General features: G+C 41.3%; 1 protein-coding gene and 1 long non-coding RNA gene across 3 annotated transcripts; both read right to left on the bottom strand.

Annotated features, from left to right (window-relative positions):
- Positions 1 to 21,911: 21,911 nt before the first annotated feature.
- Positions 21,912 to 23,068, bottom strand: LOC139433456 (uncharacterized). The gene is made up of 2 exons (XR_011642914.1): positions 22,712 to 23,068; positions 21,912 to 22,232 (listed from the first exon to the last, which is right to left on the bottom strand). It is a non-coding gene; the product is annotated as an uncharacterized lncRNA (long non-coding RNA).
- A 19,993-nt stretch (positions 23,069 to 43,061) lies between these two features.
- Positions 43,062 to 53,265, bottom strand: LOC117442728 (uncharacterized). Of its 2 annotated transcripts, XM_034078675.2 has the most exons (7): positions 53,108 to 53,265; positions 52,625 to 52,651; positions 52,129 to 52,167; positions 48,201 to 49,166; positions 47,707 to 47,874; positions 47,351 to 47,446; positions 43,062 to 44,544 (listed from the first exon to the last, which is right to left on the bottom strand). In XM_034078675.2, exons 4-7 carry the CDS (start codon positions 49,164 to 49,166, stop codon positions 44,218 to 44,220), a joined length of 1,557 nt encoding a protein of 518 aa, XP_033934566.1. In that variant the 5' UTR covers positions 52,129 to 52,167; positions 52,625 to 52,651; positions 53,108 to 53,265; the 3' UTR covers positions 43,062 to 44,217. The 2 variants fall into 2 exon arrangements, with proteins under 2 accessions (XP_033934566.1, XP_033934565.1); XM_034078674.2 differs by lacking the exons at positions 52,129 to 52,167; positions 52,625 to 52,651; positions 53,108 to 53,265 and having other exon boundaries at positions 48,201 to 51,912.
- Between the last annotated feature and the right edge of the window lie 18,824 nt (positions 53,266 to 72,089).

Here is a 72,089-nt window from a genome sequence, read left to right as displayed (position 1 = left end):
CAAGGACCAACATTGACAAAGTACTTATTGAAATCTTCGGCAACTGAGGTCATGTCATAAATTACTGTATCGTTTTTTGACAGAAAACTGTTTGGGTATTGTGCCTTTTTTAGTTTTTTTTTTTTTTAGTTATTTCCTTTTTTAATAATGGTATTTAATACATTCCATGTATTTTTAATGTTATTTTTGTTATCCTCCAATAATTTGTTGTAATGATCCATTTTGCTACATCGTATTATCTTTGTTAGTTTGTTTTTGTATGACTTGTATTTTTTTTCAGCCTCGACTGATCCATTCTTTAAGAAGTCTTTATATAATTCATTTTTCATTTTACATGCATTTAATATTCCCTTAGTGATCCATGGTTTTTCAGCATATTTTTGTTTCACTATTTTCTTTACACGAGGACAATGTTTTTCATACAGCCCTGATAGAATATGTAGAAATGATTCATAGGCTTCATTTGCATCTTGCACATACACCTGTTCCAGTCTTGTTTAGATAATTCTTCTTTAAAAGAATGAACAGACTCTGGTGTTTTGTGTCTTGTAATTGTGACTTTTCTGGTGTCTTTTTTGATCCTAGTACAGTTCTGTATTGTTGCAAAGACTGGCAGGTGGTCACTTGTGTCATTGATTAATATTCCACTTATTACTTTCCTATCCATAACATTTGTGAATATGTTGTCAATGAGTGTAGCACTGTGTGATGTTATTCTGGTTGGTCGTGTGATTGTAGGATATAAACTGTTGCTATACATAGAATTAATAAATTCTGTAGTTGCATTGTGTTCTTGTGGGTTCAGCAAATCAATGTTAAAATCTCCACATACAAAGAGCATTTTCTTGCTGCTTGTGTAGTTATACAGTTCAGCTAGCTTTTTCTCAAATGTGTCAATACATGATCCTGGTTTTCTATACACGCAGCTTATCAGAAGGTTTTTAGATGTTTTCATTTCAATTTCTACTGTTATGCATTCCATAATGTTGTCTACAGCGAAAGACATATTACTGACAGATCTACTTTTGTAACTTTTGTTAATGTAAAGTGCAGTCCCCCCACCTTTAGAATGTGTCCTGTTAGTAAAAAACATGTTGTATCCCTCGATTTCAACCATGTCAGCTTTCTCCTCACTAAGCCAGGTCTCTGATATTGCTAGGGCTGTAACTTGTTTCTCCAGTTGCCTTAAACAGTGTTTGATCTTTGATACATTTGAAATGAGGCTTCTGCTATTAAAATGTAATATTGATATTGATCCATCCATTATTCCATTTCTTTTGAGTTGATCTTCTGTGTAGTATTCACATTGGTTATGGATGTTATTGTAGAAATTATTTTCAGGGTCAATATCCTTTTCAATGCACCTTGAGCTGCACATAGCTCCAACGATCCATCACACACACACACACACACACACACACACACACACACAACACACACACACACACCACACACACACACACACACACACACACACACACACACACACACACACACACACACACACACACACACACACACACCACACACACACACACACACCATACACACACACACACACACACACACACACACACACACACACACACACACACACACACACACACACACACACACACACACACACACACACACACACACCACACACACACACACACACACACACACACACACACACACACACACACACACACCATTTGTATTGTATGAGAGAGGTTCCAGGTTGAATTGAGGCAAATATTTGTAATGTTCAGAGGTTGTTGTGTTTAATATTCATGAGAATATTTGTCATTGTTCAAATGATAATAAACATTAGCATAAAGCATATTTGTCCACTCATATGTTCATAAGAGCATTACAAACTTGAAAAATATCCCTCTAAGGTACATTTAGAACAGATAAAAAATCTGCGATTAATTTGCGATTAACTATGGACAATCATGCGATTAATCGCGATTAAATATTTGAATCGACTGACAGCCCTAGTGTATTGTTGTTAGCATATGGTGCTAGCTAGCTGAGCTAACGGATATAAGGAGCTGTTTCAACAACAAGGTGGGGGGAGAGTCCTCTGCTGTCAGACTGAGAGACTGATAACTACAGCTCAGGTGAGGTAAATTACTCTCTGAGTGTTTAGATAGTTAACTTAGTCTAAGTTATTTCAGTGGGTCTCAAACGGTTCGGTCACCATTTATGTCAAACACATATTTACATTTGAGGGGGTAGTGATTAGTAAAATATGCATGAATAATAAAAATAAAATGTTAACTAGGTGAAAAAAGGTAAGATAAACTTGTTGAGAGCTAAAACTAGTCTTTGCTGCTGCCTCAAAGAGGAGCAGAGGGAGACGGGTGAGGCTGGTTCAGGAGCACAGACACACTCACAACTATAAATGAACCAAAAACAAATAAATAAACAAGTTTCAATGTTTTTTCATATTGGATATGGTATGTTATTGGTTATGGCCATGGACTTATGATTTTATGATTATTTAAATGTATACAGTTATGTTTCATATGGGTGTAGTCTCTTTATTTCGCCCTCAAAATGCACCAGATTGATGCATTTAAGTACAACATTTAAAAGAAAATCTTACCGGGGGAGCATGCCCCCGGACCCCCTTATAGGATTTGAGGTCCACCCCCACTTAAAATATGTTCACATGGATAAGTTCCTAAACATTTTTAAAAATAGTAACCCATCTCCATATGTTTATTTTGGGGTAGATTTAAACTAGAGGGCTATCACTATGGGCAGCAACGCCGTAAATATTGACAAATAAATCCAGCAAAATGGCACAAAAAACTGGTAGTGGCCTGGCTGGGTGTATAATTCCCGGCCTGATTTATTGTCCCAGTCCGGCCCTGATTGACGCATGACAACAAATATGCCCAGCGTACCTATGACGCGCCGCAGCGATAGACTAGAGCAGAAAAGACATCACATAACGTTAGCATTTCGAAAATGTTAGCGTGGCTTAATAATAGTGCGAAAAGACAGCAGTTGTCGCCGGACAAGGATTCCCTGTCTCCTTTCCTGCTGAAAGATGGTGAGTGTACTCAGGGACGAGGAGTCATTTAACCAGCCGCCAGTAGGTCAGGCTTTACTTTCTTTTATATCCATAAAGAAAAAGTCAATCTGTTTACAGTTGTTTCATTATGGATGTCAAAGTCAGGTCCACTCTCCACTTATAAAAATAGCACTTTACCCCTGGCCCCCTCTAATCTCAGATGCACCCTGAGTCATTTTGTTTAAGTACAGTGAGCCTTTCTAAAATATACAGTAAAGAGACAAACCCACCAGCATTATAGGATATACAGTGGGGCAAAAAAGTATTTAGTCAGCCACCAATTGTGCAAGTTCTCCCACTTAAAAATATGAGAGGCCTGTAATGTTCATCCTAGGTATACCTCAACTATGAGAGACAAAATGAGAAAAAAAAATAATCCAGAAAATCACATTGTCTGATTTTTAAAGAATGTATTTGCTAATTATGGTGGAAAATAAGTATTTGGTCAATAACAAAAGTTCATCTCAATACTTTGTTATATACCCTTTGTTGGCAATGACAGAGGTCAAACGTTTTCTGTAAGTTTTCCCACACTGTTGCTGGTATTTTGATTCCTCCATGCAGATCTCCTCTAGAGCAGTGATGTTTTGGGGCTGTTGCTGGGCAACACAGACTTTCAACTCCCTCCAAAGATGTCGTATGTGGTTGAGATCTGGAGACTGGCTAGGCCACTCCAGGACCTTGAAATGCTTCACTCCTTCGTTGCCCGGGCGGTGTGTTTGGGATCATTGTCATGCTGAAAGACCCAGCCACGTTTCATCTTCAATGCCCTTGCTGATGGAAGGAGGTTGTCACTCAAAATCTCACAATACATGACCCCATTCATTCTTTCCTTTACACGGATCAGTCGTCCTGGTCCCTTTGCAGAAAAACAGCCCCAAAGCATGATGTTTCCACCCCCATGTTTCACAGTAGGTATGGTGTTCTTTGGATGCAACTCAGCATTCTTTCTCCTCCAAACACGTCTAGTTGAGTTTTTACCAAAAAGTTCTATTTTGGTTTCATCTGACCATATGACATTCTCCCAATCCTCTTCTGGATCATCTAAATGCTCTAGCAAACTTCAGACGGGCCTGGACATGTACTGGCTTAAGCAGGGGGACACGTCTGGCACTGCAGGATTTGAGTCCCTGGCGGCGTAGTGTGTTACTGATGGTAGCCTTAGTTACTTTGGTCCCAGCTCTCTGCAGGTCACTAGGTCCCCCCGTGTGGTTCTGGGATTTTTGCTCACAGTTCTTGTGATCATTTTGACCCCACGGGGTGAGATATTGCGTGGAGCCCCAGATCGAGGGAGATTATCAGTGGTCTTGTATGTCTTCCATTTTCTAATAATTGCTCCCACAGTTGATTTCTTCACACCAAGCTGCTTACCTATTGCAGATTCAGTCTTCCCAGCCTGGTGCAGGTCTACAATTTTGTTTCTGGTGTCCTTTGACAGCTCTTTGGTCTCGGCCATAGTGGAGTTTGGAGTGTGACTGTTTGAGGTTGTGGACAGGTGTCTTTTATACTGATAACGAGTTCAAACAGGTGCTATTAATACAGTTAACGAATGGAGGACAGAGGAGGCTCTTAAAGAAGAAGTTACAGGTCTGTGAGAGCCAGAAATCGTGTTGGTTTGTAGGTGACCAAATACTTATTTTACCGAGGAATTTACCAATTAATTCATTAAAAGTCCTACAATGTGATTTCCTGGATTCTTTCCCCCCATTCTGTCTCTCATAGTTGAAGTGTACCAAGGATGAAAATTACAGGCCTCTCTCATCTTTTTAAGTGGGAGAACATGCACAATTGGTGGCTGACTAAATACTTTTTTGCCCCACTGTATATGACTTTGAGCCAAATACTTGTTTTTGGGCAGTATAAATAAATTGACTTGAAACAGTTGCTGATTTAGAGTACTGGCACCTTTTTTTATTCCAATTCAAGCACTGATCACAGACACACAGAAAGGTCAGAGAGCGGATGAATAGAAAGTGAGAGCTGGAGATAGAGGAGATGTTGGAGAGCAGTGGGAGTAGAGCCTCTTAGCCATCAGCATGAAAGCAGCTTTTCCACTTGTTTGGGAAGCCAAGCTCTGCTCTCTAAATAGCTAAACGTCATCTGTGACATCAAGATACCAAGGGCTAACATTGCGTTTGAATATCTAAAATTAGGGAGCAGAAGGAGCGTTTGTGCTCTGCAGCCTACAGATGCAGCCAAATAACCAGTTCTCATTATATTGATCCTGAACTCCTGCTAAACTATATGTATGTCTTCCATCAGGAACTCTCATTGAACAAAGTACCACCTGGTAATGGAGATACATGGTCTTCACAGTATACCAGTCTGTTTGATTGCGTTTTTTAGGAAATGCAGTAGTGTCATCTGTTTCCCCCATCCAAATCAAATAAACTATCCATAGTATCTGCCATTAAATCCATCTATCTATCCATCAAGGCCAGATAAGATATATAATAACATCTGCCTATCAATTTCTTCCATGAAAAACTCACAAACCCAACAAACATCCTGATCAGATTCCAGAACCACCTCTTTTGGATCCTGCCAAATACAGTGGTGCAGGAAAGAGGAGCGTTATCATTGTAACGCTTTTGGGTTCCCTCGTCTCAAATACAGTCTTTTTTCATTTAGATTTTTGGTTGGAAGCCTGAAATGAGGTCTGTATTTAAATGTTTTTTCGTTCAACAACATAACAAATTTCAGTAAATACCCCATTGGTAAATGTCTGAAGCTTTTATGTGTCATCAAATCGGCAGTATGCTAACAAGTGTCTAAATTAGACTAACTTCCTCATGCTTCAGCATTAGCTGCTTTTATCTTAGCGGTGGTGATGTGAAGTCATGTGACCGTGATCTAGTTTGATTAAAGCCGAATGTTATCTTTCTACTTCTAGCGATGATTTACATTTCAACTATTATAAAAGTGGTGTTCATATTGGGAGTTTATCCTGCTGAATAATAAGGGGAACGTCTTATATATATCTTATTTCTGCAATAATACAAAACTATGTTAAAACCCCATTGGTTTTTTCTTGTGAGAGCCCTACCAACATAAGCCGTTCTTCAACTTTGAGCTTCTGTCAGATATTTTACTCCCTTACCCTATCTCTTAAGTTGTGCCAAGCTGTAAGTACCCACTGTAAAGGAAACTGATTTTGAACACTTTGTATCTGCAATATCATTCTTCAAGTTTATGACCATAAATGTTATTTGGAATGAAGCTCAAAATGTAATCTGAGAGCTTTGTTTGGAATGTAATCTTCAACAATCCAGTACATAGCTGTTAGCCCAATTATGTCGATTTTGTGTTCCTTCGTACCCTCTGTAGTTAACAACAAGTTAAGTTGTTAAGACAATTCCTTGACTTATGAAAGATAATTTCACGAACCCGAAGGTTCTTTGTTCTGGTAGTTGGCACATAGTAGTACACTTTTGCATTGTGGCAATGAGGAAATGGATTGATTTCCTTGATTTACTGAAACTTCTTTCATGCCTTTGTGTTTTTATTCTTTACCATCTGATTCACAAGAAGATGGTGTAATTTCACAAAGTTATCTTGTCTGATGCAGCTGAAAAGCCCCAGTGTATAGGACTATTTTCTTCCACCAGCAAAAACGTTATGCTATCACAACAGTTTAAAAGTTATAGGTTATTTCTAAAACATTATTTGTGTACGACCAAATCTTGACATACCCTCTATCGTGTACCTCATGTAAAGTTGCCACTCTGCGCTAAAAACTATGAAGTTGTGCATTCAACACATCCTGCTTTATACAATAAATTCTTAACCTGTTAAGCCCCAATCCTGTTTTCAGGTCTCAGGCTCGAAAATGACATTCCCAGAACAAATGACTTCTAAAAGGAGTACATTAATAATCTTTTTTCTCAAAGCAATGATAAACCTGTGAGTTGGATGTAGAGAAGTCAGAATCGATATAGAATTTTTTTATTTTAAAGTCAATTCAGATTGAAGACAGTAAACAATTTTAAATTATAGTGTCCTTCCAAAGAAAAAACATTACTTATAGTGAAAACAACCCTTGAATGATGGGATAGTCCCAGTGAGATGATAGTGAACTGTTCATGAACTTGTCATGAAAAGTTCATGGAATATCAGTGAACCATATTCATGAACAGCTCATAAACAGCTCATAACAAAGTTGATGAACTGTTCATGAAATTTGCATGAACATTAAATGGCACTAGGGCAGAACTACTCATGAAACTCCTGTGCTGGAATGGTTCATGAACAATTCATGATATATGGTTTTAGGCAGGTTCATGAACAATTCATGAAATGGAGTTTTCAGTGAGTGTGTAGGGATATTCAGTATTCAACCAAGAACATTTCAAGAATTGTTCATGAATGGTTCATGAACATATCAAGAACTGTTCATAACAACTTCATGAACAGTTCATACCCAGTCACTGAATATAATTCAATGGCTGGCTATGAACTGTTCATGAACTGTTCATGAACCATTGACTTTGGGTCAATTGGCAACCATAGAAAACAACAATTATGTCAATCACAATGGAACTTTACTCAAATAAACAAACAAACATACAAACATACATGTATACAGGTGGAGCACTACAATTAATCCTATCACTATTTGAAGCACAGTTCTTGACACTCAGCTGCACAAAAAAATGTGTTAAGGGTCCCAAAAGCTTGGGTACCACAGCAACAATAAATTATTTCTGTAGAAAACAGAAAAGTGCAGCAGCAATAATTATACACAGGATCCGGTTGATTGTCTGGATTGCTTCTTATTCAAAATTCAAAGTACACAGTTACATTCAAATAGCTGTACTTTACAAACATCACATTTCTCCATTTAAGTTATCCGTCTGTCACAGTCAATTACGGTATCTCAAGGAGAAATTCAACATAGTCAATATAAACACATAACGCTATCAAATAATACTTTCTATCAATATATCTATCTTTACCAAATATAACATATTATGGAGATCACAAAAATACACTGTCAATGTTAATAAACAAAAAAACAAGGCAATGTGCCTGCAAGACTTCACTCAGGTAAACAAAACATATTACCCGTGCGCAGCAGCTAACCTGCCTGCGAGCCTTCGCTCAGGTCACCTTTACCCAGGAGCGGCTGAAGCCCGCGAAAATGGCATCTATTGTTGCCGACAGTTTAGTATTTTTAAAATACCGTTACTATGTCAAACAAGCTCAAAACTTTCTGACACAATCTCCTAAACATCTCCATATCTAATTCACACAAGTTAACATCGATCATTTTCATTATGTACTGACCTGTAGAAAACAGAAAAGTGCAGCAGCAATAATTATACACAGGATCCGGTTGATCGTCTGGATTGCTTCTGAGGAGGGGGCGGAAGTGTCCCCCCTAAGGTAACCCAGATGTCACCGCTCACCTGCCAAAGGTTCCACCTTGGCGCTACTTACTCGTACTGCTTCTCAAACAGTACAGATAAACCATAAAATGATATGAATGTCACCAAAATAAATACAGATAATGTTCAGTTTCAAATTCACTATTGTTTTGTTTTAAGATTAAAAGTTTTAAAAAATAAAGAAATGTTCAAATAGTAGATGAATATTCAAGAGATCCACATTAAGTGTTAGACATTATAATTGACTATTCTTGTCTGTCACATACTCTTCTTGTCTGTCACATAAGTGGTGCAACTGAAGCGGTATTGCGCTAAAGGGAAATTATTTTGACCGGACATTTTGACCGAAGAGTTTTAGATTTGCCGGCTAACGGGAACTCTGACGTCGCCATTTTGTGTGCTTCGCCGATGCGCTCGGCTCCTCTCGACTGCTGCTCGGGTCTGCTCGGTCAGCTTCCGGATGAGGAGGCATTCGTTCGACCAACTTACAGTAGTTAACATTACAAACATTTTTAACAGGGGCCATAATAGTGTAAATAATGTTTGTTTTGGCAGTTATAACTGAATGTAATGTTTTCTACTTTTTTACATCTGATGAAGGCATTTGCGAAGGAACGAAAAAGACCTATGATATCATGAAATCGAACACACAGTGCCGTTTCAAAAACATTATTTATGCTCACATACTTGAGAGCTTCATTTTCTCCAAGACAACTTCAGAAGATGGCCCCTCACAAGGACAGCTCTGTTATATTAATCTGATATATAACATGAGATGCAACCAAAGGATGTTTTTATTTCCCTTCCAGCAGCACCGACCATCTCAAAAGAAATGAAATACAAAGCATCTCTGCCCGTCCCTGACTCCTCCACCGACTGACAGACTGAGGGTGATATACATAGCTGAGGGTTAATGGAGTTCAGATGCTTTTTGTTGTCCCATCGGCCCCTTCCTCCTCTCTATCGGCCTCCTGACCAACGGCCAGCCCTGTTTTCACCGGCAACATTCAGCTTCAGTACACAAGTCAACACACTCAATAATATTCTCCAGCTCTGAGAAATGTTTTTAATAATGTTTGTCCTCTGCTAACACTGAAAAGGAAATGGAGAGTTTCCATCTAAAGTGAGATAACTATCCCAAGATAAAGACTTACATTCACTCCTTGAAATCAATTTCAAGGAGCGCCTACTTCCATCTACGTAACATTGCAAAAATCAGGCATATCTTGCCTCAAAACGATGCAGAGAAACTAGTCCATGCATTTGTTACTTCTAGGCTGGATTATTGTAACTCTTTATTATCAGGGAGTACCAAGAAGTCAGTCAAGTCGCTTCAGCTGATTCAAAATGCTGCGGCTCGTGTACTGACCAGAGTTAGGAAAAGGGACCACATTACTCCTGTTCTGGCTGCCTTACACTGGCTCCCTATAGAACACAGGATAGAATTTAAAATTCTTCTTCTCGCCTACAAAGCCCTTAATGGGCAGGCGCCATCTTACCTTAAAGAACTCATTATACCCTACTGTCCTACTAGGGCATTGCGTTCCAAGAATGCAGGGTTGTTGGTTGTTCCTAGAATCTTTAAAAGTACAATGGGAGCCAGAGCCTTTTCTTATCAAGCTCCACATTTGTGGAATCAGCTTCCAGTTTGTGTTCGCGCGGCAGACACCCTATCCGTTTTTAAGAGTGCGCTTAAGACCTTCCTTTTTGATAAAGCTTATAGTTAGGGCTGATTAGATTCAGCCCCTAGTTTTGCTGATATAGGCTTAGTTTGTCGGGGGACATCTTACTTCTTCCTTCTCTCTGTCTATACCCGTGTACACTCATGTTCCGATTAACCCAGCTTCCCCAAATGTCTTTCTTTTTGGTGTCTATATACGCTGGGATCCGGAGTCATGGATGATCCTGCGGTCCTGTGTCCTGGATCGCGAGCGCTGGATCTTGAGTCGTGGCTGTGGTCCTGGATCATAGGTCCTGGATGGATATCCTCGTGGATTCATCTTCCTATTATACACACATGCATTTCCAAACATTTGGACTACCTATGTTGCAAATGTATTATCTTTTCAATTTACACACGGCATCTATTGCACGTCTGTCCGTCCTGGGAGAGGGATCCCTCCTCTGTTGCTCTCCCTGAGGTTTCTCCCATTTTTCCCTTTAAACTGGGTTTTCTTTGGAAGTTTTTCCTTGTACGATGTGAGGGTCTAAGGACAGAGGGTGTCGTATTGTCATACTGATATTCTGTACACACTGTGAAGACCACTGAGACAAATGTAACATTTGTGATATTGGGCTATATAAATAAACATTGATTGATTGATTGATCTGTATCCAAGTCTGAGTGTCATTTGTTTCCACAATTCTACACTCACACACAATGTTGACCGTACAAATTCCCCACTCGCTGCCCCAGTTGTAGCTCCTGTAAAGGAGGTAGCTAGTGGGCATGCGCAGATGAGAGTGATAAACCGCAGGAAGTGCTATCAGAGCGCTATGCGGGTACAGGGGCATTATGGCCGGCGTATTACTGTCAGGGAACACACTACGCCTAGAGTAAAGACTCCGATTAATGCAGTTTACCAGACGGCGAGGAATCTTGGAGGGTTTTTACTCCGAAGAGGGCTTCCCGGGGTATTATAATAATAATAATAATAATAATGAAATGAAACAAGAGAATTATGATGCTGTAGAAACGTAAGCAGTATCAAATTGATAAACTAAATATTATTGACTTACAAATTATATATAAACAAATGATCTACATAATTACACATCAGAAAAGGTGTGGGAAGGAGTTTACACTTATTTAACCCCACCCCTTCTCCCAAAAACTAAATTAACATTTTTGTTTTCTTTTAACAAAATATACATCTAAATGTATGTCTACATACAATATACATTTACAATTATAAATAGATTATATCATTCTTACTAAAAAATATATATATATATATATTCACGTTGTATGTCAAATTTGATAAGACAAATATAGAGAGGTATAGATGTTATTTGAGGTACATTACCAAGGCACCACAACATTTAGCATGTATTTAGAGTCATGTCCTCTTCTTTCTCTGTGAGCCAGCACATTCACACATATACAATTAAGTATTGATATCAAAATATTGATTAGTGCAGCTTTCAGTGGCAACCTGCAAATAAACAGTGTGGCCTTTTATTTGACTGACATGATGCATGATACCAAGTGTCCATATTTTCCTCTCAGAAAAAAGACACAACAATCAGAACAGTGACAAAGTGGGGAGTGTGTGGGAAAGAAACTTGGGGATTTTAGTCTTTGCAGAAAATGTACATGCACAAAGACCTATATAACACACGACAGGAGAGGAAAACCCCCCAAATGCATAATAGGGCCCATTTTATTAAAAGGTAAAAGACAAACATTTATTTGAGAATCAGAAACAGCTTTTTTGCCAAGGTTTAAACATACATGGAATTTGCTTCAGTGTACATTATAAACAAAGTAAAAGGAATACATTTGAAAACAGGAGCAAACATATAACTATTATAAAACTATCATACAATTAAAACATACAAATCTAAAGGCACAGATTGTAACTTTAAAGCAGCTGACCATGAGCAGGCTTAAGCAAACGTTCCTTCTAAAAGAATCCCAAGTGAATCTGGCCATGTCACCCAGCGGGTCAATCTCCTTAACACTCTCTGACATAGTGCTACTGACAGTAGGTCTGTCCACATCCTCCACCTACAGTCCACCTGTAAAAGAGTGAGAGCCATATTGCCCAGATATAATCAGAAGCCACCATTTATGCATTTTTACTTTTGTTTTCTGTTTGTAGTGAGAGGTTTTTTCTTACATGGATTCACTGTCTTTGTTTTCACTTCTTATATGTGGTGAAAGTCTTTAATGGCACTGTGATTGCCCTGATAGTGTTATTTTTTAAATCCAATTAGTACAAGTGTAAATAAATAAGCCCAACTCAGCCACTTTATTTTTTGCCCCATTGAAGCTTGTGGAGCAGCATCCAATCTATTAAGCTTGTACTGTATAGTGGTCAGTGTGGCCTGGCGTGACCATTTAATCCTTTTGGTGACCGCTGATCTAGTGTCAGTGAAAAGCTCTTTCACAGAAGTATGATTGAAGAAGAACACTCACTTCACACAGCTCACTTTCTATTCAACTACTGATTTAAAAAATACTTAATTATACTGCTTAAAGTGAATGAAAAGCATTTAATTACTGTGATTTATGATTCAAAGCATTACCTTGTACTGTAAGTGCAAAACAGTCATTGAAAAGGAGCATGTGATCACCGTGATTACATACTTGCAGTTAGTGGCAGTTAGTCCTGGCGTCTCAGGACTGTCAGCTGTGTGTCATTCAGAGGTAAATCCAGTGTTACCCCCTGAATAGAACAGCAACTATAACACCATGTGTCTCTGGAACACATTACTGATCCAAACGGCACAAGGTAAACTCGTACTGTAGTGGCACCAAGTGTTAGCATGAGGCAGTGGCGGCTCCAGAGTATTTGTGTTGGGTTATCTATGGTAGGGCTAACCCATACAGTGGTGGGGCTCAAGTCAGTATTTGCAATGTAATTACATACACGCTATATCGCCCCCCCCCCCATGACAGTGAAACGCCATATGTGAGGTTTAGAATATTTCCCTGTCTCCTTTTTTCAGCAAAATTACATTGAGAGCAACAGGTGTGAGTTAAACCAGTGTTTCTCAACTGGTCTGCTTCAGGACCCACTTTTTTCCCTCGTCAACAAATCGCGACCCAAAGATATAATATAATACCCAAAAAAGTGCAGTAATATATGCTTCTCAGTTCTCAGCATCCACTTTTAAGTAAAGTGAAGTACATGGGAATAAACCCACATCCTCAACATTGTTTGTGCCATGAAAGGCAGATTATATCCCTTCACAGAACAACAGTATGCTTTTTAAACAAGTGTAAACTGATGATGGTCATCAAGTTTCTGGAATCAACATTGCACTGTATGAAATAAAAAGGCACATTTGTCTATAAAAAGGGTGACCTGGAGCCAATCCTTCAATTTCCCCACAGGTGAAAAAGTCGACATGCTGAAAACCAAACCCCTGCAGGGGGGTCTGGGGGGATTTTTTGAAATACCAACATATAAAATACACATTCTGGTAGTCTCTTGATAAGAAAATAAATAAATCTATTACTAAAAAAATGAATGCCATTTTAGTTTTTTGTTAAAGCTGAACCTGCTGCTCCTCACAGAGAGAAGAGGAAAGAGGCTGTGTGATTTACTTTACAGTACATTGTTCTGAAAGCTGAACCTGCTGCTGACTTTACATTGTGGATAAGGGTGGATAGCCCCCATTGTTCTGTGTGTCAAAATGAAAGACAGCCCATAAAGAGATTAGATATAAAAACTATATAAAAATAAATTAACAATTATAATAAGGACCTGCAAAAGTGAATACTATCGGAAAATAAAAACAACATTAAAGGAATATGGAGTTATCCTACATACTTCATTAATGACACTAATATATTTTTGTTCTGGGGACAATGTACAGCTGCTATTGGAAGAGATCACAGCTGAAATATGCAAACTAAAGTTATGGCTAAACAGTAATAACTTATCATTAAACTTGAATAAAACAACATTAATCATATTTGGAAATAGCAATACACAAGCAACCATTAAGATAGATGGGATTTACATTGAGAGAGTTAAAGAAAATAAATTCCTTGGAATCACAATTGATGAGAAACTGAGCTGGAAACCATACATAAAACATATTCATTCCAAAGTCTCAAGAAGTATTGCAATATTAAACAGGGCAAAACAGATTCTTGATCATAATTCCCTCTACATTCTTTACTGTTCATTGGTGTTACCTTATTTAAGTTACTGTGCAGAGGCTTGGGGCAGTAATTATAAAGCACAATCCTTATTTATTCTACAAAAAAGAGCAATACGACTGATTAAAACTATAGGTTACTTACGTAACCCCAGTCCTCAGAGTAACATGAAGTGAGATGTCTCACTATGGGATGCGCCTCATCGCGGAGCAAACAGAAGCATCAATCTCATTACGCCAATCCTGATTGGCTCATGATCTTGACGTCAGCGTCAGGGGAAATCACCCCCTATAAGTAACTTTCACCACAACGCATGCGTCATTCAAAATAAGCACCTCTTCTCGCTTCACCATAGCAAGGAGGGCCGTCTGGTGAGACATCTCACTTCATGTTACTCTGAGCGGCGAGGACCAGCTCGCCGCTGCACAGATGTCTTGGATGGAAACACCCTTGAACAAAGCCCAGGATGTAGACAGGCCCGAGTCGAGTGAGCCCGCAGCCCCGAAGGTGCTTGCAAATTCTGACTCGTATAGGCCAAAGCAATTGCCTCCACAATCCAGTGGGAGAGCCATTGCTTAGTACAGGGGTCTGCAACCTTTTTGACCAAAAGAGCCATTTTGCTCCTTTTTCCAAAACATTTTTTTGTCTGGAGCCGCAAAACATATTTCATAGATTTGTATTGTTATATCAGACAAAAACTACAGTTTTTTTGCATTTATTAGGCTATTTATTACATAATATAAAACTGTTAACCTCTAATAAGAAACAGAGAACTCTTATAAGGAGAATTACAAATAATACACAGGCCTACTTTAAAATAAATTAAACACAGCACATGGGGAGTCCTCTGCACAGTTGAAGGGAAACAAATATTATTAAAATGGGCCCACTTTGAAATAAATAAAACATATAGCTGCACCCTAAAAAGAGTTAAAGGTAGGGTAGGTAAGAATGGAGAAGCCAGCTCGAGTGCGCTAGAATTTGAAAATACACAACCGGAAAAAATATGCCTCTTCTTTCAGACTTCCTTACAGAGTCCCTCCTCCAACACACACAAACGCGCACATGACCAATGAGGGTGATATAAGTTTGTGCACAGATGGAAGGCTGGCAGGCAGGTAGACCATCCAGTTATTTTAGCCGGGCCGAGGCAGATGATTGGTCGTGCTTTTTACAGCGCTACGGCTTCCAGAGATTAATGTTTGTATGTATTTATTGTCAAAGCATTTCATATATTCATTGCTATCGGGACGTTAAGAGCATTCCATGGAATATAACAAAAAGTGTTTTCTGAAATAAATGACATACCCCATTGAATTATGACTGAAGATCGTCAGCTGGCTTCCTCTCGTGTTGTTCCTCGATACGTAAAGGCTGCACCACCGTTGACAACTTCTCTCTACATATCAAACATACCGGTAAACCAGCATCGTTTGCTGTGAAAGCATATAACTCTGTCCACACAGAATTAAATCCTGTGTTCCTCCGGTACTTTTCTTTGATTTATCCATAGCTCGCTCATTGAGCCGGGCATCAGGTTATTCACCTCCAAGAAAAGGCGCTCGCGCGGGACCTTAGCAGGATGTGACGCATATTTTAGTTGGCCTAATTAAAACCGTTTTGTTTTTTATTTATGTGTCACAGTATCACCTCAAAATACAACATACGAAACATTTTCAACCATGCAACAAAATATAAATAGTCCTACAAATACTTTTATTTTCTCCTTATTTTTGTCTAAGCTCAAGGGAGCCAGAGCAGAGGGCTTAAAGGGCCGCATGCGGCCTGTGGGCCGCGGGTTGCCGACCCCTGGCTTAGTAACAGGCTTGCCCTTGTGAGGGTTAGCCCAGGACACGAAGAGTTGGTCATTAAGATGAAGCTCTTTTGATCTGTCCATATATGTGTGTAAAGCCCGGACTGGACACAACAGATCCTGCTGCTGCTCCCCGGAGGAAACCAGCGGCGGAGGAAATGCCTCAATGTCAATTGGGGTACACGAACCAACCACCTTTGGTGTAAAGGCAGGGTTGGGCTTCAACAACACTCTTGTTTGCCCTGGGGCGAACTGAGTGCATGAGGGATGTACAGACAGTGCATGGATATCACTGACCTGCCTGGCGGATGCCAGGGCCAGTAACAGCACTGTCTTGAGTGACAGATGTTTCATGTCAGCTCCTTCCAGGGGTTCAAATGGGGTCATTCTGAGCCCATTCAAAACCACTGCCAGGTCCCATAAGGGCACCAGCGACCTGGAGACAGGGAGGAGCCTGCGAGCTCCCTTCATAAAACGGCAGACCAAAGGATGTTGGCTAGCCGTCTTACCCTCAAAGCCCACATGGCATGCAGCAATAGCAGCCAGGTACACCTTGATCGGGGAGAAAGCTCTGTTTATCGATCAAGTCCTGTAGAGATGATAAAATCACCCCGACAGGACATTGAAAGGAGATGTGTCCTTCTTGAAGGCACCACTCCTCAAACACCCTCCACTTACAGTCGTAAAGAGACCTGGTGGAGGAAGCTCTCGCACTCTGAATAGTGTTTAAAACCTTCTGAGGGAGTCCCACTGTATTCAGATTGTACCACTCACGGGTCAGGCCCATAGTGCCCCGCGCTCTGGGCGTGGGTGAAGGATCGCCCCCCCCGCCTGAGACAATCTGTCCCAGCGTGGTGGGGGCTGCCATGGCTGCCCGCACAACAGCTGATATATCTCCGCCAGCCCGTACGTTGCGGGCTAGGGCGGAAACATCAGAGTAAGTGTGTGGCGTTGCTCCTTCACTCTGGCCAGAGTTGGGGGTAACAGAGCCAGGGGTGGGAACGAGTACAGAGGACCCGGAGGTCAATCGTGTACTGTACGAGTGCGTCCCCGCCTAACAGTGCGTTTAAATCGTGCATTAAAGAGAACAGCTGTCATTGAGCATTTTTTCTTTATGCGAACAGATTTAACGATTTAACGCACCCACAGCGGACTCACGATCATTGGATGTGGAGTCCAGTCTGCATAGAGTGGTGCACCTCTGGACAGTAGTTCTGTCCCGAGGTGCATCAGTCCCGGTACCTGTGTCGCTCTCAGAGAGAGGAGACGTCTGCCGCTCCAAAGGATCATTTTGTGTGCCAGTGTGTGTGACTGGAGACAACGCAACCTCCCTTGGCGGTTCATACACGATATCGTGTTGTCTGTCCTCACGAGGACATGGTGTCCTCTGAGAGAAGGCAGGAAGCGTTTTAGGGTGGGGAACACCGCTAAAAGCTCCGGGTGATTTACGTGCGCCTGCTGGAGGTCTCTGCTCTAGAGACCTCTCACCGGGCGACCTTCGTAAATACCCTATAAGTCTGTCTGACATGCGTCCGTGGTGACCACCTTCCGTGAAAGGACAGCACCCGTAGGCGCGTCCCGCACTACAAAAGTCGGGTGTAGTGCCACTACGCATTACATAACCAATACTCTCCGCACGCCGTGGCGCGCGGGGTTTAGTTTTATTCTGAGACCCATGTTGAGCGGGTGCTTTACGAGGACATTTGTCTGCGTAATCTGACTCTGCTCGGCGGGCATTATAGATAAAACCCTTCTTTCTCGGAGAGAGAGAACCTCTCTCTCCAGAATATGGGTTGACTCTCTCTGGGCTTGTGAAAACAGATAAAGTGTAACTGTTTTGAGAAGCCCAGGCAGACATCGTGAGTATCTCCTGCTGTATGCTCCTTAGAGCCAGCTGAGATGTCACGTTTATGGCTCCAGCCGGCACTGCGCATGCGCGTGACGGTGGTGCCCTTACAGCTCCAGCCGGCACTGCGCATGCGCGTGCCGATGGAGCCTTTACAGCTCCAGCCGGCACTGCGCATGCGTGTGACGGTGGTGCCTTCACGACCCCAGCCGGCACTGCGCATGCGCGTGACGGTGGTGCCCTTAAAGCCCCAGCCGGTGGTGCCTTCACAGACCCGTCAATAATCCACCTTTTGAGAGATGCCGTAGCTGCTCTCAAAAGGGAAAAAAAAAATTGGCGGGCTATTTATTGGTTTTATTGATTTTCTTTTCATCTTTTTGAGCTGCGCCCTCGGCCTGAAGCCTGGATGCGTCAGCGGCAAATGTTTTATGACAGAGGAATCAATCAACGTGTGACATGTGTTTGTGCGGACTTGAGGATGGTGTTTAGGCATCTCTCGAGACGGTGGGAACACATTCACGGAGGGAAGAAGGAGGGGCTGTCACGCTGCTAGCTTCTTCTTCCTCAACTGCTGGCCGAAATTCTGGGTTGGCTGAGGCTGAGCTGCAGCCGGAACTGGAGAATTTCTAGGCCAGCTTGCCCTTGTCTCCAACCTGGGCTGGGGACTCGGGGTGGGCTGCTGCCTCTGCGTCTTCGGTGCTTTAAACCGAGCAGAGTTCGAGGCAGCCTGGGCAGAGGACTGCTGCTGCGAAAGCAGCGGCTGGACCCTTCGAGGGAGGCAGAGGTGGAGTGCCTCGTCCTCCCTCTTTTTCGTCTCACACCTCCTTTGCATGGAGGCGAGAGCGGAGCCGAAAATTCCCTCGGGCCGGGCCGGTCTCTCCACGAGACCGACACTTCATCCAACATTTCCGGGAAGACCGGGAGGAGTTGCCTATTTTGCCGCTGCTTGGGGAAGGTGTTTCCCCTAGTAGCGGGACCTGGAGGTCTCCTTGGCCATTTCAGGCCACGGAACGTTGAGTCTGACCGCAGCGCGTTTGCACACGGCCTGCAGGTCCATGTTCAGACCGGGTGAAGCTGGTGCGCTATCGCCCGGGAGAGCAGCACTTGCCTCAGGCTTTGCAGCCTGAGCCGGTGACATGAAGGTGTCCTCTTCCTGTTCATCTGATTCGGACAGGAGGAACGCCAAGGCGTCCTCCTCTTCGTCCTCCTCGTAGTCCAGCCCGAGGACATCCTCCGCGGGTGAGACCATGGTGAGGTCTAACCGGGAGCCCCAGCTTGGTGGAGCGCGGGAAACTGTTCCTGCGTGTCTTGCCGTCACCGGGTCAAGATCACCAGCCAATCAGGATTGGCATAATGAGATTGATGCCTCTGTTTGCTCCACGATGAGGCGCATCCCATAGTGAGACATCGAACGGAGTGTTATGAATGAGAACTGTCGGCTATAGGGATCATACAAACCCATTATTCTTAGAGCTAAAATTATTAAAACTGTCAGATCTTGTTGAATTCCAAATCGCACAAACCATGTTTAAGGCAAAAAACGTTCAATTACCTGGGAATATTCAGATATTGTTCAATGAAAGACAAGGGAATTATTATTTACGGGGTTCATTTATATTCACTAATGTTAGGGTGCGCTCAACAAAGACAAGTTTTTGTGTTTCTGTTTGTGGGGTGAAGATCTGGAACAATTTGAGTGAGGAACTAAAGGGATGTCCAAACATAAAACTATTCAAAAAGATGGTACAGGGATGAAATTGCTAAACCATAACTGTTTATACTCTTGTTTTGTATTCTATTTATGAATGTATGTATGTATTGTTGGAGTCTACCGGACCAGGTCCGTCCTCCGCGCAGATCGTTTGGATATGGCCAGAGCGGGGTCGCTGTCCGGATCTGCCGATGACCGTTCTTAGTTCTGAGGGAAAAGGAATTGTGTCCTAGACACTATTCTCTGTTAGCTGTACAAAACTAGACTTTGCACTCCAATGGATTGTTTCTTCAAATAAGCACTTTATTACACAGTTCAACAAAGATACATCAATCTGATACTATACCACAAAGCGCCTGCGCCTTGGACTCCTTCTTGAGTTCTCACCGTGACGTGCTCGTCAGTGTGAGATCCCAGTTGAAGAGAGCCTCGAGTACTGAATACATCCTGCTTATATACTGTTCCTAGCGGAGCCCCCACCTTTGCTGCTCTCTTGTGGTATAATCTGCCGTTGCTTACCCTAGCAACTCTTAGGTTAGCCTTCGGCGCGCTTTTGTTACTTCCTTATTTGCTTTCACTCACTTCCTTATCTGGTTTCACTCACAAGACTGCCCTTGTGAACTGTTGCGCCTGCTTGGTGGGTGATTTAGTGTGAGAATAATGAGTTCTGCAACCTTGTGGCTTATCAGTTTGGACATAACAGGATGCCTCTGTTCTTAATCTGGTTGACCCCGCGTTTTTGTACCACACAGTATTTACACAGTATATTTCCACTGAGGCTTCTCAGCAGTTGGACTTTAACACAGTACTTTTCCACTCAGACAGCTCAATGTTTTATTGCCTTATCTTTATCCTTCAGTATTTGTATGTGTACATATGTATATATAAATATGTAAAGACCATTCTCCTAATTTTCCTGAATATATTTGTGGCAGCGGGGTGTGGTTAGGGCGCGTTTGAATCACGCAAACGACCTATTTTGTATTCAAAACGGCGAATTTCGCCGAAAGGTGAGTGATTTTCATGCCTGAAGATGTATGCGCCACATCTATACCATGAGCGCATTGCTCCTAAAAGTTTTTTTTGGCACGGACACCAATCAACAGTTGTGGGTCGACTCGGCAGGGATCAAGGCACGTATATGCCTCTCCCTGCTTCCACCGTCTACACACACAACCAAATTACATACCATCAGTAAGGAAAACGAGTAAGAACTAAGATGTATAGGTGAAGAGGCACAACGTGTCTACGTCAATGCACTCTTATTAGATTATTTTATCAACTATAAGCTTTAGTAAGTAAGGTCTTAAGCGTACTCTTAAAAACGGATAGGCTGTCTGCCGCCCGAACACAAACTGGAAGCTGATTCCACAAAAGTGGAGCTTGATAAGAAAAGGCTCTGGCTCCCATTGTACTTTTAGAGACTCTAGGAACAACCACAACTGTGCATTCTTGGAACACAATGCCCCAGAGGTGTGGACTCGAGTCACATGACTTGAACTCGAGTCAGACTCGAGTCACCAATTTGATGACTTTGGACTAGACAAAATCACAAAACACTTGCCAATCGACTTCATTTCATTTAATTTCAAAACTTTATTTATACAGATAAAATCCCATTGAGATCATTGATCTCTTTTCCAAGGGAGACCTGTTCAAGTAGTTCCACATGAAACATAAAAGCATAAACAGAACAACAAAAGGACATCATCCAGCATCATTTACATAATTATCCACATAAACAGGTACCAATAGCTTCTGATTGACTAGCATTCAACAGAGCTTTAAAAACATTTAGTGGCACCAGATTGTTCAGTTTCCATTTAGTTTGCAGACTATTCCAAGACAGAGGAGCTGCGCATCTAAAAGCTGTCTTCCCTAAGACAGTCCTAGCAGTTGGCACATTTAATAAAACCACAGCATTCGATCTCAGGCAGTAGCCACTTACAATTTTCCTTGGACTTGAACACCAATGACTCGGGACTTGACTTGGACTTGAGCCTTCTGACTTGAGATTACTTGATACTTTAATTCAGGGGTCTCCAACACGCCGATCGCGAGATGCCGCTAGAAGAGCAGACTCCAGTCAGGGAGAGCAGAATCTTCAGCCGCTCCTAATCTTGCTGTGAATCCATGCAGGCAGGGGCGGGACTTTATTTTGCCGAGCCACCATGCGGCCAATCATATGCGAGGACACACTTGTGACGTTTAGATACTACTGGGACCCCAAAGCAGAGACTGACAAAAATAAAGTTTCAAAAAGTTTAATAGACAAGGTAATCCAAGGCAGGTACTGACGACAGGGAGCTTGGCTGGCCGTAGTAAACCAAAAACAAAGCTGCGGAAAAACGTTTCCGACCAAAACTCAAAAAGAACTCCTAAACCAACTACAACAGACTCCAGGCTGCAGAAAGGCACTCCGGACCGCGGGACAGCATGAAAAATACTCTGGCAGAGAAGTGAGGTGAGGGCCAGGCTCTTAAAGAGCAGGTAATCAAGTGAGTGGGGACAGGTGTGCCTCATCTGCAGCCAGGAGTAACCAGCCACGCCCCCCTGTCACACACCAGCCCTGCAGAGACAGAAAGACAGTAGTGAGGGGTAAAAGGAGCACACAACAAGTTAAACACAAAAACAACAAAAGCCCCATGCAAAACATAACAGTACCCCCCCCCTCAAAGGACGCCTCCTGGCGGCCTACCAGGACTATCCGGGAAACGGACATAAAAGTCTCTCAAGGGTTTTGGGTCCAAAATCAGCGAGCGAGAAACCCATTGTCGCTCCTCTGGCCCATACCCCACCCAATCCACTAAATACTGGTATCCACGGCCCCACCTTCGAACCTTCAGCAACCTCCGTACAGTGAAGGCCGGGTGGTTGTCGATGAGCCGGGGGGGTGGAGGGGGTTTGGTTGGAGGGCGAAGAGGGCTGCAGGAAACTCTCTTAAGGAGTGACACATGAAAAGTGGGGTGCACCTTCAAGGCAAGAGGCAACTTAAGCCTAACCACACTAGGATTGATGACCCGTTCTATCTCATAAGGTCCAATGTACCTGGGAGTGAGTTTCCGAGAATCCGTTTGAAGAGGGATGTCACGGGAGGAAAGCCAAACCTTCTGGCCCGGTTGGTAATCCGGAGCTGGTCGTCGATGACGATCCGCCATCCTCTGGTTCCGGGCGGAGGTGCGGGTAAGAGCTGCCCGGGCTTCACGCCAGACTCTGCGGGCTCGCCGAAGATGCCCCTGTACTGAGGGAACTGCCACCTCTCTCTCTTGAACCGGGAAAAGGGGAGGTTGGAAGCCATAAAGGGTGACATACCTGTGGCAGAGCACACCAGGGAGTTGTGGGCGTACTCAACCCATGGCAGATGAAGAGACCATGAGGCTGGGTTTCGAGAGGCAACACAACGAAGAGCCGTTCCCAGGCCCTGATTTGCCCGCTCCGTCTGGCCATTGGTTTGGGGATGGTACCCAGAGGACAAACTGGCCGACGCCCCCAATGCCCGACAAAAGGCCTTCCAAACTTGGGAGGAAAACTGCGGACCCCTGTCTGAAACAATATCCTGAGGGATACCATGCAGCCTAAAAACATGCTGGGTGAGAAGAGTGGCAATCTCGAGGGCAGAAGGTAGTTTAGGCAGGGGGACAAAGTGCACAGCCTTAGAGAAACGGTCAACGATGGTCAGAATAGTGTCGTTCCCGTCTGATGGTGGGAGACCAGTCACAAAATCCACCGCAATGTGGGACCAGGGCCGGTGGGGAATGGGGAGTGGGCGAAGAAGGCCAGCGGGTGCCTGATCTGAGGCCTTGCTGCGAGCACAGACGGAACAAGCTGAGACATACTCCTTCGTGTCTGCGGACATAGTGGGCCACCAGAAGCGTTGTCGAATTAGAGCCAGGGTCCGATGAAAACCTGCATGGCAGGCAACTTTGGACGTATGTCCCCACTGGAGCACTGGAGATCTAACATCGGGGGAAACGAACAGCCGGTCTGGTGGACAATCCTGAGCCGCTGGATGGTCCTCCTGGGCCTCCTGGACCACCCTTTCAATCTCCCATCTAGCTGCTCCCACAACACAGGAAGATGGCAGAATGGTTGCATCCCTTGAGTCCTCCACTGGGGAAGCGAACTGCCGGGACAAGGCGTCAGCCTTCACATTCCTGGAGCCAGGCCGGTAGGTCAAGGTGAAGTTGAACCGTCCCAGGAAGAGAGCCCACCGAGCCTGGCGTGAGTTGAGCCTGCGTGCAGAGCGAAGGTAAGACAAATTCTTATGGTCCGTCCATACTATAAAATGATGGTTGGCTCCCTCCAGCCAGTGCCTCCATTCTTGAAGGGCCAGAACCACTGCCAGCAACTCCCGATTACCAACGTCGTAATTCCTCTCAGCAGGGGTCAGCCGACGAGAGAAGAACGCACAAGGGTGGAGCTTCTGGTCTGCGGGGGAACGCTGGGATAAAACTGCCCCCACTCCAGAATCAGAGGCATCCACCTCCACCACAAACTGGACCCCTGGATCAGAATGAGAGAGCACAGGAGCAGTGGCAAACAGACATTTCAGTTTTACAAAAGCTGCCTCAGCTGCAGGAGACCACTCAAAAGGCAACTTGACAGAGGTGAGTTTAGTCAGAGGCACTGCTACCCTACTATAGTCCCGAATAAACCTTCTATAAAAGTTAGCAAAGCCCAGAAACCTTTGCAACTGCTTCCTGTTAGAGGGAGTGGGCCACTCGGTCACTGCTTGGACCTTGGCGGGGTCAGTCCTTAATTGTCCCTTGTCGACGATAAAACCCAGGAAACTCACAGAAGAGGCATGAAACTCGCACTTCTCAGCCTTAACATACAGTCTGTTCTCAAGAAGTCTCTGCAGTACCAGCCTAACATGCTGGACATGCTCCTGAAGAGTGCGAGAGAAGATAAGGATGTCATCAAGGTACACAAAAACAAACCTGTTTAACATGTCACGTAATACATCATTAATCATAGCTTGAAAAACCCCAGGTGCGTTCGTTAACCCAAAAGGCATTACTAAATACTCAAAATGTCCCCTGGGAGTATTGAATGCAGTCTTCCACTCATCCCCCTCCCTTATTCTCACCAAGTGGTACGCATTGCGAAGATCCAACTTAGTGAAGATGGTGGCTTCATGAAGGGGAACAAAGGCTGAGTCTATGAGTGGAAGGGGGTACTTGTTCTTGACTGTGATCTCATTAAGCCCTCTGTAGTCTATGCAAGGGCGTAGGGTCTTATCCTTCTTGTCCACAAAAAAGAAACCTGCGCCCATAGGCGATGAAGAGGGGCGAATAAGCCCAGCAGCGAGTGAGTCAGAGATGTAACTCTCCATGGCCTCCTTCTCTGGCCTAGAGATATTGTACAGTTTACTTGACGGAAAGGGGGTGCCAGGGAGCAAATCTATGGCACAATCGTAGGGCCGGTGAGGCGGCAAGGATAGGGCGTGGTCCTTGCTGAAAACCTCCTTGACACTGTGATATTCAGGGGGTACAGAGGTGAGATCAATGGGTTTGAGGGGGTCTGGTGCTCTAGTAACTGTGGGGGGTACAGCAGAGTGTAAGCAATGAGAGTGACAGAACAAACTCCAGTTAATGATAGACGAGTTGGCCCAATCTATGTGGGGGTTATGGAGCTTCAACCACGGAAAACCTAAAACGAGTGGCGACATGGGTGAGGGGATAAGGTACAGGGAGATTATCTCGTGATGGTTGCCAGAGATCTTGAGGGAAACTGGAGCAGTACGGTGAGTAACTTGGGCTAGGAGTCTCCCATCTAAGGCAAACACATCCTTAGGTTCTGGAAGAGGCTCAAAAGGAAGTTTAGACTGCATCACAAAGTCAGAGTCAATGAAATTGTCATCCGCACCAGAATCAATCAAGACCTGCAGCGGAACAGAGTTCTGAGACCAGGAAATAGTACCTTTGACTGGGATGCGGTTGGAGGAGGCTGAGTTGATAGAAGTGTGGCTCATCAGTGCTCCCCCTGTCGCTGATGAGCCATGTCTTTTGGCAGAGAGGGACGACCGGCGCTGACGTGACCAGCCTGGCCACAGTAGAAGCAGAGTCTCTGACGAAGCCGGCGTTGACGTTCTGATGGAGTAAGCGTCATCCTTCCCAGCTGCATGGGCTCCTCCATAAAGAAGGGAGAGACCTGGGTATCTGGAGAAGGTCTGGGAGGCCCGGAGTCAGGAGGATGGCAAGAAGGTCCAGAGAATGCCGGCCGACTAGGAAACTTGGACGGAGGGGGAAAGGAGATGGAGCTATGTTTTCCTGATCTCTCCCTACGCCTCTCGCGGAGGCGGTTATCTAGTCGTATCGCTAGAGAAATCAACTCCTCTAAGGAGGAGGTGTCATCCCTAACAGCTAGTTCATCTTTTAACTCATCATTAAGCCCCTTATAAAAAATTCCCAGCAAAGCCATGTCATCCCAACCGCTCTCAGCTGCAAGAATACGGAAATCAATAGCAAAATCAGCAACAGAGCCTGAACCCTGGTGGAGTGAAAGGAGTCTTTTACCAGCCTCCTTCCCCCTCACTGGATGATCAAACACTCTACGCATCTCTGCAGTAAAAGACGACAGAGACTGACTAATAGGCGAGTTGCTGTTAGATATGGCAAGGGCCCATGCTGCTGCTTTATCACTCAGTAGGCTCATGATGAAAGCAACCCTAGTTCTATCAGTGGAATAAGTGAAAGGCTGTTGCTCAAACACAAGACTACACTGGTGTAAGAACTGACTACAAGACCCTAAATCTCCTGAATACCTGACGGGTGTGGGGATAAAGGGCTCACGAGGATTGCAGCGCTGTCGTTCTGGATCAGCTTGAGGTGGAGGAGCAGGGTCTGTAGCTTGAGCATCGGCAGTCGGCGGGAGTGTGGAGAGATGTGCTGCGACCTGTTCCATACGGCCTCCGATGTTGGTCACACCGGCGGTTAAATCCTGAATCGCTTCCATAACTCTCTGCAGAGCTCTGTCATGTTGCCCTATCATTACCCCTTCAGCAGCAAGCGCTTCCCTGAGTCTCTCATTCTCTGCGGGGTCCATATTGGCCAGAGTATTCTGTGACGTTTAGATACTACTGGGACCCCAAAGCAGAGACTGACAAAAATAAAGTTTCAAAAAGTTTAATAGACAAGGTAATCCAAGGCAGGTACTGACGACAGGGAGCTTGGCTGGCCGTAGTAAACCAAAAACAAAGCTGCGGAAAAACGTTTCCGACCAAAACTCAAAGAGAACTCCTAAACCAACTACAACAGACTCCAGGCTGCAGAAAGGCACTCCGGACCGCGGGACAGCATGAAAAATACTCTGGCAGAGAAGTGAGGTGAGGGCCAGGCTCTTAAAGAGCAGGTAATCAAGTGAGTGGGGACAGGTGTGCCTCATCTGCAGCCAGGAGTAACCAGCCACGCCCCCCTGTCACACACCAGTCCTGCAGAGACAGAAAGACAGAGTAGTGAGGGGTAAAAGGAGCACACAACAAGTTAAACACAAAAACAACAAAAGCCCCATGCAAAACATAGGATCATACCATTATGTGAAAGAAGGGTAGGGGGCAGACGCTCCAAAGACAGTAAGTGTAGTAGTACAGGACAGCTACACAGAGCAACGGGGAGCCGGATTTAAATGCAAGCGCGTCAGAAAAAGTCAATAAATTAGCGAAAACCGAAAAAAGAAGCAGCATCTGGCTGCATTTCAATGATATTGGAGAAAGCAAAGCTGAGTGCAGGATTTGTAAAATGAAAATAACCTTCAGAGTAGGGTTTTTCTTTGGGTAACCACTCAGGATTTATTGCTAGAGGTGGGAGAAGTTCAGATCTTGTACTTGAGTAAAAGTACCAGAGTGTAGGAATACTCAGTTACAATAAAAAGTCCTGCATTCAAAATGTTACTCAAGTAAAAGTACAAAAGTATTAGCATCAAAATATACTTAAAGTACCACATGCAGAGGGATCTAGATTCAGGTGTTCTCTTCCCCATAGAGACCGCCTCGCTGCACATTATCCCTTGCATAAAGATATATTGTGGGTCCCTTATAACATGTTGTACACAGTGGAAATAAACATTCTGGTCACCTTAACATCAGGGATCTTATCAATTAAACTCCTTCTTTCTCTTCTCCTTCAAACCGTCACGGTAGCCTTACCTTACTGATCCCTCTTAAAATAGAAAAAAATACATTACTTTACCAGCAGAGAGAACATTGATTATTAAATTAGTAATGTAATAAAGAGCAGTTTGATTATGAAAGTGGACCTATCATGCTATATTTGAAACATATATTGTAGGGCCATACCTATATAAAACATGTCTGAGTTTTTTTTTTCAAAATACCAAACAGATCATGCATTTTAGCCATGCCTCATTTTGCTCTATTTGCTCTTTTCCAGCCCTGTTTTTGCAAGGGCTGATTCTGCTTTTGTGGCAGACTACAGCGCCACCTACAGGCCTACAGCGTCTCCAGCGCTTTCGAGCGGTCTCTCATTCCCCTGATAGGTGGAGAGTTGCCCATATAGGCGGAGCTCCCCTTTTCTGACGTCAGAAAAATTTGGCTCCGTTGCAGCCCCGTTTTTAGAGATTTGGGTATGGAGGAAAAGAGAGAGGGTTGTGTTTTCTGACACTTGGTGAGTTCCCTCACACACCAGGGACACATATTCATGTATAAAAGACGTACACAAGTGCAGTTTATTTTATTAGCTTTTCTTTTTAATGACTGATTTTAAATGCCATTTTCTTAATGTCTTTCATTTTTTGTAAAGCACTTTGAATTGCCTTGTGTTGAAAAGTGCTATATAAATAAACTTGCCTTGCCTTTAAGTATTATTCTGTTGATCGATGTCATTACATTTGTTGAAAATCACATAATGACTTGTTTAAGACTCGTTTTGTCAAAGTGTAGGACTTGACTTGAACATGCCCATCCTGACTTGAGACTTTACTCGGACTTGAGCGCAAAGACTTGAGACTTGACTCGGACATGAGCGCAAAGACTTGAGACGACTCGGACTTGCAAAACAATTACTTGGTCCCACCTCTGCAATGCCCTAGTTGGACAGTAGGGTTTAAGGTAAAATGGCGCCTGCCCATTAAGGGCTTTGTAGGCGAGAAGAAGAATTTTAAATTCTATCCTGTGTTCTATAGGTAGACCCTCCAGAAAAACGCGATTCTGCGATCGCAGAAATTACCGCATAATCAGCAAAATGGCGCATATTTTTAAAAAGCCGCATATTTATCAAAAGGCCGCATAATCCCCGCATTTTTCCACACAAAGTTGAGAAGAAAAAAAAGTTAACTCGTCTTGACCTGAAGTGATGATGATGTGCGACGTCATCAGCTCGCGTATCACAGAAGGTAAACAACACCGTAGAGTGAACGTGTGGAGCTCACACGAGAGTTTCTCTTCACCAAGATGAAAACATCTAATCCATCTCATTTACCGACAAACATCTCTGCTAAAGACCGGGCAAAGCAGTACCCCGATGTCTGTGGGGAAACTATTCTGCACCCCGTGCAACTGTGTTGGAGCATAAGAGAACATCGACGGTGACGACCCACTTTGATTCATTCAAACATTCGAACATGCTTTCTGCTGCTGCGGACAAGAAAGCCAAACAACTCACGTTCACCGAGGCATCAACCTCCAAAACCCTTTCGAGGGCTACAATAAACGAAGTGAGTAGCCTACAAGATTGAAGCTGGTCAGATAACGAACGAGTAAATGAAAACAGAATGAGGCGGAGAAGTGTGTGTGTGTGTGTGTGTGTGTGTGTGTGTGTGTGTGTGTGTGTGTGTGTGTGTGTGTGTGTGTGTGTGTGTGTGTGTGTGTGTGAGAGAGAGAGTGTGATTAAAATAGCCCAATTGCTTTTACAATAAATAAACATTGAATGTGTTTAATTGAATAGTAAAGGGGTTTAACGTTAGTGGCAGGTTGTGTGTGAGAGAGAATAAATAAATAAGACAGCCCAATATTTATTTTTTCCGCATATTTCGCAACTTTCCGCATATTTCGCAACTTCCCGCAATTTCACCGCATAAAATCACATAAAACCCCGCATGTTTGATCCCATAATCAAGGATTTTAGCCCGCATAATCAAGGATTTTAGCCCGCATAATCAAGGATTTTAGCCCGCATTTTTCTGGAGGGTCTATATAGGGAGCCAGTGTAAGGCAGCCAATACTGGAGTAATGGGGTCCCTTTTCCGAACTCTGGTTAGTACACGTGCTGCAGCATTTTGAATTAGCTGAAGCGACTTAACTGACTTTTTAGTACACCCTGATAATAAAGAGTTACAATAATCCAGCCTTGAAGTAACAAATGCATGGACTAGTTTCTCTGCATCATTTTGGGGCAAGATATGCCTGATTTTTGCAATGTTGCGTAGATGAAAGAAGGTGGTCCTTGAGATTGATTTTATGTGGGCGTTAAAAGATAAATCCTGATCAAATATAACACCAACATTCCTTACAGTCTCACTGGAGGCCAAATCAATGCCATCCATAGTTAATATATCTTTAGATAGTTTGTTTCGTAGATTCTTTGGGCCGAGTACAATAACTTCAGTTGTGGCCGTGTTTAACATAAAAAAATGTAAGGTCATCCACGTTTTTAAGTCCTTGAGGCAGTCTTGAATTGTATTTAGGTGATTGGTTTCATCAGGCTTGATGGATAGATATAGTCGAGTATCATCTGCATAACAATGGAAATGTACAGAATGATTCCTTATAATATTGCCTAACGGAAGCATATATAATGTGAACAAAATATGTCCAAGCACTGACCCCTGTGGCACTCCATGGCTAACTTTGGTTTGCATGGAAGATTCATCGTTGACACACAAACTGAGAGCGTTCAGATAGATAGGACCTAAACCAGCCTAAAGCAGTTCCCTTTATGCCAACTAAGTACTCTCGTCTTTGCAATAGACAACTTGAAAGGATATGGCGTTCCACTAAACTTGAAGAATCTCGTTTAATTTGACATATTACTCTCAATGAATATAAGAAAGCACTGCGTAAAGCGAGAGCAGCCTACTACTCTTCATTAATAGATGAGAATAAGAATAATGCAAGATTCCTTTTCAGCACTGTAGCCAGGCTAACAGAGAGCCACAGCTCGATTGAGCCTTCTATTCCCATAGCACTCAGTAGTAATGATTTTATGTGCTTTTTTAATGATAAAATTGTTACTCTTAGAAACAAAATTAATGACCTCTTGCCTTTGACCAGTATAGTGTTATCAACAGCTCCCGGAAGCGTGGGTTCTGGGGTTATACTGGATGGTGAACTAGAATGCTTTTCAGCCATAAACCTTGAACAATTACACTCAATGATTCTCTCTTCTAAACCATCAACGTGCATGTTAGACCCAATTCCAACATAGCTGTTGAAGGAAGTTTTTCCATTAATTAGCACTTCTTTATTAAATATTATGAATATGTCTTTATTATCAGGCTATGTTCCACAATCATTCAAAGTAGCAGTGATAAAACCGCTTCTTAAAAAGCACAACCTCGATCCAGAGGTTTTAGCCAACTATAGACCTATTTCTAATCTTCCGTTCCTCTCAAAGATTCTTGAGAAAGCGGTCGCAAAACATTTGTGTGATTACTTAAAAAACAATGATTTATTTGAAGATGTTCAGTCTGGCTTTAGAACACATCATAGCACAGAGACAGCTCTGGTTAAAGTCACAAATGACATTCTAATAGCCTCAGACAAGGGACTTGTCTCTATTCTTGTTTTGCTCGATCTCAGTGCTGCATTTGATACTATCGACCATGACATCCTATTGCAAAGACTAGAGAACTTAGTTGGCATACAGGGAACTGCTTTAGGCTGGTTTAGGTCCTATCTATCTGAACGCTCTCAGTTTGTACGTGTCAACGATGAATCTTCCACGCAAACCAAAGTTAGCCATGGAGTGCCACAGGGCTCAGTGCTCGGACCTATTTTGTTCACATTATATATGCTTCCATTAGGCAATATTATAAGCAATCATTCTGTAAACTTTCATTGTTATGCGGATGATACTCAACTATATTTATCAATCAAGCCTGATGAAATTAATCATCTAAATAAAATTCAAGCCTGCCTTAAGGACTTAAAAACGTGGATGACCTTAAACTTTTTGATGTTAAACACGACCAAAACTGAAGTTATTGTACTTGGCCCGAAGAATCTACGAAACAAATTATCTAAAGATATACTAACTATGGATGGCATTAATTTGGCCTCCAGTGAGACTGTAAGGAATCTTGGTGTTATATTTGATCAGGATTTATCCTTTAACGCCCACATAAAATCAATTTCAAGGACCGCCTACTTCCATCTACGTAACATTGCAAAAATCAGGCATATCTTGCCTCAAAACGATGCAGAGAAACTAGTCCATGCATTTGTTACTTCAAGGCTGGATTATTGTAACTCTTTATTATCAGGGTGTACTAAAAAGTCAGTTAAGTCGCTTCAGCTAATTCAAAATGCTGCAGCACGTGTACTAACCAGAGTTCGGAAAAGGGACCACATTACTCCTGTTCTGGCTGCCTTACACTGGCTCCCTATAGAACACAGGATAGAATTTTAAATTCTTCTTCTCGCCTACAAAGCCCTTAATGGGCAGGCGCCATCTTACCTTAAAGAACTCATTATACCCTACTGTCCTACTAGGGCATTGCGTTCCAAGAATGCAGGGTTGTTGGTTGTTCCTAGAATCGCTAAAAGTACAATGGGAGCCAGAGCCTTTTCTTATCAAGCTCCACATTTGTGGAATCAGCTTCCAGTTTGTGTTCGGGCGGCAGACACCCTATCCGTTTTTAAGAGTGCGCTTAAGACCTTCCTTTTTGATAAAGCTTATAGTTAGGGCTGATTAGATTCAGCCCCTAGTTTTGCTGATATAGGCTTAGTTTGTCGGGGGACATCTTACTTCTTCCTTCTCTCTGTCTGTACCTGTGTACTCTCATGTTCCGATTAACCCAGCTTCCCCACATTTCTTTCTTTTTGGTGTCTATATACGCCGGGATCCGGAGTCATGGATGATCCTGCAGTCCTGTGTCCTGGATCATCGGTCCTGGATGGATATCCTCGTGGATTCATCTTCCTATTATACACACATGCATTTCCAAACATTTGGACTACCTATGTTGCAAATGTATTATCTTTTCAATGTATACACGGCATCTATTGCACGTCTGTCCGTCCTGGGAGAGGGATCCCTCCTCCGTTGCTCTCCCTGAGGTTTCTCCCATTTTTCCCTTTAAACTGGGTTTTCTTCGGAAGTTTTTCCTTGTACGATGTGAGGGTCTAAGGACAGAGGGTGTCGTATTGTAATACTGATATTCTGTACACACTGTGAAGACCACTGAGACAAATGTAACATTTGTGATATTGGGCTATATAAATAAACATTGATTGATTGATTGAATAGGATATCTTGGTCGATAGTATCAAATGCAGCACTGAGATTGAGCAAAACAAGAATAGAGACAAGTCCTTTGTCTGAGGCTATTAGAAGGTAATTTGTGACTTTAACCAGAGCTGTCTCTGTGCTATGATGTGTTCTAAAGCCAGACTGAAAATCTTCAAATAAATCATTGTTTTTTAAGTAATCACACAACTGTTTTGCGACTGCTTTCTCAAGAATATTTGAGAGGAACGGAAGATTAGAAATAGGTCTATAATTGGCTAAAACCTCTGGATCGAGGTTGTGCTTTTTAAGAAGAGGTTTTATCACTGCTACTTTAAATGATTGTGGAACATAGCCTGATAATAAAGACATATTCATAATATTTAATAAAGAAGTGCTAATTAATGGAAAATCTTCCTTTAACAGCTTAGTTGGAATTGGGTCTAAGATACACGTTGATAGTTTAGAAGAAATAATCATTGAATTCAAGGTTTATGGCTGAAAAGCATTCTAGGTTACTATCTAGTGTAATATTAGAACTTATGTTTCCGGGAGCTGTTGATAACACTATACTGGTCAAAGGCAAGAGGTCATTAATTTTGTTTCTAAGAGTAACAAGTTTATCATTAAAAAAAGCACATAAAGTCATTACTACTGAGTGCTATGGGAATAGAAGGCTCAATCGAGTTGTGGCTCTCTGTCAGCCTGGCTACAGTGCTGAAAAGAAATCTTGCATTATTCTTATTCTCATCTATTAATGAAGAGTAGTAGGCTGCTCTCGCTTTACGCAGTGCTTTCTTATATTCATTGAGAGTAATATGCCAAATTAAACGAGATTCTTCAAGTTTAGTGGAACGCCATATCCTTTCAAGTTGTCTCGACTTTTGCTTTATTTTTGCGGGTTTCGGCATTATGCCATGGATCTAATCTATGTTGTTTTATTTTCTTCTTTTTCAAAGGAGCAACAGAGTCTAATTTTATTCGCAGGACATCTGTAGCACTATCAACAACATGATCAATTTGGGGTGGTGTACATTTTGTATAAGTTTCCTCCCTTACATGCAGACATGCTATCGAGTTAAGTATTGGTGGAATCTCTTCCTTTAATGTGGCTATAGCACTAACAGATAGGTTTCTGCTGCAGGAGCTTTTGACTAATGCTTTGTAGTCTCGTAACAGTACTTCAAAAGTTACCAAAAAATGGTCGGAAAAAGCAGGATTATGCGGTTCGACTAATTTCAATACCATAAGTCAGAACAAGGTCGAGAGTGTGAACAGTGGGTTGGTTTATTTACACTCTGACAGAAACCAACAGAATCTAATATAGAGTTAAATGCAACAGTAAGGCTATTTTAATCGTCGTCAACATTTATATTAAAGTCACCTACGATAATTACTTTGTCTGTTTTAAGAACCAAAGTTGCTAAAAACTCAGAGAATTCTGATAAGAATTCTGAATAAGGACCTGGTGCACAGTACACTGTAACAAATAAGATTGGCTGCAAAGTTTTCCAGGCCGAATGCGTAAGACTAAAAACGAGGCTTTCAAAGGAGGTATAATTTAATTTTGGTTTAGTATTGATAAGTAAACTTGAGTCAAAGATTGCTGCAACTCCACCTCCTCGGCCCGTGCCTCGGGCAATATGAGTATTGATATGGCTGGGTGGAGTGGCTTCATTTATGCTGACATATTCTTCATGTCTCAACCAAGTTTCAGTGAGACAGCATATATCAATATTATAATCTGATATTAAATCATTTACCAATATTGCTTTAGATGCTAGAGATCTTATATTTAAGAGACCACATTTAATCTTCCTGTTTTGTTGCACTGTAGTAGTTGTTACATTTACTTTTATTAGGTTATTATATATGACAAATGAGTAAATGTAACAACTACTACAGCAACACACTCTCACTCCATAATCGTCCAGGAGCGACATTTGGTCAGGGTCCCGTGGCGTGCAGTTGTGATGCTCCTAGGCTCCTTCAGCGTCATAAAGGAACGCAAATAGCTTTCAACTGATTGCAATGTATTCCCATCTGCGGCGGGATTTGACGCTCATGGAAGCACGGCATTCGTTTGTGTCGGCTGCCCTTAAAGGCAATGTGAGCGTCCATTCTCATTGGATAACGGAGAATTGTACACCCGGAAGTAAGTATTCCCCTTACTGTCGATTTATTTTACAGTGATATCTGCACTACTCATCGACTAAAAAACACAAAATTGTCCTTGTTAATTACACAACATTGATTGGTTTAAATTGTGTGCAATGCTTTTGTATTTTTCCCCTTCGATTTGGAGAAACAAATCTTTTTTCGGAGTAAAGGATGGCAGAAGACACTACACTACCCAGAATCCCCAGCTATCGTTTAGGACTACACCATGCTGGCAAGACCACTGAACAGGAGACATACTGCTCTCCCCCCAGCAGTTCAGTCACATATCTGCAATGGAAAGCACAAGGTGTTAAACATTTCAGTAAATCTTTTTTAACAACACAAAGAACCAGTGCACGCACGCACGCGCACACACACACACACACACACACACACACACACACACACACACACACACACACACACACACACACACACACACACACACACACACGTGAGTGAGTGAGTGAGTGAGTGAGAGAAGCATACACACACAGGTGAAAGAGAGAGAGAGAGAAGCATACACACACACAGGTGAAAGAGAGAGAGAGAGAGAGAGAGAGAGAGAGAGAGAGAGAGAGAGAAAGAAGCATACACACACACACAGGTGAAAGAGAGAGGGAGAGAGAGGAAATAACATACACACACACGAGATGGAGAGAGAGGGAGGGAGAGAAAACGGTACACATATACTGTACACAGGAGATAGGGAGAAAGAGAGGGAGGAGAAACAAGAAATACATAACTTACCTGCAAGGTTCAAGTAGTTCCTCCAGCTTTTGCAGTTTGGCAAGCTCCGGGTCAGTCACCATGGCAACCTTGCTCTTTTGCTGCGCCAGGGTAGTGGTCAGTGGAGATTTGTTTCTCTGCATCCTCTTTACCATCTCCAGCGTAGAATTCCATCTTGTTGCAACGTCCTGAGCAAGTGATTCTTGCTTAAGTCCGTGTGCAACTTGCTCTTCGTTTAATTCCTGAGCGTTAGATGGACTATGTTTAAAGTGCCCGACAATCTTGCGACATTTGGCCAGAACACTTTCAAATCCACTGTCTTTAAGTGAGACTGTGACCGTTCTTTGCAGACTGTGGGCCATGCAAGGCAGGTGTTCAAATGGAAGTAGCCTCGCGGCAGCTACCATGTTACGAGCGCTGTCAGATGCCGAGTGTGGTCAACTTTTCCTTGATTTCCCATTCCTTTGCAACATCCAGAAAATGGTTAGCACATGCCTCGGCATAATGTCGCTCCACGGTTTTACTCACAGTAAGTGCAAACGACTGCAGAGTCCAGTCTTGATCAATGAAATGCGCTGTGACGCCCAAATAATTATCGTTGTTGACAGACGTCCAGTGGTCACCTGTGACAGCGATGTGCTTTGCTTGCCCAAGCATGTTCATCCGCTGTGCCCTCTCATCCTCATACAACATGTGTATTCTTGACATAATGGTTCCTCTCAAGGGTACATTATAAGAGGTATCTCCCGATGCAACACAAATTACTTATCTCAGTCCATCATCCTCTACTGTGCTAACTGGGCGGCAGTTTTTAACTATCCAAGTAACCAAGGAATTGGTTAACTTTTCACTTACAGGTTTCGTTATTCACCCACGAGTGCCACACTCCTGTAGTGTAGACTGGCGAGGTCCCGTGGAGGTAATTTCAACAGGGTGTTTTGCTTTGAGGTGATACGCTAAAGACGTGCTACTTCTGTGGTAATTAAATCCGGCTTTGCAAACTGTGCAAATTGCCTTGGTTTTGTCCAACGAGCCGTCGGGCAACTCTTTAAAATGAAACTTTCCCCCTAAAAGTCCGCCCTTATCCATCTTTCCGCCATAGACTCTCCTTTAGTTAGGATAGATGTTTGCCCGCGCAAGTGACCAAAGGTTATGAGTCAGCCGCCACCGGAAGTAGTCAGCCGCCACCGGAAGTAAACAAAACCACGTTAATTGCGTTAAAAAATGTTAATGCATTAAATGTTTAAAATTAAACGCCAAAATTAACGTTAACTTTGACAGCTCTAATATAAACACTAGATGGCTCATGGGAGATTTTCCAGCGTAGCTCACCGGCCGTCATCTTGCTACAGTCAACAGCTACTCTGGTACGCCCTATGGTATCTGTTGTAAGGTGAGTGATCTGCACAAAAATACTCTTAAATCGCTGAAATCTTGACTGATTTACAAACGGTTTGGTTTATTATAAACATTATTAGCATGGCTATGATACAGGATGCTTGGACATGTTGAAATTACAGCTCTGTTAAACACAAAATATTAAAAAAAAATTATAATTTATAATGTGCAAAATATTGCACATTATAAATGTGCATTTCTTCTTTTGTTGTTTCTATTATAATGTATGTGATTGTATTTTCTTGTTCACAGATCTTGAGTGAGGTGATCCCCTCTGTCATTTTGCCAGATAAGAGATTTGGCAGCATTACATGGGGGCAAAAGGTACAAGTAAGAGTACACTTATTCTAAGTTTAGAAAGCTTAACCATCTTGTCTGCGATCTAATAATGGAAACATCACCCTCCAACTACCCACTTTGAATGGTAATGTTATATGGCCCTTATCTGATGCCGTTGCGAACATATGTGAGGTTGTATGGCCCTCGGTAGATCTATTAGCAAACTGGAGCCGGTTCAAAGTTCTGAGGTTACGACCTCTAGTGGCCGTAGTAAGGATGATGGCAGCAAATAAATTACTCAGGTGACAGAGAAGATCATCGAAGTCTGCATTAAGTGGAGGTGGAGGTGGGGGTGGAGGGATGGGTAAAACCAAACCTAACCTAAATCACTTACACCCAGGAGACCAAATATCACGTTGACTTATTTTAAATAATGTAACATACTTAACTTACTTATGTAATGGACTTAACTTAAGTATGCAACTTAAATTACATAACAAACTTTACAATACTTGATCACTTTTTTACAATGTTGCTAATTAATTACCATGAATATGTTTTTTTATTTTGTATTATGTAATCTTGTTTTATTTATTTGTTTTTTTATTGTATGTTTTTCTCTTTGTTAATTATGTTAGTCTATTCTTTATTTTGTATTTATTTATTTTTATTTTTACATTTAACTTTTTGCCTTTATCTGCACTGTACCTTTGCTATTGTAACACTGTAAGCCTTTTTGCCTTTAGTAGATTAAAGGAGTGGGACGATAAAAGTTGAAAGAAAGCGGAAGACCTAGGTCGTATTCAGGATGGGGAAGACATACTTATTTAACTAAAACAATTATGTATTAACCATATAGTTTACTTGCCTACAACTACCAAAGGTGTGTTGTTTATATTCACAACATCAACCATTTGTTATGCTTGCGGAAACGTGCAGTAGGTGCAGTTTGCCCTGTCTGAAGCCTTATAATGATAGTGATAAAAGAGGATGATCATTGGTTGATAACCTTAGTGGAGTTTTAAAGCATGTGCATCCCTAGAATTGTTTTCATTCTAGTCATTCCCTCGGTTTGTAGAGAATTAATTCTCATTTCTAACAAAGGTCTATCAATCAATCAATCAATCAATCAATCAATCAATGTTTATTTATATAGCCCAATATCACAAATGTTACATTTGTCTCAGTGGACTTCACAGTGTGTAGTGTAGTAGTGTGTCTACAGGTCAACTTAGAGCAGGAGGGCTCCGCCAGGCATTTGCATGTGCCAAGATGCATTTTTTAGGAGCTTAATAGTTGGAATTGCATTGCCTGAACCCAACCAATGTATGATACTGTAGCTCTGTATTACTATTGTGTTTGCTCATTTTACTATTTTTTGTTATGTAGGCCTAAAACAACTTGGCTTGATATTAACTCAAACACTGTTTAACAGCACACATGGATACACTTGCTGTAGAGGTCAGACCTCTGGCCTTTGCTGGCATGAGATTTTAATTAACTTACTTCAGATTCTGCAACCCACTGAAAAGCCTCTAAATGTTCTCCAAACCAACTCCCTGAAAACTGGATTATTTTCCGAACTCCAGTTTGGTTTTGAAAAAGGCTTCATGTATCTGATCCTGTGTCACGGGAGGTGAAATAACTGACGCGTTGGTGTCAGAAGTTAAGCCAGAGGGGGATAAAAAGGTGTCTGAACCTGTTAACCATGGAGGGACGCGAGCCAACCCCTTACATAATCTATTTTGACAGGCAAGCATTGTGAGGCGAACAGGCTGAAGAGAAGCTGCTGTGAGGAGTGCACCATCTTTAATTAATCCCACGCTGTAGAGTTAACATATAATAAATAGTATATGTAAGGGATAATGTGCAACGAGGCGTCATTAATGAAAATAGAAAAGGGAGATCATGGAGTCTGAAGCGATGGATCAAAGGATTTGACTCACAATATTGATTCAAGACGATTTTATTTACTTTAAAATGATCTTATTGCTAAGGCTAAGAAAAAATTGTCCATTCCACGTACCACTTGCTGAAACTGACCGGACTTCTTTCTGCGGATTCATATGACTGCACATTGTCCCTTGATCCTCCTTAGCAACGGTATGTTCTTCTTAGCAACGATCTGTTAGCAAAAATTAACAACCTCTGAAATGTATTAAAATGTCAAATTTAACTTAAGATGAGGTACAGATGAATCAAACAAGAGATTCTAAAGAAGGAGGAAAAGAATACAGAGAGGCTGGACCAGAAAAATAGAAATGTAATGACATGAGGAGGGGGAGGGAGGGCTGCAGAGTGAGGAGGTGCGGGAGGAGAGGAGTATGGAGGTGGTTCAGATTAGGAGGATGTTCAAAGAGTGTGTCTAAGTGAGCTTCCCATGGCTGGGTTTCCTCTTTATCGCCTGGCACTCTAAGACCCCTTCAATGCTGCGGATGGATGGATGGAGGGGGAGGGGGGGGGGGGCACTCCTTCGACTGGATAATCCTCTCCACTAATACTAATCCCTTCTCTTTTACTCACACACACACTTCCCAGACAGTTTTACTGCCCCAACCAGTCAAATATGTGTGTGTGTGTGTGTGTGTGTGTGTGTGTGTGTGTGTGTGTGTGTGTGTGTGTGTGTGTGTGTGTGTGTGTGTGTGTGTGTGTGTGTGTGTGTGTGTGTGTGTGTGTGTGTGTGTGTGTGTGTGTGTGTGTGTGAACTGTATGACACATTCTTGCATGTAGACACGCTGACAAGACAATTACAGAAGGAAAAACTAAAATGTTGAATATTTGTGATGTTTACAGTTGTGTCTTATTCAGCATCAAGGAAGTGGGCATATGATTACTGATAAGAAAATGCACCTACTGCAGATGATTGTTGATATTATCACGCACCAAGAACACAACATTTGATTATCTGAATGTTATTCAAAATTATATTTTCACGGTTTGAATCAAACGTATTAACTGCCTTGGACTATTTAGGGTCTGAGACCAGAGGTCGGCAAGCGACAACCATGCAAAGCACACACAAACAGGGGACAAGACGGGCAAAAGCACAGAAAAAGGGTCCGAAATCATGATAGTAGGTAGTCGCTACATTATTGATATCAATAGCATTATTATTAGGGTCTGAGACCAGAGGTCGGCGAGACCCTATTGTAACAACCCACCGAAACACACAAACACATTTGGAAAACGACGGACGAAAGCACAGAAACACACATCACTACATGGGGAACACACGCTCGCACTAATTGTGTGACGTCGTGGGCACAATTCATTATTGATATAGATATGATTATTAGGGTCTGAGACCAGAGGTCGGCGAAGACCCTATTGTAATCACTTGCTATAACTCCTGTGAAAATGGTCAAAAAGTGCTCAAACTTCACGTGTGTGCTAACAGTCAAGCCTTTTCAGGTTTTCTGATTTCCCTTGTAGATCTTCTGACCACATGTTCACTTGGAGTGTGTGTGCTAGTATCACAGTCTGTCTGTGGTGAAGGTGTGGACTAGGGCTGCAACAAATGACTAATTTGATAGTCGATTAATCTATCGATTAATGAAACGATGAATCGACTATTCGGCCTATTACGCCTTGCACAATTTCTCAAGCGCTCTTATTTAGCCATCAACTTTTAGATTTAGCTTGAGGTTGTTTTAGGCATGTGGAAACTAACAATGAAGACAATAAAGATGAATACTTGATTAAAAAATACATATTATTAAATTAACTAAACAAATTGTTTACAAAATGAACATTGCTTTTTATTTAAATTAAATAAATAATATTTCACATCAAAAGAAACAACAGTGTTTTTGCAAATAATAAATAATGTGATAACAGAATTGTAAACAGAATAGCTGAAACTTTAACAAACTAACTAACTCAGTTTCCTCTAATCATTAACCCATGTTTGTATAATGTATGTGGATGTGGAGCACTTTTGCTAAATGTTTAGACAAATTGATCATGTTACCGCCCTTACATGCTAAACTCTTATTGCATTTTTGGCAACGAGCATCGGGATGGGTAAAGTTTAACCACACCTCGGAGCGCGTTCTCTCCGCCATCTCCGCAGTGTGTTGCTGCATGTAGCAGCCGCGTGTGTGTAAACTGCCCCGCCCCCCCTCCCACACAGACCAGGGAGAGAGATCTCGTCTGATCGAAAATACATCATAGACGCATTTGTTTGTCTTTTTACATATTATAAACAAGCTGGCCACACTAAGACTGCGATATAATGTTTTTTTTATCAATAATACATGACATATATTTTTTAAATGTCTCCAGTACCAATAACGTTGTAGCTTAACGGCGCGTAAAACGCACGTGATGACGTCACCAACGAATCGACGACTGAATTAGTTGGCAACTAATTTGGTAATCGATTTTAATCGATTAAGTCGATTAGTTGTTGCACCCCTAGTGTGGACTCAGGCTCAATGATGGATTTACTGAGCTGTTGATCAGCCTCTTGTGTTTTCATAAGAATGCGATGATTGCGTCTGAAGATGTGTCCTTCCTCTGTCCTCACAGTGAAGGATCGCGGTCATACTTGCCAACCCTCCCGATTTTCGCGGGAGGCTCCCGATTTCATAGCCCTCTCCCGGTTTCCTCCCGGGGTACTATTTCTCCCGCATTTCTCCCGATTTCTGACAAAATCAGATTTACACACGACTGTTTCCAGTCTGACTTTATTACAGCTACACCATTGTTTGGTTTCCATGGTAGCGCGTCTCTTTAGTAGCGTGCACAACTAGATACTGTAGTCACAGAGAAACAGAACAAGAATCGACAACTGGACCTTGCTCACTCCTTTCCTGGTCCAGCCCACACGTATGCTCCATCAAGAGGATGATGCTACAGGCCGCAAGGCATTGCACTCAGAACTACAATAAGCATGTTAATGTTAATCTAACCCCGCACGGTGGTTTTGAAATGCTCCCTGAAGAACAGTGGCTTTTGTTCTCCATCCATCAGGACCCTCAACCCTGTGTCATTACTTGATAGTACACTGTAAAACCCGATTAGTTCGGAGTACTCAAAACTTTTGTGGAAACTGATTACCACTAAAGTTTTAAGTAAACTAACTTAAGACTATAGAGTAAATGATTGATCAAAAATGATAAGTTACTTAAACTTAAAACTTTAATTATTATTTGTGTATTATTTAAGTATACTGTACTTATAAACATTGTTTAACACATTTAACATTTTTAATTTCCCCATAATGAATTAGTTTGATGCAAAAGTACTTAAATGCATGAATATTGAAATCAACAAATATATTTCTAGATAACTCATTGGCCAATATTTTCTTATTTATTTTTTTAAGTACAAAATATTCAAAGAACTTCAACAACTTCTGTAGACTTTAGTTTTTTTTATTTATTCAGTCTTAAATTGTTCATCCAATCAAAACATGAATTCTAAAACATGACATTTCTTACTGCAACATTTTTTTTTTAAAAGACCATCAAACTGTAAGTTACATTTCAAAATAAAATTAAAATGTACTTTTCAAAAGGTACATATTGTTCACAAAAAAAGTAAAATACAAATTAGTTATATTTTCTATTTGTAAAAAGAAACATTTCAAGGAGTTTTGCAAGCCGTTTGAGTATGTATTCCATATCCTTGATATCAGACGGCAGCTACCTACACTAGTTGGCTCTTTGATTTCACTTGTTAGATATATGGTCACACTAGTTTGGCACTCTGCTTTACTAGTTGAATACACAATTATACTAGTCACTCTTTTTCAGCAACGAGTGGCACTTTTGTCCGACTAGTTACCACATAAGCTTTACTAGTGACGCCACGAGCAGCACTAAAGTCCCAACTTGAGTTTTTGCAGTGCTGTTAACTTTTAGTGTCACTAGTACGGTCAGAGGGTCACTAGTTCATCAACAAATCTTACAAGTTGGGACTTTGATGCTGCTCCTGGCGTCACTAGTAAGGCTTATGTAGTAACTAGTCGGACAAAAGTGCCACTAGTGGCTGAAAAAGAGTGACTAGTATAATGTGTTATTCAACTAGTAAAGCAGAATGTCAAACTAGTGTGACCATATATCTAACAAGTGCAATCAAAGAGCCAGTTAGTGTAGGTAATTGCTGTCTGATATCAAGGATATGAAATAAATTCTCAAATGGCGTGCCATTGGAGTTAAAGTGCAAAGATGAACAACTGTAGGCACAGGGTTTCAGTGGTTTACCACCATCAAGGACCATCAGCACTTTCAGTGCAAACATGAACAACTGAGGTAGATCTAGACATATTCTACCAAATGTAAACATAATTCAACTGCTTTAAGCAACAAATTAACTGTGCAACACAAACATTGGCATGTGCAAAGTTTCAACCTGTAACACAGCCTACTCTCTCAGTAACAGGTAATTTTTTTTAGATTGAGTAGGCAGCCCAAGGCCCATCAGCACTTTCTGTGCAAGCATGAACAACTGAGGTAGATTTAGGGGAAAGACATATTCTACCAAATATAAACATTAAACTGCTTAAAGCAACAAACTATCAAATAATTAACTGTGCAACACAAACATTGGCATGTGCAAAGTTTCAACCTGTAACACGGCCTACTCTCTCAGTAACAGGTCATTTTTTAGATTGAGTAGGCAGGGTTTCAGTGGTTTACCATCATCAAGGCCCATGACCACTTTCTGTATGAAAGTGAAAGTGTTGATGAATTTCTTGGGGTAGTCCAAATGTAACACGTACATCAAGCCGAACAACAATGCAAAGGAATCCGCCATCCTGGGGATATTGCTGATGACGAAATCACCTTCCACCAGAATAGCAGTACTTGCCGGACTGAGATCAACTTCACGTGGAGTGCCCTCGGTGACCATGCTGACAATAGCAACCGGTGTGTTGGTGATGTCTGGCCGGTCCACCTCCTCTGCCTGGAAATGCATAGAGTCCAACTGTAAGGTTGACTTGAAGTAACTAAACAATCTCATTCACATATTCCTCAACAGGTAAGTATATAGGAAGGTATTTCAAAAATGTGTTTCGGTGGCCCTGAAGTGCAAGACACCACAGCATTTCAGAAAACAAAACGCCACAGCATTTCACTAAACACTACAGCATTTCAGAAAACACCACAGCATTTCACATTGGACGGAAAGGGTATTCCTTTAGGGAGAACACTTCTTGTTTGTGATTGGACAGAGCCAGCCAGAGAAGCACTGCTGTGATTGGTTGTTTTTGCTGCCAGTCAAGAAATGACGCTTCGTGATTGGTCAACACCCGACAGCGAAATATGTCCCAACCATGGTCCCACAACGTATGGTCCCAACACATCAGCCGTTAGCACACACTCAGATCTCACAGCTCCTCATATCCATTCAGAAACTGGACAAAAGTTAAACATGTACAAACCACAGACTGTCTGTGTCATGGCGAATACAGTCGCTGCTTTATTTATGTCTGTATGATGTTGTTGTGAGTGTGGACGGAGCAGCTACAGGTTAGTTTAGCCTGATGAATCCGATTCAGAAAACACGCATTTTAAAAGCTTTTCGCCTGCCGTCTTGTCTGCAGACTTGTCAAAGCGTTAATTCATGGTTTTTAATAACTGTTATCAGTATGTAGTTATTTCGGCATCACTTTGAAACGTGTATTACAATTAAATCACGGTCAAATATGTTCATTTTGTTGTAGGATTTACATGGAGATACGCCCCGTCCCCTCTCCAGCGCCTCTTGTTTGAATGACAGGAGCAAACACAGCTGACAGCCGCGGTGAAACTCGAGCCATTAGAGCGATGCGAATATTGGGTAGTCTACCATAGTATTTACATGGATATAAGCCCCTTAAAAACCATGAGTTAATAAAGCATTAATTCTGTGTTTACTCCTGTCATTCAAACAAGACGCTGGAGAGGGGGCGGGCTGTATCTCCATGTAAATCCTATCGGAATCGGATCCATCAGGCTAAACTAACCTGTAGCTGCTCCGTCCACGCTCACAACAACGTCATACAGACATAAATAAAGCAGCGACTGTATTCACCATGACATAGACAGTCTGTGTTTTGCATATCTTTAACTTTTGTCCAGTTTCTGAACAGATATGAGGAGCTGTGAGCTCTGAGTGTTTGCTAACAGCTAACGGCTGATGTGTTGGGCTAATCACGCGTCATTTCTTGACTGGCAGCAAAAACAACCAATCACAGCAGTGCTTCTCTGGCTGGCTCTGTCCAATCACAAACAAGAAGTGTTCTCCCTAAAGGAATACCCTTTCCGTCCAATGTGAAATGATGTGGTGTTTTCTGAAATGCTGTTGTGTTTTGTGAAATGCTGTGGTGTTTTGTGAAATGCTGCGGTGTTTTCTGAAATGCTGTTGTGTTTTGTGAAATGCTGTTGTGTTTTGTGAAATGCTGCGGCGTTTTCTGAAATGCTGTTGTGTTTTGTGAAATGCTGTTGTGTTTTGTGAAATGCTGCGGTGTTTTGTGAAATGCTGCGGCGTTTTGTGAAATGCTGTTGTGTTTTGTGAAATGCTGTTGTGTTTTGTGAAATGCTGCGGTGTTTTCTGAAATGCTGTTGTGTTTTGTGAAATGCTGTTGTGTTTTGTGAAATGCTGCGGTGTTTTCTGAAATGCTGTTGTGTTTTGTGAAATGCTGTTGTGTTTTGTGAAATGCTGCGGCGTTTTCTGAAATGCTGTTGTGTTTTGTGAAATGCTGTTGTGTTTTCTGAAATGCTGCGGTGTTTTGTGAAATGCTGTTGTGTTTTGTGAAATGCTGCGGTGTTTTGTGAAATGCTGCGGTGTTTTCTGAAATGCTGTTGTGTTTTGTGAAATGCTGTAGTGTTTTCTGAAATGCTGCGGCGTTTTCTGAAATGCTGTGGTGTTTTGTGAAATGCTGTTGTGTTTTGTGAAATGCTGCGGTGTTTTCTGAAATGCTGTGGTGTTTTGTGAAATGCTGTAGTGTTTTCTGAAATGCTGCGGCGTTTTCTGAAATGCTGTGGTGTTTTGTGAAATGCTGTTGTGTTTTGTGAAATGCTGTGGCGTTTTGTGAAATGCTGTGGTGTTTTGTGAAATGCTGTGGCGTTTTCTGAAATGCTGTGGTGTTTTGTGAAATGCTGTGGCGTTTTCTGAAATGCTGTGGTGTTTTGTGAAATGCTGCGGTGTTTTCTGAAATGCTGTGGTGTTTTGTGAAATGCTGTTGTGTTTTCTGAAATGCTGCGGCGTTTTCTGAAATGCTGTGGTGATTTGTGAAATGCTGTGGCGTTTTCTGAAATGCTGTGGTGTTTTGTGAAATGCTGCGGTGTTTTGTGAAATGCTGTGGTGTTTTGTGAAATGCTGTTGTGTTTTCTGAAATGCTGCGGCGTTTTCTGAAATGCTGTGGCGTTTTGTGAAATGCTGCGGCGTTTTCTGAAATGCTGTGGTGTTTTGTGAAATGCTGCGGTGTTTTGTGAAATGCTGTGGCGTTTTGTGAAATGCTGTGGTGTTTTGTGAAATGCTGTGGCGTTTTCTGAAATGCTGTGGCGTTTTGTGAAATGCTGTGGTGTTTTGTGAAATGCTGTGGTGTTTTGTAAAATGCTGTGGTGTTTTGCACTTCAGGGCCAACGTATTTCTTTTATATATCTGAAAATATTTTTGATTGCTCCCGTCTGTTTGTTTTAACTGGAAGGGTGAAATAGCTAAACAGTTTCTTACAAGCACACATTCTGACCTCACTAGCAGTACTTTGAGTGCACTAAATACTTACGCTCCAAGACTTGAAGAACTCTGGGTCCTCCTCACGCAGGTATAATGGGAGGGCTCGAAGGGCTGCATTGCGTTTCATGTGGACATCCTGTACTTCCTGGAAAGACAAGCAAAAACTAGCATAATTAAAAAGCAATGGCTTTTTTTTAATTAATATATACATGTTTATTTTTGATTGTTGTCTAATTAAAAAAAAAAAATTCCCTATCTGTTATCGTTATATTTGTGACACTCTTCTGAAAAATACAATCCAGTATATTTTACATTATCTGTTTATGATGTGAATTTGAATGAATGTGGTTTTTGTGTAAAAGTAAATAAGCATTGATATTTGGACCAAACTTCTAGTAAACTCACCTGGAGATCACAAATCCTTAGGATTTCACGCAGGGCCTCAGATACCTTGCCAGTGCGTGCCGCCTTCTGCCTGTACAAGGCAATCAGTCGCAGGGTGTGTCTGTCTAGTTCAGAAAAGAACTGGTTCCGTAGGTTGACGTTTGTGATTCGTTGAAACTCAGCAGAAACCTACAGGAACACACAAATGTATAAAGATCATTAATGGATATGCAATTGTAAAATTATTAGTGATGCAACCGGTTTTGTTGTTTCCGTAAAAATATATTACAACATGATCATATCAAAGTATTCATTTAATTTGTATTATTATTTATATTATAAAAATAAATATCGTTTTATAATATATTAACATTGAACAACAACACTGTTCCATTGTGTGCAAAGTAGGCAGTTTCTGCAAGCACAATTGGGAAACGGTGTGCAGACTATGAGAAAGATGTGACAAGGGGCAGAAAAGAGAAAGATTAAAAGGTCTGAGAGCATCTGTGTTTTACCTGTGATTCCATCCGGAGGGCCGGCCATTTCTCTAAAAAGTCCCTGACCAAGGGATTTTCTTGAACGATCTCCTGGCGACGAAGGGCAAAAGTCATCTGCATGAGCTTTTCTATTAAGATGAGGTTCTTCTCACTTTTCTCAACTTCCTGCAAAATCTGGATTCTCATTTCTTCAAGACTGGTCTGGTTTTCTCCTCTGGGAAAGTTTGGAAGGTAATTCACTTCAGCTCGTCTGGCTCTTTTTATTTTCGAGTGGGGGTGATCTTTGTCAGGGTTGTTGATGCTCTTTTTGCCTGCGTTGACAGCCACCTCCACACATCCAGATCTGGCCAACTTGGTACGATAATTCCCCATCTTAAACTTCAGGAAAATCTTCCATCCGTACCATCCACTAACACTTCCAAGCTCTTTAAGACATGGATGAGCCGTTACAAGAGCCTCCGCTGCCATACCCACGTCCCTGTCACTTGGGTAAGGTTTGAAGTTGTGCATCACTGCAGCCATACTCTCCAAGATGTTGTGCTTTTGGCCTCTGTTTAACTTCAATGTCTTTCCATATGTCTCAAAGGCACTGTTTCCCTCTCCAAGCACATGTTCTACTTCATAGGAAAAAGTGGGTACAGGGAAAATGTCAGGCCAGGTCTTCTGACGCTCTCTTACTGACACATGAGGAAGGATGTCTGTATCGGAACTTGCACATGAGCTAATATCACTCTCCGATGTGACTACTTTCAAAGTGCCCTTCTCTGGTAATTCTTGGATATCAAGGAGACAGCTAAGTTGTCCACCAAAGTCAGGATCCTCATACTGCAGGGTAAACTCGAAGTCCAGTTTTGGCTTGACTTTCTCACGCAGTATGTTGATTAGCTCTTCAACTGACTCTGGCCGCTCAGTCAGAGTTACCTTTATGGCAACATCTGTAGCAATATAAACTCGCAGCAGGAATTTCTGGGATGCTGCCATCATCTGAGAGACACAATGAGGTATTGAAATAGAAAAAGAGGGACATTTATTTACATAGATGTAATGCATACAAAAAATATCAACGTAGGTACTCATCATCTTTTACCAAAAGTAGTCTCTATATGACATTATAGATTTCTGTTTATGTGGGCAAAAACTGTATACCTGCCATGTTAAAATGGGGTTTCAATACAGTTGCACTGTTTTCCTTAAAGTGTACTTTCAGTGAAGCAGGATGAATCGTTTTGGTGTCAACAGCAGTTTGCCTTCTATATTGTATGCAGAAAGTGATGAGCTATCATTGAGCTCTGATATGCTGTGGACAGTCATATTCCCTGGGTAAAGTTGAAATGATCTCAAATGTTCAATGTAGCATGATTTGTGTTTTCGGCAGAGAAATGTGACATTGTGGTTAACAAGGAGGATCTGTTCGATTTTGCTAAACTGAGGCAGACCCCCCTCCTGCCCTACAGATACAAACATCCCAACATCATAATTAGTGCCATCAAAAATGATCCTGGATGTGTTGTAAATCATGTGGCTGTCTGTTTGTTGTCCAATGTGCTCTTTTGCAACCTCAGGAAGCTCTGAAACCAAGACAGAAGAGACATTTGATGTCTGCTGATGTGGTTTAAAGAATGATGGTGCACTGAGATAGTATGCCACCATGTGCTGATGCCTAGTTGCTAGTGTTTTTAACACATTCTTGAAGTTTTGTGTGTCATGTACAACACGCTTGAAAAAGCGATGTTTGCCCTCAAATCTCATAGTCCACAAATGGACAAGAGGCCCAAAACAACGTATAAGATCTGGGTAGTGTTCGACATAATGATGCTTAGGGCGTAGTCTCAATGCAGGGAAAACATCCTGAAGAATTTGTCTGTGATCCTGTATCTTAGTTTGCAAATACTGGATAGTTTCATCATCAAACGTTGGTGACAGCACCAGCTCCACAATGTCTTTCAAATCCATCAATACAGTCCAAGCACCATCTTTCTCAGGAACCTTGTTACCGATCATCAATGGGAGTAGTCTCAACAATGCGCTATTTTCGTGGCCATTGCCACCAATGGTCCCTTTTCCAGCAAAGGTTTTTGAGAGAGGCTTTGGTTTGTCACTCTTGTCTGTGTATTGGTAGGGGAATGACACAATCTTCCTGTTCAAATACTCAAGGGTAAAATATTTGAGTCTAATCATCTCCTTAATACACAAGGCCAACTCCACAGGTACAATGCCCTCAAAAAGATCATGCAGGACATCCGGTGGGAAGCCAGTAGTTGTATGAAAATACTGCAAACTCTCGCGCAAGATACAGTCCCCTTTTACACCCAACTGACTTTTACCATCCCCGGCTTGCATAACATCCTGCACGTTTCGGTCATGACTGGCTTTTGTCCTTAGACTAAATTCACCATCTACAACATCATGAGACTGAATTTTTTCTCTTGTAGCGTTGCAGAATCGACAAATATATCCTTCCCTGAAAGACTGCACAAAGCCTGCTAATGCATGAGCTGCAAGATTATCAGACAAGACGCATAAAACAGTACCCCGAACTGACTGACCAAGGCCTTCAATGTATACACCATCTTGTTCAAGAGTGTGAATGTCTTGTAACAATGGACCAAGTGCTCTTTTATAGCCACACCTCTGAATATCAGATACCTTACATAATGCTGCTAGTTGAATGACATGCAGCGCTGATTGGTATTTACCTGGCAAATCAGCCATCACCCAGTAGACAGAGCACAGTTTGTGTATTTTCCTTGAAGTGCCAAGTGGATTTGCAATTTCAAGGTCATCAATGTACAAAAGCAATGGCAGGGATAGCTCTGAAGACGACAACAAGTCATTCTCTTGGCAATATGAGCCATCTCGATGGCTCATGTAAAGCCCCTTTTGTGAGATCTTGGTTTCCTTGATTCTGTCAAGGATGTCTGTGTGTTTGAACATTTTCTGGATCATTTGTAGTATAGGGACATAAACTACTGTGCAGCCGGGCTCCAACACATACTGCACTGGTTTTACCACAGGGTAATTTTTCTCAATGAATGTTTTTCTTCGCTTGGCGGAAGACAACTCCTCACCTTTAGCTGTGGCACTGACAAAAATATTTGAGTCCATAACAGCACTCACCAAATCGTTCATGATAGCTTCAGTAGGAGAAATCTGATGCCTCTTAAAAACCTCTTTTAAAGTGTCTTTTATAACAGGTTGAGACAAGGAAAATATCTGAGTCAGATGATCAATTATCTCTTTGGATGCCATATCGGAAACATGAAGAATAGTTTGCATCTTCAGGAAGAGCGAGGACAAATTATGGTGTAACTGGGCTCTCAACTGGCTGGCGTCAGCCTCAGGAGAATCAAACGTGTCTGCATGCTGACACTGAGCAGGATTCTCGTCCTCAGGGTCAGTAGCTGTCAAGACTGGGGCACTATCATTTTGTGTCGACACAATGTCTTCACAAATGTCCAAACTACCTGCATGGTTCCTGCTTTTGTGAGCATTAAATGATGAATAGACATTTGTGCTGTAGCTACAGTTCTTAAATGGGCATGTTACAGTTTCAAGGTTCTTTAAGTGTCCCCTTAAATGACTGAACACTGTTGCTTCAGAGAACGAATGTTTAAAGTTACACAAGGGGCAGCTAAAAATTGCACATCCTCCTTGTGCTCCCTCACTTGCACCAGTACTACACACATTTTTGTGAAGCCGTGATAAATGAATTTTCAATGCATTAAATGATGTACAATGTACAATGTACAAATGCAAGAGTCATAGACACATGGCAAAGGGCTAACTCTTGAGTACTGGCTATGCTTCAAACGATAGTGCCTAAATAACTGAGCCTGGGTGTCTGACGAGACAGCACATAATTTGCACTTCCACGCCATTGAACCATTTCAACTTCAACAAAGCATGATGATGGGATCTGTAGATAGGCCAGTTCTGTTCAAGTTACCTTGAATCTTGAGTCTCACTGCTCTGAACCAGCTTCACCCTACGACAAAAAGAAATGTGCAGAGTTTTAATACAAGTTTGCAGTTTTCATTAGCTTACTGTCACTAGCAAACATGCCTGTGTGTAGGCCTCAACGTAATTGTGGAAAACAGCCCTAGCTAGCTACTAGCTTAATTCAGGAATAACATCACATTTACCATATAATATCAGATAACATTAAGCACCAGTAACACACTTATAAACAGTAGGGCTGCCGTTGACTGATAGGAGTTACTAGCTAAAGTTAACATGCTGCTGCTCTGACGTTAACGTCCTTACACTCCATTGAACCATTTCAACCATGCAACTTCAACAAAGCATGATGATCGGATTACTGTAGAAAGGCCAGTTCTGTTCAATGTTGTGAATACCTAATTAAATAAATAAACCTACTGGAAAAAAGTTCTAAATTAATTAATTGAAAAAACAGAACACAGTATGGGTTAGCAATAACTTACCTTGAATATTGATGCAACAGCTTCACCCTACGGCAAAAATAAATGTGCAGAGTTTTAATACAAGCTTGCCGTTTGCATTAGCTTACATCTAGCTAGCATCAACGTAATTGTGGAAAACAGCTCTTGCTAGCTACTAGCTTAATTCAGGAGTATTCAGGAATGACATCACATTTACCAGATAATAGCGTTAATAAGCACCAGTAAGTAACACACTTTTAAACAGTAGGGCTGCCGTTGACTAATAGGAGTTTCTAGCTAAAGTTAGCATACTGCTGCTCTAACGTTGAGGTCCTTACAGTACTTAACCGGCAGTCCGAAATTCAAAAAATAGCGCGAAGCAGCCGGTAACTGCGGCGCTCTGCACGTAACTCTGAATTAAACAACAGTTTAAACAGTCTAACGATCACATATAATCTTCGGGTGGTATATCCTTACAATATTATAACAAGAAAAGCAGTTTTAACGACTTATTTTGGTACTTACAAGTTAAACCATGTGTGGAATCCCTTCGCTTGCAAGAGCCGCCATGTTGGATGGATCTTTCTCGATTCGTCGCAACGTCATGACGTAATGACGTCAGACGCTGCGTGACTGTTCACTCACAAGTTTTCATTCAAATTTGAATATTCACTCATAAACTATGATTCACATAAAATTAAACAGCACTTTTCGTTAAGAGAACGTATAAATGTAATGTTCGGTTGACTTGATATTTGGTTTTGATTGCAGTACCCATAATACTTATGAGTTAGTAGTACTGTTGGGGTTTACAGTGTATATGAAGCTGCTTAGCTGTTTTGTCATAGCATGTTTTCTGCTTCATCTTTTGTTGTTGTTGTAGCTGGTGTTGCAGCTTTGGGTGTCTCTTTTGCTTTGAATAGCTTGGCAGTGTGGTGCGCAACTTACGATTCATCAGAAGTTCAGCAGGTGACAGTCCACACTCCAGAGGTGAGGCTCTGTAGCTGAGTAAAGCGAGGTATGGGTCTGAGCCACTCTCATCAGCTTTCTTGAGAAGTTGCTTGATAATGTGAACTCCCTTTTCAGCTTTCCCATTTGACTGTGGATAATGAGGACTTGAGGTCACATGCTAGAAGTTGTACATTTCTGCAAATTATTGCCACTCTCTGCTGTTGAAACACGGTCCGTTGTCACTCACTGTGTTAGGTATGCCATGTCTGGCAAAGATGGATTTTGAATGTGTTATGATACACGTTAATGATGAGTAGGGCCATTTCAGGAAAGTTTGAGTAATAGTCAATGACCACTAAATAGTCTTTACCTTTGAGATGAAACAAATCCATTCCATTCCATATGCCATGGTGCTGTTGGCACATCAGTCACCATCATGGGCTCTTTAGTCTGTTTCTGTGTGTCACACGTACCAGTCAGTCTCTCAATGTCTTTATAGTCTCTCGCCCATCTCTTGCATTTTTAAACACCCATATGACCTTCATGTATTCTTTGTCGTACTTCCTGTCTCAATGCACGTGGAATGACAATCCTGTGTTGTTTCAGTAATAGTCCATCAACGACACTCAGTTCACCTCTGATGTGGTAAAAGAGCGGACAGGAACCTACAGGCCATCCATTTTGCATATTCAACCCAGTCTCACGGCATTTCGTGGTATAGTCAGAAAATTAAATCTATTGATTCGTGTTCACCAACACGATTTTCGCATTTTTTTCATGTCACACAGAACGATTTTAAAAGCAATGTATTTCTATTGGTAGTATGTTTCGTGCCTGCACCAAATAATAACAAATTAGAAGATACAGATTTCAGTATTTCTTTTGCTCGCCGACGGCAAAACAACTCCGACATTATACAATTTAAAATAAAAGGGTTAGGCTTAGGGTAAGACACACAGCTTCTGGTCTTCCAAGACCCGACCGGACAAAAATACTTAATGCAGGCACGAAACATACTACCAATAGAAATACATTGCTTTTAAAATCGTTTCTGGGTGACACAAAAAAAATGCAAAAATCGTGTTGGTGAATCAATAGATTAAATAAATGTTGTGACTATAACACGACATGCCGTGAGACTGGGTTGGCATATTTGTGATGACACACTGCAAAAAAAAAACTGTTGCTTTGGTAAAAAAAAAAAAATGTGTTAACAGTTTCCAAGCAATTTTAAGAGTTTAGTCAACTTTTGCATTTTTTGAGTTGGTGAAACTTACTTTTTAGTTTTCCTCTACTCAAGAACGTGTTACTTTGCCAGAACTTAAAAACAATGTGTCAACAGTTTCCAAGCAATTTTAGGAGTTGGGTAAACTCACTAATGTGATTTTTTTTGGCAGATGAAAAGATGAGTTGAGCCTACAATTAAAAGCCAAGATATTGAGTGTAACCAATGCAAATAACAATCTGCTAAGAACCACATAAGACAGGAATAAATCAAGTAAATTATAAAACACAATTAAGTTGCCGGAACCTATACGACAAACTCTTCCTGATTTCAATCCAACCCTTTAAATATTTGATAGCATTGAAACATTGTAGATTAAACAAATAGATTTAAAAAAGGGAATGTTATGGACATGTTAATACATTTTATTAAAATTTGATTATTTCAAAACAGTTTTCATAAAACAGTAACAAGTTCCAACCCAGTCTCACGGCATTTCGTGTTCACCAACACGATTTTTAATCTATTGATTCGTGTTCACCAACACGATTTGCCCCTTTTTTTTTTTTTTCGTGTTGCACAGCACGATTTTAAAAGCAATGTATTTCTACTGCCTGCAGCATGTCTTTTTCTCCGGTCGGGTCGAGGAAGACCGGAAGCTGTGTGGTTCATAAAAACATGTTCTTACTCAATATCAAGCCACAGTTATTGCTTTTATTTGAAATCGTATAATTTCGGACTTTTGTTGCCGTCTGTGAGGAAAATAAATGGGGCTCAGAGCCTCAGGATACTGAAATCTGTATTTTTTAAATCTTTTTTTCCTTCTAATTTGTTATTCTTTTCAAAATAACACAGTTATTTACTCACCAATAACACTCAATTATCCTTGCTTTTATTTATTGGTTTAATTCCATAATATCGGGCTTTTTTGGCGTCCGTCAGGAACTGAATTTCAAAATAAAAATAACCGGAAACAGACGTAGGCATTTCGAGCAATTACCCAAGATCCTCAGCTATGATTTTAAGCTCGCTTATTGGATGTTTTAGCCGCAATGCATGCTGGGATTTGGTGTTTATATGATATGAAATCCGGAAAACATTTTAAAAGAATAAAATAATACTTAATTCCGAGTGTTCTTGCTTTTCTCTTTGAAAGTCATCACATAACGGCATTGTAATACACGGTTCGGCTGCATTGTATATTACAGATCTGCCGTTGTTCTTTATTTATAGAGCCCTGATGAGAAGACCTTTGGAAAACTGAGAAAATGCCGCCGAAACTGAATACTTGACGTGGATCATAAATATATTCAACAATTAAACAACATCTTCAATTTCTCTTCACACAATATGTCTCCTTGCAGTATCAACACTAATTCGGCTGACTTTTACATTTGATCTAATTCACAGATAGGTTATATTTACACCATAACGGTGCACAGCCGGATATAAAAGGACTGTAGTTTTTAAAGATATTACTGATTTTCTTTGAATGTAAGAATGTAAATACTGAGTCTGAAATAGTATAGCAATATGCTGTAAAATTATGTGAAAGCATGAATAAAACGTGTCCTACACTAATAATACAAAGTTATTATGGATGTGTGTACCTTGTGTGCACCGCCTAGTGGTTAAAGCACGTTATTGAATTATTGTTTTTATGTGTTATAATATAATGTACTCTTAATATTTTTTTCATCAAATATTATTTGAATATTTGAATAAAAATATGAAGAGTACATACTTTCATAGGGGGAAAGTAGAAGGTCTGTGATAGAAATATAGAATATAAAAAATCAAGAAAATACTATAAGTGATCTCTACAATAAAAGAGTTTAGTGCAGGATGTACAAAGATATTAATAGGAGGAGGTGCAAAACAGAAAAACGAATTAACCTTTATTTAAACATTAAATAACAGATTAAGGTCTTCTTTTAAATAAGAAAAAAACTTTGGGGGTATCTATCTACAGATAAATATTAAGCCTGACAACGTACTTAACGTCTAATTTATTGCTTTCCTGCAATGTTAACTATGTTGAAGCACTTATTTTAACTGATATTATACATATGAATTATACTCTTATGTATGTAGATAGAATAAGAAATGTGCAGAATATGAATATGTTTAATGGTGGAGGTACACACATATTGATAGATGTCTTGTAATGCACTGTTGAGGAACCTGTGACCCAAGTGTTTCATTCATTGCATAACTACACCGTAGTTGTGTATATGATACGTCAAAATAAACCTTTGAAAATCTTGAAAGGGATGTGCAAAATAGCCATAATATACAGTCTTTAATTAACTATTAGTAGAGAATAACGAGTAATGAATATACTTTATTACTCGTTTCCATTCATGTCAATTGCAGATACATGTTTAGTCTTCTCAAGCACCAACTATCAAATATCTCTCCTGATTGTTGGCACTTGACAATCACCTTACCTGCATTTTACTCAGGTCACGTGTAACTAAAGTCTGATTTAAGGGTTGTTTATATTTCACATAATTAATCAGAATCTGCAAAGTAACTCAAATAAATGCAGTGGAGTAAAAATACCAGGTTAACCTCTGAATTGTCGTGGAGTAGAATTACAAAGTAACAATGAGCTGTCATGTGGGTATATATTAATGCTGCGCATTATGGACACAAGCGATTTTCACCCATTTATTAATTATATGTTTTACATTTGATAACACCAATGTGTTTAATACTGGCAACTTCTAATTGTGGGAAAAACGAAAACGTTCAGTAGAGACGTCCCATAGAACATTTTGCGAAACACAATAGCCAGCATGTGTAGTTCTGGGGGGGCGTTCGATTCCAGTTTTGGTTAGACTGACGTGGTTTCGTTCCATTTCACACAGCTGTTTGACGCTCTGTAACCTTACGGGGACTGTAGTCCTAAACGATAGCTGGGGATTATGGGTAGTGTAGTGTCTTCGGCCATCCTAAACTCAGAAATGTTGACAATCGCAATGATGCTCGAAATGTCCCTTATAGGCCTACGTCTGTTTCCGGTTATTTTTATTTTGAAATTCAGTTCCTGACGGACGCCAAAAAAGCCCGAGATTATGGAATTAAACCAATAAATAAAAGCAAGGATAAGTGTGTGTTATTGGTGAGTAAATAACAGTGTGTTATTTTGAAAAGAATAACGAATTAGAAGGAAAGAAATATTTAAAAATACAGATTTCCGTATTCTGAGGCTCTGAGCCCCATTTATTGTCTGAGCCCCATTTATTTTCCTCACAGACGGCAACAAAAGTCCGAAATTATACGATTTAAAATAAAAGCAATAATTGTGGCTTGATATTGAGTAAGAACATGTTTTTATGAACCACACAGCTTCCGGTCTCCCACAACCCGACCGGAGAAAAATACATGCTGCAGGCAGTAGAAATACATTGCTTTTAAAATCGTGCTGTGCAACACGAAAAAAAAGGGGCAAATCGTGTTGGTGAACACGAATCAATAGATTAAAAATCGTGTTGGTGAACACGAAATGCTGTGAGACTGGGTTGCAAGTTCAGCACAACACAATAACATACATGGAGACACATGGTTATTACTTGATGGTTATTCCAACTGCATCTGGCTCGTGGCCGTGGGCAACGTATAACTTCATGCTGTGCATCACGAGCCTGTTGCACTTCAACCTCTGCTGTTCCCTGTATATACAAACAAAACACTAAATTAAATACAAATCAGGACACACCATGTGTTTTCCTCAACAACAAAAATCAAATCCGTCTTGAAATCATAACGAGCCAGTTTACATTAGCTGTTAACAGACGGTAACAGAGGTGCTATTCACATGCATTACAAGGGGGTTTAAGCCATAAAAAAAAGGCTGGTTTGCAAGAAAATTGACCACATAGTCATGATATGTGAGAGCGCAGGCCAGTCTACATGAATGCAGGGCAAGGCACGTTTCTGTCCAAAGGTTCCATGATGAAGTCGATAATGTTTTAAAATTTCACTTTGAGTGGTAATACTAGTGCTGCATAGTTTACATCTCCATCCCATCTGTGATTAAAAAAATAGAAATGGGTACGTTTACCTGATGCTCATTATATTAGAATGTAAACCTATAGAATTAACCTCTGAAACAACAACTTTAGTCTGACACACTCAAGTGCTTACCTAATGTGAACCTGAAGTCGAGGAGGCAAAATGTCTTCAAGAGGAGGTGGGACTGTTTTCTGGTGAGGCAAATAAAAGAACAAAAATAGTTACATGATGACGATGTAAAAATCATTTCAGTATAATTCATTAAAACATCTTTAATTCAATTAATGGAATCAAACATAATTAAAATACAAGTATAATTTAAAACGGTATTGTATACATTTATAAGGATGGCATTTATTAACCTGTTAAGCCCGAGAGACCCCGGTACCGGGGCACTGCCGCAACATCTTGCAGGACACAGTGTCTGAGGGCATGTTCATTTAATAAACTATGAATGTTTTATATCCATGTAACGGGAAGAAACTCATCTAACTGATCATTATTTATTTTTTTCAAAATAAAACCCACAATGCTAACGCTGAGCCTCTGATTTAGCAACGAGCGAAAAATGCTAACAGATGACTGCACCGAAATTCACTCACAAAACCTTATTATTTATCTTTGCTGCACATACAACTAGGGGTGCAATAACTAATCGACTTAATCGATTAAAATCGATGACCAAATGAGTTGCCAACGAATTCAGTCGTCGATTCGTTGGTGACGTCATCACGTGTGTTTTACGCGCCGTTAAGCTCCAACGTTATCGGTCTTTTTATCGGTACTGGAGACATTTAAAAAATATATGTCATATGTATTATTGCTACAAAAACATTATCTTGCAGTCTTGGTGTCGCTAACTCGTTTCTAATATGCAAAAAGACAAAAAAAATGCGTCTATGGTGTATTTTCTATCTTTCCAATCCAGACGAGATCTCTCTCCCCCGTCTGTGTGCGAGGGGGCGGGGCAATTTACACACACGCGGCTGCTACATGGCGCTCCAAGGTGTGGTTAAATGTTACTCGTCTTGAGGTGGACAATGCTCGTTGCCAATAGTGTTTAGCATGTAAGGGTGGTAACACGAGCAATTTGTCTAAACATTTAGCAAAAGTGCATCGAAGGGTACCCTCATTATCACTCAATTATATGAACTCGCGGAGATAATAACAAGAACAGACATCAAAACATATGGTGCTAGGTAGCTAAAAACACTAACATGGCTCACCTTTGTTGTTGTCTGGTCAAAAGTGGTCTTAAATGGCATTAAAACGATAAAAACGCTGCTGAAGTTAATCCATAGGTTAATCCAATGTGTCTGTGTCCCTTTGAAATGATTTCTGATAATCCATAAGCAATAAACCTGCGTTTCCATTTCTAGAAGTCAGACCTAGAGACAGCTTCACTCTGGTGCAAAACTGTGTGCGGGAAGCCCACACCTTTTTGTTTTAGACTGTGTGTGAGTGGGGAGATTCCCCTTCGATTCTATTGGCTCTCACGGTCAGAAAGAGATGTCAATCACCAAAATCGACCAATAGGTTCCAGAGAAACGGTAAAACCCCCATTTCCACCCAAATCACCTCAGAGGTGGATCTTTCTTTGCTAAACCTCTCTAAAAAGGTCAAATGTCACTTGTTTTGCATCAATCTTGATACAGGGTACTTATTATATTAATTTACAGTTTTTTTACTATGTTCAATCTGAATTTTCTTTAAAATAAAAAACATCTATATTGATTCTGAATTTTCTACATCCAACTCACAGGTTTGAGAAAAAAGATTATTAATTGAACCCTTTTAGAAGGGAAGATATGGTAAATTTGGTGTGTCCTGCACCGCCGGCCGTGACACGCCTTATTTGGCCTTTCATGGCCGACGCACAAAGACATCACTCTGATTGGCTATTCAGCTAGCGAATCAGTGCATGAGAAGTGAAACGGTTGCTTGAGAATGTCTTCCACAAGCAACACTCCAATGGCTGATAGCTCCAGTACCGCACGAAACATGTTTTCGATGGACGAGAGTGAAAATGGAACGCACACGCTATTTGATGTTTGTTTATATCACATAGTCTGTTCTTCTTCTCTGTTTTCCGGTTGTTGTCTCTTTTGAATGATGAATACACACTACCGCCGCCTGCTGGTAAGGAGAGTTATTGCCGCTCACGCATGCGCAGTTCGTACGTGCTCGGCTGAAGTCTTTGCGGTGTGTTCCAGTGCGACACATGGCCAAGACGCAGGAGAACTCGCCGACGCAACAGTCGGCGTCGGCGAGTTTTCTGATGACTGCTTGGTGTGTCAGGGCCTTAACGTAAACTCTCCTGCCCATTCAAACATGGATTTGCATCTATAGCGTTGCATAAGCATGACAAATATAGTTTGCACTTCATATTGTATAATAACAACTTGATGCTGTAACTGCAGACTATGAGTTTAAATTGGGTACACATCTAGATTGTAGAAATGTATAATAAATATCTCACAGTAAAACAAACGGTGAAATACATACAGAGGAATTCATATCAAATAGGTGCATTAGTAGCTTACTCTTACATAACCGCTGGGTTATAAAGTAGTAGGGAATAGTTTTAGTTATTTTACTGCACAACATGTTCGGCAGAAGAGCCTCTGTGCCCCCGGCCGCATGACGGAGCCCGGCCAACGCTTACAGCGGCACAGGGGAACCGTTTGCGGAGTTTATTCTTAATGCGTAGTCTTAACTTAACCATTTTTTCAATACAAAATTGTGTAGGTAAGCACTTGATGCAAACTTTTCTCAGAGAGCCGGCTCTTTTAAGTGAACGACGGGAGCCGGCTCGTGCCCGCAAGCGAGCCGGTTTTTCTTTTGTTAAGTAATACAAGACAGTGGCCGTTTCTCAATCGCGAGTACACATGCTGCAAAGCAACTATTTCAAGTATACTACGTCATAGAGTGGCGCAGAACGCTGGGCATTTAACATGCATTTAAACAGTCCTTCGGCGCCACTCGATGACGTAGTATACTTGAAATAGTTGCTCTGCAGCAGTTTTACTTGCGATTGAGAAACGGCCTTGATGATGATGATGATGATGATGATGATGATGATGATGATGATGATGATGATGATGATGATGATGATGATGATGATCTCTGTGCTACAGCTGCTCCGTGCATGCAGTGACATGTCTTATCCAAGGATTAGAGACGGTTGGATGCTGCTGTTTTGAGCATTGCAATATATTTATTTTCACTATGTTATTTATTTATGATTATCCTTAGGCTCAGCAGAGATTTGATGTAAGCTGTTGCTGTCTTTTTTTCTATAGTTCTTAGTTACTGAAATACAGCCCTGCTGTTTTGTCAGGGCCTTTTCTTTAAATATAATTTTAAAATGTCGATACAGTAGCCCTTTTTTTAAATGTCTATGCTTAAGTTTTTATAGGTGTTGCTATCTGCTTTGTGTAGCGTGGTTCTACAAGCAAGTCGGTGCATTCATTGGGAGGTATCAGAGAGTTAAGGGTCTGTAAATGCATTGAACACATTTGGCTACAGCAAATCATTTATATTAAACATGTAATTTTTACTTTTGAATACTTCAGTGCAAAGGATGTATTGAATAATTTAAGTGATATATGTGTACACATATAAATCATTCATTAGTCAAAACAGGTCTAAATTTAATTTAATTATAAAAGGTATAATATGTGATAAACTGAAGAGCCGTTTGGGAGCCGAAAGAGCCGGCTCTTCTTGGTGAGCCGAGCCAAATGATCCGGCTCACCAAGAAGAGCCGGAATTCTCATCACTTCCAAAGACGCGTATAACTGCTGAAGAATCGCTGGAAACAGGAACCGGAAGTCTCATACGGTATTCTCGTTTGAGGGCGTGTCATGACCGTGGCGTTGACAAAAGCATTTTTATGAAGTTTTCCAAAACGTATTTATAAGAAAGTTCAGAAAATGTGATATTAATTTATAAATTAATGAGTTCTTAAAACATGTTCTTATTGTTTCTTAAAGGGGACCTATCATGCTAAATGTACTTTTGTATGTCTTTTATACATGAATATGTGTCCCCGGTGTTCCAGGGAACTCACCAAGTGTCAGAAAACACAACCCTCTCTATTTTCCATCCATCCATCCATCCATCCATCTTCTCCCGCTTATCCGTGGTCGGGTCGCGGGGGTAGCAGTTCCAGCAGAGAGCCCCAAACTTTCTTTTCCCTGGCGACATCAACCAGCTCTGACTGGGGGATCCCAAGGCGCTCCCAGGCCAGCGAAGAGATATAATCCCTCCACCTGGTCCTAGGTCTACCCCTTGGTCTCTTCCCAGCTGGACGTGCCTGGAACACCTCCCTAGGGAGGCGCCCAGGTGGCATCCTAACTAGGTGCCCGAACCACCTCAACTGGCTTCTTTCGACGCGAAGGAGGAGCGGCTCAACTCCGAGTCCCTCCCTGATGACCGAACTTCTCACCTTATCTCTAAGGGAGACACCAGCCACCCGGCGGAGGAAACCCATCTCGGCCGCTTGCATCCGCGATCTCGTTCTTTCGGTCATGACCCATCCTTCATGACCATAGGTGAGGGTAGGAACGAAAATGGCCCGGTAGACAGAGAGCTTTGCCTTCTGGCTCAGCTCCCTTTTCGTCACAACGGTGCGGTAAAGCGACTGCAATACCGCTCCCGCTGCTCCGATTCTCCGGCCCATCTCACGCTCCATTGTTCCCTCACTCGAGAACAAGACCCCGAGATACTTGAACTCCTTTTCCTCCATACCCAAATCTCGAAAAAAAAAAAGGGGCTGCAACGGATCTGATACAGACTGATACAGATTTGAACACTTTATTGACATCCGTAAAGTGACGCTACGGCTATTGGTCAATTCTCTACCTATCAGGGGAATGAGAGGTTGGGCCACGGCCGGCCATTGCTGCTCGAAAGCGCTGGAGATGCTGAAGTACATATGCCAGGCCTGTAAGTGGCGCTGTAGTCTGCCACAAAAGCAGCGAAGAAGTCTTCCCTTGCATGGTTGCCATGGTTGCCCTTCTGTTTATTCTCCGCTGTGGCTCTTTTTCTCCCTCCCCGAGGCAAGCTTTTGCGCCTCCTGCTTTAAAACAAATGAATAATGACTCTATATAATCTAATGCTGTCAAAATTATCGCGTTAACGGCGGTAATTAATTTTTTTAATTAATTGCGTTAAAATATTTAACGCATGTGCAGAATGGCCCGCCCCATACATCCCACCAGTGGCAGCGCCAGGGTATAGCTGGGGTAGGCTACACCCATACCAAGAAATGGCTTAGCCCCACCATGAAAAATGATGTTAAAGTAAGCAAAATAAAGTCTGACAACTCGCGCGGAGTAAATTGCACAGATAGCAGTTAGTAAGATTGATTTCAGTAGCCACTTGTCTGGAAATACCGAAGACCAGAAACGGTTTTGAAAACTTTTGTCACGTAGTGATCATCTTCTCAATAGAACATCTTTGATAATGTCTTTGGCCAATCAGAATCAAGATAACGGCGTGGTGTGGTTGCAGGAAGTCCCGACCCCATGGTCCCGACAGAGAATACTTTTGCTGTAGTACAGGGGTGCACATAACTGGTACGCAGGTTATGTGCGTAATCTGAAATGCGTACCAGAACTTGTGTCACAAAGCGCATTTGCGTACCGACGTCACCGGACGACAGAGTCGGTCTCCGTGTGCACAGACAGGCTGCTGTTAACGTCAGTCTATGCAACGGAATTGTGCCAAAACTACGCCAACCGGCTGCGGAGGGAGACTCCCCCCCTTCACTGGAGAACTGCGCTAAAACAGCTGATCACAACGTTCACACTCTGTGGTCACGAAGTACTCCACTAGCCCCCCCCCGTCCCCCCCCGTCGACTTTCCTGAAGTACTCCCCCGTTGATAGAAATCAACACGTAATGAATTAAGACCCCACGGTTTGATGATTGATAGGTGTGTGGGCTGTCTTTCATTTTTAGAAAAACAAACTGTAACGGACCCTGCCGTGTTATCTATGATTACTATATGCCTTACATTCATAATTTCAGTGGGAGGGAGGAGGAGCGGCGCTGAGGAACAGCAGGGTGGCGAGTGAGAGCTGTCATCTTCCGTTTACAAGCTTCAAAAATGCCTGTAGCTAATGAGATTGAATATAACAATACAAAATAACAAAATATAGCCTACACAGCTAGATCAGATGGCGTTCTTTTTAGATGCGACTTTAGAGTAGAGGAGAATTATTGAAACGGGATTTGTACAGTGTTCCGCGCCGTGTACGTGTGTGTTTGTATATTTTTGCGTTTGTGTGTGTATTGTGTTTGTTTCCCGGGGAAAACACTCACGAGAAACACCAGCTGTTGTTATGCCTGCAGTGACGTAAAGTTACTCCGTTCTCCGCTTGTAATTATGCCGTTACAAGCTTCAAAGTTGTATTTATCATCTGAATTTGCCGAAACAAGTTTAATATTCTGAAAGCCAATACTTTGTTTATTTGAAATCAGATAACAAAAACTGTAACGGACCCTGCCGTGTTATCTGATTACGATACGCCTTACATTCATAATTTCAGCGGGAGGGAGGGGGAGCTGCGCTGTGGAAGAGCAGAGTGGCACGTGAGAGGCGAGCTGTCATCTTCTCTTTACAAGCTTCAAAAATGCCTGTAGCTAATGAGATTGAATATAACAATAACAAATAACTAAATATACACAGCTAGATCAGATCGCGTTTTAGATGTGACTTTAGAGTAGAGGGGAATTATTGAAACGGGATTTGTACACGGCATCCGCCGCTGCGAAAATGTGGGGCAGGGCTGAAAAGTGGGGGGGCCAATGACTGTATGTCACCAATGTAATGTTTGTAGATCCCTTTATTACATTTATTCTCGCCATCCATAGTCTCTAAATAACTTATTTCACGTATATATGATATTTAGGCTCGCTGGTCACATCATACAACGGCAATGAAAAAAGCACCAGGAGAGGCAGCCATAACCTCTGCCGCACTGCAGGGGGCGCACGTGAGCCCACAGTTCTTGTTGCTACTGTTATTCTACGCAGACGCAAACAACAAGCTAGACTTTTGAAGATAAGGAGGACTTTTACAAAAATGTAATGGAGATTGTTGTCCAGAAGGATAGCATGAACTTCATCTTCAAGTCAAGGTAAGACCACAATTGTAATGAACATGGGAGCTTACTAAGAGAGAACAATCCAATATTTAGACTTTGGGTATCCTTTTGTTGAACGGTATGTTTAAAATAAATCGAAGCATCAGACTAAAAAAGCTTTTGAAAATAACCGAACATTTCGATTAAGGTCAAAATATAATATTTGTAAATCTGACTCTGAAAGAGTCAGTGCCTCACCAGCCATGAACCTCACCGCACGTCACGGATATAAACTTATATTTAGAGAAATATGGTTTCTGTAGCTGAAAGTAGGCTGAATTATACATATTTAGGAATTGAAAAAAAAATGAATAGAAAAAAATAAAATATATATATATATATATATAGCCGATCGACTCCAAATTCGGCAAATTAGAGTTTTAAGACATGGGGGATGAAACGTTAACAGAATTGTAATTTTTCACCGCACGGTGTAGTCGTTTTGCTGGGCCCATTTTCACGTTCGCTCGATGCTAGGCGATCCCACGATGATGTCATAACTCCAACTGACATACTCTGAACGCCGACAAACATCACATGATGGTCAAACTGCGGCCCTGAACAGCTGTACGTGAAATCTGAGGTTCACCATATGCCATTTCCCTCGCCATAAAACACGATATGGCAACTCATAGGAAAATCGTCCAAACGGCATCAGGTGATGATTAATGGTCCGCATCACAACATGTCTATGTGCCACTTGTGAGTTTTACTCAAAAGCCGTTGGCATGTCAACGCATCCCTCGCCGTTAAGCACAATATTGCTATAACTCCTATGAAAATGGTCATAAACTGGTCAAACTTCACGTGTGTGCAGGACCTTTGCCTGAGAAAGAGTATTTTAAATATTGGTGCTTTTACTAAAGTAGCAGATCAGAGTACTTCCTACACCACATTAGTGAGCTTTAAAATAGGGTGTTTCTGGGTCAAATTGAAAGACCCTCAGTACATCAGCACTTTAGAATGGTTAAGAGATTAAGTGCCTTGCTTAATGGAACTTTGGTAAAGAGTCAGCAAGAGAGTGTGTGTGTTTATGCTTAAAAGGTCACTGAAGCATCTCCTTCTCTCTCAGCCCCTTAGAGTAATTAATTATGATATGCACCCACACACACACATACATACAAACACACACATTCATACACACACCCACCTCCATGGCTAAACAGATAAAGGATTAGCAGTTGATCCTGTTTAGGCCGGGCTGTTTGGCTGAGCTGACTTTCACACACACACACACACACACACACACACACACACACACACACACACACACACACACACACACACACACACACACACACACACACACACACACACACACTATTTACCCTGGGGCACATACAGACAATGGCTTCGAACTAACATTTAAATAGACTCACAGTCACACATTTACCCCTGTGACACACTCACACGCATTATTAAAAAGAGGAGGAGAGGAGTACAGTCATAAATGGAAACAAACAGGCACGTACAAATAAATGAGTGAGTAAACAAGTGGTTGAGTGAGCTCTGAAAGAAATTAAAGGGACGGTACACAAACTAAATTGCACTGTTCCTCTATAACATTTTACCACATACACTTCTCTCCGACAGAAACAGGAACTGCTGTAACTTTTCATAACACTGGTTTCAGACCGCATCACTCTGACACAAAATAATAAATATTCATTATAATAAAACTCCAACAACTATTGTGATGTTTCCTTTTTTGTAAACGTCTTTTTGTTTTCAAATCTCTTATACTGTATGTGCTTTTTGTTTTTTGCAAAAGTCCCTGTAAATATAAAAAACACGATGTTACCTTTAAGGTACCATCAGTATGAAAATATTAATTGTATCTCATTTTGTGCAGTTTACTTGTTTGCACGGAAATATTTTTACACAGCTTGTGTCATGATGACACAAACAGGTCCGGTCAGGTAGTGCAGGTGGTTATTCAGGACTGATGCAGACTCGCTGTTGGAGGGTTTAATCCCATCCACGCACAAACGGAGTGGATGTAGGGTTTGGAATTGGGCCCTATTGTAATTGACTGAGATGCCTGCCAAGCATGCTGGGTAATGCACTTTTGGAAAAGAAGCAGAAAGGTACTGGATAATAAATTGCTAGTTCAACTAAAAATCTTCTTAAAGAGGGGTGAAATCTCCCACCGTTCCATTATCTTTTTTTGTAATGCTACAGATCTTCATTAACATAGGAGGACAGGGAAGCCCAGTTTCTAATTCCCTTATTGAGATATTCCTTTCAAAATGCGGTCGTTCTATTATAGTTTTCAATTATTCTTCTCCCTTAGATTACAAAGAATTAATTAAAAAGGGCTTCTTATTAAAAAGGTGGTTTTTTCGGTCTTTAATTCCCCTGCCTTATCATGCGGTTTCAAGGGACACAAAGCAGGTTTCATGGCAACCCAGAGGAATTCCTGAAAAAAGAGAAGCAGGAAGATAGGGAGGGCTTTTTACTTCCTTTATAGAGACAAAGAAATGTAATTTCCACATGTTGTAACCTAATCATAATTATAAAGACACAGGAAAGTCACATGGAGTTGGATGACAGAAGCACATTGTGGCGGTTCTGAAAGCATCTCTGACACAGTTATGGTCAGGGACGCGGGAAGGGGGGTGCTGAGGGGGCTGCAGCACCCCATCTATTGGCGGAGAGTTGTAACTGCAACGCCAAAAAGTTCAATAAACAAATCAATACAAAAGTTTTATTTTGAGTTACTATTTTTGAGTTAGCATTTTAGTGTAAGCAGTCTATAAATAATATAGATAATGCGGTGTGCTTCTTCTGTTGCTCTGCTATAGAAAAGAAGCTTGTCAGTGCAGACAAGATCAGGGATGGGAGTTTTGTGAAAGGAGGATTTAAAGAGCCTGTGACAGCCGCCCAACAACTGTTGTGCAATGAAATATTGGGCTACTAGTAATCTCGAACCGTCAGCTTAAAAAAGAAGGTGCGATACCGTTCCAATAAATATCAATAATTTCGAACATCGCGGGCAAATTCCTTCCACTCATTTTGAAGTTTTGGGGGAAGCCGGAAGTGACGTCAATGCGGGAATGCTTCACTCTGCGGCGAGAGACAGACAAACACGGACAAAGTGTGTTGTCATGCGTAGAAATGGTGAATTACTGAGTTTAGGTTTTAGATCATTTATGTTTATGTTCGCTGAATTGACATGAAAGCACTGACAAATATGAATATACTGTAGTCAACTTCATTAAAACGTTATTAACGTGCCATCAACATATTGATACAAATCTGAAGTGTTTCTGTGTGAGCTTTTATTCAACAGTTTTCTTGAAATTTTTTAGTGGCTATGTTGGAAATACATTAAAATAAAAAGTTTGAAGTGTAAGCATGGCTGAGATGGAAACGTTGGTGATCGATAAAGATCGATGAGGAGACAGCAGCCTTCTTCACATTAATACATGAAACAATCTTAAATGCCATATGCCCACTAGGCTGCACATCCATACAGAAATGTTAATGAAATTGCATTATGTACTGGTGCAGTATCTACATTAAAGGTAGCAGAACACTTGTTAAGGATTTAAATGTCTCTTTTAATGAGAGAATCAGTTAGAGTTAGATTCTGGTCATGGCAAAGAAAGTGTGTGTACTTGAGGAAGATGACTGCAATCTGAGGAGCTTTTCACACCCGGATATTGACAAATAAAAGAAAAATAACCTGTGAATATTGGCGGATTTCATTTAGCCAAATGCACTGAGCTGACTAAATAATGGTCTCTCTTGTAAACAGTTACGTAAACAGTGTTCATGTCTAGGGATTTTATTGTAAAATGACAACAAAGGATCTTGCATGTGCATCGTTTGTCAAGGTTGAAAGGAGTAATTAAGTCTTACGAAACTTTTCGCAGTGGGTAAACTGAGAAAACTTCAGCTAAAAAGTTGAGCCACATTCTGTTGAAAGTATTCATGGCAAAAACAACAGTTCGGCAGAGACATGCATGCAAATGTATTCTTTTACTTATTTAGTGGAAATTCGCTAGAAACACAAAGCCCTGTGCAATTTAAGAAAATAATATAATATTATTTCCTCACTCTTAGTGTTTTTTAATGACATGACTTATAACCTTGTATTGAAATTGTATTTCAAACCAGCTCTAACAGTGTAGGAGTAATGATTTTTATCAAGCATAAGCCTTTTTGCTCTGTCTTTTGGAAAGTGCATGGCCTCCTAATAAACAGAGCTGGGTTTTCTTTTATGTAGATCAGAATGCAAAACTCAAGTTTTGTATGCACATTTTAAGTTTTTTCATGAGAAAACAAAAGACGAGCATTGAAAAAAACATGAATTTAATGCTGCCACTCACTGTTAACTGTCCTATGCTCCATCAAAAAAGCCCCCAAAAGTAAGGAGAAGAATGCAATTTTAGTTGGGAGCTACAATGAAATGACATTGTATATTAGAGGTACGAGTCCTTGATATTTCATGTTGTTTTGTCATGTAATTAAAACAATATTCACATATATGATAGAAACAAGCAATAATTTTGATCTTATTTATTAATATTTCGGAAATGTCCAGCCATTTATTGGAACCATAGCTATAGCTTTACACGCACATACAAAACACAACAATTAAGTCTTTACAGGGTAAGGTTGAGGGATGATTCCTATCAATTATGTCTTTCACTCCTTGCAGGTCCATTCCGATTCAGTTGATTACATTACAGACAGTGTGAGTTCTTACATTAATTATTTCAATCTTCGGCACAGCATCGTGACCATGACAGCAGCTTCATGAACTTCTGAGGTTACTACACCAGTTCGTAAACTGTTTCCCGCAGAAGTTATAACGTGGAAAGATTTTGAGTAGCAGGCATCCCCGAGACAACACAAGATGTTGCTACATTTTTACCTGCAGGCAAAATATCTAATACCATCTCTACTGCATATTAATTGCATCTGCGTGATCGCTTTGTTGCACTCGTGGGATCGGAGACCTACACTTTTCAAATTGTATGTACAAAACCAAGTAAACAAAACAATGTGCAGAAATACCAGCCATAACTTTTCATTCATAAAGTTACATCTTAGCCGTGGCGTGAAAAATGAAGTTAGGAAGATTAAAGAGATGGAGACCCCCTCGGTATTGATAATTGTTTTTAATGTTGCAGCGACAATAGATCCACTCATTGACCTACAGTTTCGTGTAGGTAATTGTCCATTTAGAAAAGGCTTAAAGTTACAAATGAATGAGTGTAAAAGTACCCCCACAAAGGAATATCAATTCAACACACAGTGTAGAGAGTGATGGAATTGATTTAACGTTTGTCATTGTGTTAAGTAGAGTACTGCTAACAGGATGACCACACATCTGATCTGATGTTCAATACTAGACCACACCAGCAGGCTTACTGTGAATGAAACAAGGGGAGGTTATTGAGGGGGACTCTGCTAATAAAATAAATAATCAAACTCTAATCGTCCCTAACCTTTTCCTTGCAGTAGCACGACTTATAAATAAAATTACACTTTCCCAGTTCTTGAAAGTCCAATTTTTGTATGTTAGACACTTTTATTCAAGTGCACAATGCTTAGTAGCTTAGTATATAGTGTATTTGGGAATACAAAAACCTAATGCAAGGTAAGGCATAAGACTTTCAGGAAGAAATGGCCATCATGACCCTTCAGGGGAGCCATTGGCTGCCGGACTCTTCTCATTGCGGTTTATCTCCAACAACGGCAACCTTTCTGCCTCCAACTCCGTGAATAGTGACTACAAGTCAAGGTAAGATGACTGAGGAACCAAGAATGTTTTTTGTGTTTCCCTTAAAAACGTTTGCATTTCTGGTAAATGTCCGCGTCTTGTTAAATGAGGATGTAAAGAGAGGGAGGATGTTAGAATTTAGGACAGAAGTTCCTGCTGAGCTGTTGGATCTGCCCTGCCAAGGTTTCTTTAATTTTCCTTTGTATCTGTCGCCAAAGAAATACAAAATCCTTTTATGTGGTGGAAGGCCAAAAATAATAATGAGATTAAATGTGGTACCTTCCAGTGTAAGGAGCCGTTGAACAGACACAGTATGTTCACATGCTACAAGCAGTGTGTGATCATTAACTGTTTGTGTGTGAGTACATTTCATGAATTAATACTTACGGTGTAAATTACCATCATTCTGAAACGTGTGTTTGTG

The sequence above is a fragment of the Pseudochaenichthys georgianus genome, unplaced genomic scaffold (genome assembly GCF_902827115.2).
Source record: "Pseudochaenichthys georgianus unplaced genomic scaffold, fPseGeo1.2 scaffold_460_arrow_ctg1, whole genome shotgun sequence".
In the NCBI taxonomy this organism is placed as follows: Eukaryota; Metazoa; Chordata; class Actinopteri; order Perciformes; family Channichthyidae; genus Pseudochaenichthys; species Pseudochaenichthys georgianus.
This window is presented reverse-complemented; position numbering and strand designations above follow the sequence as displayed.

Coding starts and splice junctions, on each gene's coding strand:
- LOC117442728 (XM_034078674.2), bottom strand. CDS start 49,262: ATGATGAGTACCTACGTTGATATTTTTTGTATGCATTACATCTATGTA. Junction 47,447..47,706: donor TAAGGATTTGTGATCTCCAG/GTGAGTTTACTA, acceptor TTGTCTTTCCAG/GAAGTACAGGATGTCCACAT. Junction 44,545..47,350: donor AGTTCTTCAAGTCTTGGAGC/GTAAGTATTTAG, acceptor ATGCATTTCCAG/GCAGAGGAGGTGGACCGGCC.